The sequence below is a fragment of the Monodelphis domestica genome, chromosome 7, assembly GCF_027887165.1.
Source record: "Monodelphis domestica isolate mMonDom1 chromosome 7, mMonDom1.pri, whole genome shotgun sequence".
NCBI lineage: Eukaryota > Metazoa > Chordata > Mammalia > Didelphimorphia > Didelphidae > Monodelphis > Monodelphis domestica.
In genome coordinates, this window is record NC_077233.1 from 106,964,429 (window position 1) to 107,036,517 (window position 72,089).

Sequence of the window (72,089 nt, forward strand, 5' to 3'; positions counted from 1 at the left end):
AGAACAGAGGAAGACGAGAAAATCTCCGTATCATCGGTCTCCCAGAAAAACCAGAGGTAAACAACAAATTGGATTTTATTCTAGAGGAGATTATAAAAGAAAATTGCCCCCACGTTCTGGAGCAAGGGGGCAAAATAGAAATAGAAAGGATTCATAGAACACCTTCTATACTAAATCCCCAAAAGACAACGCCTAGGAATGTAATTGCCAAATTCAAGAGCTTCCAAGTAAAGGAGAAAATCCTACAAGAAGCCAAGAAGAAGAGCTTCAGATACAAGGGGGCTCCCATAAGGATCACACATGACTTAGCGGCTAACACACTAAGAGACCGCAAAGCATGGAACACGATATTTAGAAAGGCAAGAGAGCTGGGTCTCCAACCAAGAATCAACTACCCAGCAAAACTGACTATATACTTCCGGGGGAAAGTATGGGCATTCAACAAAATAGAAGATTTCCAAGCATTTGCTAAGAAAAGACCAGAGCTCTGTGGAAAGTTCGATATCCAAGCACAGAAAGCAAGAGAAACATGAAAAGGTAAATATGAAAGAAAGGGAAAAGGAGATAAATCTTATCTTTCTCTTTAAGTCAAACTCCCTTCTATAAGGACTACATTTACATCTAATTATATATATTAATATGTGGGGAAAATGTTTTGTGTAACTCTCATAAATTGTATCATCATAAGAGTAGTTAGAAGAAACATGCATAGGGAAAGATTGGGGAATCAAGAAGATTTGGGGAAAGTTGGGGCAAAAAAAGGAAAAGGGAGGGGGGAACCGTGATAATACTAAGATTAACTTCAAGAAATAGGGGGGGAATCAATAGAATAAACTTTCCCATATAAAGATACACATGGGAAGGGGAGGGGAAGAACTCTCATATGAGAAGGAGAGGAAGAGAGCGTGAAGTGGAAGTACTTAAACCTTACTCTCAGTGAAATCAAATCTGAGAGGGAAGAACATCTAGATCCAGTGGGATCCTGAATTCTATCTTATCCATTAGGGCAAGAAAGAAAGGAAAATTAAGGAGGGGGAGGGGGGAGGGAGCACAAAAAGGGAGGGAAGGAGAGGGGGGAGGGGAAGGGAGCATAAAAAGGGAGGGGCTAGAAAGGGAAGCATCTCAAGGGAGGGGACTAGGGGGACTGACCTAAAGTAAATCACTGGTTCAAAAGGAGAAAGCTAAAGAAGAAAGGTCAGAACTAGGGGAAGACATCAAAATGCCAGCGAATCCACAAATAACAATCATAACTTTGAACGTGAATGGGATGAACTCACCCATAAAACGCAGACAAATAGCAGATTGGATTAGAACACAAAACCCTACCATATGTTGTCTTCAAGAAACACATATGAGACGGGTTGACACTCACAAGGTTAGAATTAAAGGGTGGAGTAAGACCTTTTGGGCCTCAACCGATAGAAAGAAGGCAGGAGTTGCAATCATGATATCTGACAAAGCCAAAGTACAAATAGACCTGATCAAAAGGGACAGGGAAGGTAAATATATTCTGCTAAAAGGAAGTATAGACAATGAGGAAATATCACTAATCAACATGTATGCACCAAATGGTATAGCATCCAAATTTTTAATAGAGAAACTAGGAGAATTGAAGGAGGAATTAGACAGTAAAACCATATTAGTGGGAGACTTGAACCAACCACTATCAAATTTAGATAAATCAAATCAAAAAATAAATAAGAAAGAGGTAAAAGAGGTGAATGAAATCTTAGAAAAATTAGAATTAATAGACATATGGAGAAAAATAAATAGGGACAAAAAAGAATACACCTTCTTTTCAGCACCACATGGCACATTCACAAAAATAGATCATACACTAGGTCATAGAAACATGGCACTTAAATGCAGAAAAGCAGAAATATTAACTGCAGCCTTTTCAGATCACAAGGCAATTAAAATATTGATCGGCAAGGGTACATGGAGACCCAAATCAAAAATTAATTGGAAATTAAATAACATGATACTCCAAAACCATTTAGTTAGAGAAGAAATCATAGAAACAATTAACAATTTCATTGAAGAAAATGACAACGGCGAAACATCCTTTCAAACCTTATGGGATGCAGCCAAGGCAGTACTTAGAGGAAAATTCATATCCCTGAGTGCATATATTAACAAATTAGGGAGGACAGAGACCAAGGAATTGGAAATGCAAATCAAAAAACTTGAGAATGAACAAATTAAAAACCCCCAGAAGAAAACCATACTAGAGATCCTAAAAATTAAGGGAGAAATTAATAAAATAGAAAGTGACAGAACTATTGAGCTAATAAACAAGACTAGAAGCTGGTACTTTGAAAAAACAGACAAAATAGACAAAGTACTGGTTAATTTAATTAAAAAAAGGAAAGAAGAAAGGCAAATTAATAGCATCAAGGATGAAAAGGGGGATCTCACCTCAAATGAAGAGGAAATTAAGGCAATCATTAAAAACTACTTTGCCCAACTATATGGCAATAAATTTACCAATCTAGGTGATATGGATGAATATTTACAAAAATATAAATTGCCTAGACTAACAGAAGAAGAAATAGTTTTCTTAAATAATCCCATATCAGAAATTGAAATCCATCAAGCCATCAAAGAACTGCCTAAGAAAAAATCCCCAGGGCCTGATGGATTCACCAGTGAATTCTATCAAACATTCAGAGAACAGTTAACCCCAATATTACACAAACTATTCGACATAATAAGCAAAGAGGGAGTCCTACCAAACTCCTTTTATGACACAAGCATGGTACTAATTCCAAAGCCAGGCAGGCCAAAAACAGAGAAAGAAAACTATAGGCCAATCTCCCTAATGAATATAGATGCAAAAATCTTAAATAGGATACTAGCAAAAAGACTCCAGCAAGTGATTAGAAGGGTCATCCACCATGATCAAGTAGGATTCATACCAGGGATGCAGGGCTGGTTCAACATTAGGAAAACTATCCACATAATTGACCACATCAACAAGCAAACCAACAAGAATCACATGATTATCTCAATAGATGCAGAAAAAGCCTTTGATAAAATACAACACCCATTCCTACTAAAAACACTAGAAAGCATAGGAATAGAAGGGTCATTCCTAAAAATAATAAACAGTATATATCTAAAACCATCAGCTAATATCATCTGCAATGGGGATAAACTAAATCCATTCCCATTAAGATCAGGAGTGAAACAAGGATGCCCATTATCACCTCTATTATTTGACATTGTATTAGAAACACTAGCAGTAGCAATTAGAGAAGAAAAAGAAATTGAAGGCATCAAAATAGGCAAGGAGGAGACCAAATTATCACTCTTTGCAGATGACATGATGGTCTACTTAAAGAATCCTAGAGATTCAACCAAAAAGTTAATTGAAATAATCAACAACTTTAGCAAAGTTGCAGGATACAAAATAAACCCACATAAGTCATCAGCATTTCTATATAATTCCAACACAGCTCAGCAGCAAGAACTAGAAAGAGAAATCCCATTCAAAATTACCCAAGACAAAATAAAATACTTAGGAATCTATCTCCCGAGACAAACACAGGATCTATATGAACACAACTACAAAACACTTTCCACACAACTAAAACTAGACTTGAACAATTGGAAGAACATTAACTGCTCATGGGTAGGACGAGCCAATATAATAAAAATGACCATCCTACCCAAACTCATCTATCTATTTAGTGCCATACCCATGGAACTCCCAAAAATTTTTTTTACTGATTTAGAAAAAAACATAACAAAGTTCATTTGGAAAAACAAAAGATCAAGGATACCCAGGGAATTAATGAAAAAAAATACAAAGGAAGGGGGTCTTGCAGTCCCAGATCTCAGACTATATTATAAAGCAGCGGTCATCAAAACAATTTGGTACTGGCTAAGAGACAGAAAGGAGGATCAGTGGAATAGACTGGGGGCAAGCAACCTCAGCAAGACAGTATATGACAAACCCAAAGATCCCAGCTTTTGGGACAAAAATCCACTATTTCATAAAAACTGTTGGGAAAATTGGAGGACAGTGTGGGAAAGATTAGGCTTAGATCAACACCTCACACCCTACACCAAGATAAATTCAAAATGGATGAATGACTTGAACATAAAGAAAGAAACTATAAGAAAATTAGGCGAACACAGAATAGTATACATGTCAGACCTTTGGGAAGGGAAATACTTCAAAACCAAGCAAGAATTAGAAAGAATTACAAAATGCAAAATAAATAATCTGGATTACATCAAATTAAAAAGTTTTTGTACAAACAAAACCAATGTAACCAAAATCAGAAGGGTAGCAACAAATTGGGAAACAATCTTCATAAAAACCTCTGACAAGGGTTTAATTACTAAAATTTATAAAGAACTAAATCAATTGTACAAAAAATCAAGCCATTCTCCAATTGACAAATGGGCAAGGGACATGAACAGGCAATTCTCAGCCAAAGAAATCAAAACTATTAATAAGCACATGAAAAAGTGCTCTACATCTCTTATAATCAGAGAGATGCAAATCAAAACAACTCTGAGGTATCATCTCACACCTAGCAGATTGGCTAACATGACAGCTATGCAAAGTAATGAATGCTGGAGGGGATGTGGCAAAGTGGGGACATTAATTCATTGCTGGTGGAGTTGTGAATTGATCCAACCATTCTGGAGGGCAATTTGGAACTATGCCCAAAGGGCGATAAAAGACTGTCTGCCCTTTGATCCAGCCATAGCACTGCTGGGCTTGTACCCCAAAGAGATAATGGACAAAAAGACTTGTACAAAAATATTCATAGCTGCGCTCTTTGTGGTGGCCAAAAATTGGAAAATGAGGGGATGCCCCTCAATTGGGGAATGGCTAAACAAATTGTGGTATATGTTGGTGATGGAATATTATTGTGCTAAAAGGAATAATAAAGTGGAGGAATTCCATGTGAACTGGAACAACCTCCAGGAAGTGATGCAGAGCGAAAGGAGCAGAACCAGGAAAACATTATACACAGAGACTGATACATTGTGGTACAATCGAAGGTGATGGACTTCTCCATAAGTATCAATGCAATTTCCCTGAACAATCTGCAGGGATCTAAAAAAAAAAAATACTACCCACAAGCAGAGGATAAACTGTGGGAGTAAAAACACCGCTGAAAAGCAACTGCTCGACCACAGGGTTGGAGGAGATAAGACTGAGGAGAGACTCTAAATGAACACTATAATGCAAACTCCAACAACAGGGAAATGGGTTCGAGTCAAGAACACATGTGATAACCAGTGGAATCATGCGTCGGCTATGGGAGAGGGAAAGGCGGGGGGGGGGGGGAGGGGGGGAGGGGAGGAAAAGAAAACGATCTTTGTTTCCAGTGAATAATGTATGAAAACGACCAAATAAAATAATATTAAAATTTAAAAAAAAAAAAAAAAAAAAGAAAGAAAGAAAATAATGAGGAAGAGAAGAAAGTATTTGATATGGTGACAGATCTTACAACTACAAATAAAAATGTCAAAATATTCTTGAGATCTCAACCACTACTCTGTATTGGGAAAGAAGTATTGTCATGTACCGAAGAGATGCCCACAATCTCTTGGATATGACATCTTGGACATGAAAACCTAAGACCATATATTTAATAGATGTCACCATGTCAAATACTTTCTTCTCTTCCTTATTATTTTCTTTCTTTTTTTTTTAAAACCCTTACCATCCATCTTGGAGTCAATACTGTGTATTGGCTCCAAGGCAGAAAAGTGGTAAGGGCTAGGCAATGGGGGTCAAGTGACTTGCCCAGGGTCACACAGCTGGGAAGTGTCTGAGGCCAGATTTGAACCTAGGACCTCCTGTCTCTAGGCCTGGCTCTCAATCCACTGAGCTACCCAGCTGCCCCCTAGTTTCTTTCTTTTTAATGGGTAAAGAGGTAGTGGAAGGGAGAAAAAATAATTTATAAAAATAAGAGTGGAAAGGTAGAAAGAGGGTTAGATTATTATGAGCTTTAAATCATGGTGGTGATATGTACCTCTCTAGTGATGGGAGTTCTAGCAATGAGGTTACATAACATGGTCAGGACTCTATTTTAGGAAGATCATTTTGATAGCTGAATGGGGGATATTCTGACTTAGAAAGAAACTTAAGGTGATGAGGCCAAACAGTTTATATGTGAGGTTATTAGCACCTACAAAATGATGATGGGATATTCAGAGATGAAAAAGGGGCATCTACTATAGATATTGCAAATGCATAATCAATAAAACTTGGCAACTGATTGGTTATCAATTAATTTTGGACATCCAGTTAAGAATTGTCCAGAAGGCAGTTGTAGATGTGAGACTAAAGTTCAGGAAAGAGGTTAGGAGTAATGTGAAGATTATCTATAAAGAAATGGTCACTGACTCCATGGGATCTGATGAAGTCATTAACAAGGAGGTTGGGCTAGAGAGCAAATTCTCTATTCACTCTACATCTGTAATTCTTTTTTTTTTTAATTTTTAAAACATTTTATTTGGTCATTTCCAAACATTATTCATTGGAGACAAAGATCATTTTCTTTTCCTCCCCCCTCCCCCCATCTCCCCTAGCCAACACACAATTCCACTGGGTATCACATGTGTTCTTGATTCGAACCCATTTCCTCGTTGTTGGTATTTGCATTAGGGTGCTCATTTAGCATATCTCCTCAATCATGTCCCCTCAACCTCTGTAGTCAAGCATTTGCTTTGCTCACCCAGCATGTGAAAACTGCTTTGGATGAACAGACAAAAGAAACCAATAAGAAGGTTCAATGGCTGAGAGGGCGACTCAGCAAAGCACTGTGGAGTGCTTAGGGCGTGTTGGAGCACAAAAAACAACATGGCCATCCAATGCAGCTGAGGAAGTCTCCAGGTGTAATGACTTTTCATGCCACTGGACCCAGGCTTCCAATGCCAAGAGAGTGGGACTGTCTCTGTGTATCAACTTTTCCACTTAAATCTCCTTCACGCACAAGTGTCTTTGTGCACACTCATCTACATCACAGATGAAAACGCACAAAGACAATTGTCATCCTCGGTTACTGAGAGACTACTACTATTCCATCACCAACATATACCACAATTTGTTCAGCCATTCCCCAATTGAAGGGCATCTCCTCATTTTCCAATTTTTGGCCACCACAAAGAGTGCAGCTATGAATATTCTTGTACAAGTCTTTTTTTCCTTATTAACTCTTTGGGGTACAAACCCAGCAGTGCTATGGCTGGATCAAAGGGCAGACAGTCTTTTATCGTCCTTTGGGCACAGTTACAAATTGCCCTCCAGAATGGTTGGGTCAATTCACAACTCCACCAGCAATGAATTAATGTTCCTACTTTGCCACACCCCCTCCAGCATTCATTACTTTCCTTTGCTGTCATGTTGGCCAATCTGCTAGGTGTGAGGTGATACCTTAGAGTTGTTTTGATTTGCATCTCTTTGATTATAAGAGATTTAGAATACTTTTGCATGTGCTTATTAATAGTTTTGATTTCTTTAACTGCAAATTGCCTATTCATGTCCCTTGCCCATTTTTTAATTGGAGAATGGCTTGATTTTTTGTACAACTGGTTTAGCTCTTTATAAATCTGAGTAATTAGACCTTTGTCAGAGGTTTTTGTTATGAATATTGTTTCCCAATTTGTTGCTTCCCTTCTAATTTTAGTTATATTGGTTTTGTTTGTACAAAAAATTTTTAATTTGATGTAGTTGAAATTATTTATTTTACATTTTGTGACTCTTTCTAAGTCCATTTAAAGTTACCCGAGACAATATAAAATATTTAGGAATCTATCTGCCGAGACAAACACAGGAACTATATGAACACAACTACAAAACACTCTCCACACAATTAAAACTAGATCTAAACAATTGGAAAAACATTGATTGCTCATGGGTGGGATCAACTAACGTAATAAAAATGACCATCCTACCCAAACTTATCTATCTATTTAGTGCCATACCCATTGAACTTCCAAAAAACTTTTTTACTGAATTAGAGAAAACCATAATAAAGCTCATTTGGAAGAACAAAGGATCAAGGATATCCAGGGAAATAATGAAAAAAATACAAAGGAAGGTGGCCTTGCAGTCCCAGATCTCAAACTATATTACAAAGCAGTGATCATCAAAACAATTTGGTACTGGCTAAAGAGACAGAAAGGAGGATCAGTGGAATAGACTTGGGATAAATGACCTCAGCAAGACAGTCTATGACAAACCCAAAGACCCCAGCTTTTGGGACAAAAATCCACTATTTGATAAAATCTGCTGGGAAATTGGAAAACAGTGATGGAGAGATTAGGTTTGGATCAACACCTCACACCCTACACCAAGATAAACTCAGAATGGGTGAATGACTTGAATATAAAGAAGGAAACTATAAGTAAATTAGGTGAACACATAATAGTATACATGTCAGACCTTTGGGAAGGGAAAGATTTTAAATCTGTAATTCTATAAGAAATATTCATTTAAAATTTTGCATTTATGAAGTTGCTATCAGGATTTTAGTAATCCAGTAGCAATGCAATGATCCAGAAAAAATGGGAGGGATTTATGAGAAAACTCTATCCACATTCAGAGGAAAAACTATAGGAAAAGAAACACAGAAGAAAAACAACTGCTTGATCACATGGGTTGATCGGGATATGATTGGGGATGTGGATTCTAAATGATCATCCTAGTGCAAACATCAACAATATAAAAATAGGATTTGATCAAGGACACATATAAAACCCAGTGGAATTGCACGTGGGCTATGGGATGGGATGAGGGGAGGGAAAGAACATGACTTGAAACCAAGGAAAAATATTCTAAATTGACTAATTAAATAAAAATTTTCAAAAATAAAATACAATTTAAAAGATTTTAATAATCCATAACAAATGAAATACACTATTTAGGGGAATAATGCATATATATGTTATATAAGTATAAAACATATACACATATGTATATACATATATGTCACTATCACTATTGCTATGTTGCCTAGATATTTTGGGGACACTCAGAAATTCCTTTAAAATCAATGAGCAACTTTCTGCCTTTTCTAGAAGACCCATGGTAAACTGTGTGTCAATATCAATGTCAGAAAAAAATCTAAGGAATTTTCTCTATCTTACCTAATGACACTGACATACAAATGCCTTGGAACTCTCCTGCCAAGGTATTTCCAAAATATATTTTTAGGTTTCTTCTAAAATATTTCCTTACTTTCTGGATGATAATGGGATTCTTGCAATGACATGCATTTATGTAAGGCTGGTATTTTACAAATACCTAAAGGCATGTATGCTTTAAAAAAAGACCTTTACATATGCATTTCATTGCAGTAACCCACATACGTGCTTAATTAAATTTAGTTTGGCAAAACTGGTTGATTTAAATTTGATACAGTATTATCACATTACATTACTAATGTGCCTTTCAGGCTTATACTTTGTATGACAGTGATGTTAGAAACACCATAGCAAACCGAAGGAGTCAAAACAATCTGCCAAAAAGACAAGTACAGCCAATAGGTAGATTTCCCAAAGTCAAAGGGTTACAAAAGAGTGAGAAAAATGGACATACTCAGGGGAAAGAGAAAGTTGAAATCCTGTGTGACTTTATAAGGCTATCATAAGGGCAACTTCTGGCCAAATTGCTTCTGTGTGTTAAAGATTTATAATTGGCATAAGATAAAGAGGGCACTTACTAACAGATCTTTTAAAAATTATGTGTACATTATATATATATATATATATATATAGTGGATTTATTATATTTATTTATTTATATATTAATTCATGTATTATATTTACAATACATAATTATATATATATATATATATATATACATACATAAAATGCATCAGCCTTTTCCCATGCATAAACCTTGCGTGCTCAAAGCTCTTAGCAACAACATTAGTTTTAGTGTTGCCTTGTTGGAGATCCTTTAAGTCCAATTATACTATAGAATGTTGAGTTGAATCTAACATGATTGAAGACGGACAGTTGTTTCATTTGGATCTGGATGCTTTCAGACTCAGAACCAGCTTCCTATGTACCACATCATACTTCCTCTCTAGCATAACTGTGATATGAAACAATATGTGAAAAGAACAATTAGATACAAAAGAAAGTTGTACGTGTGTTATGGAAATAAACTCATTTACCGATCAGGTGGGCCTAGAAAGGCTCAATAGAAATTGGTTGGAGAAGGTCTGATCAGAGAGAAAGAACACTTCCTCTGGAGATAGGCAGGCAGGCAGGCAGAAGACCAGATTGTGAATTCTGATTCTGCCCATTACTTCCTGTATCACCTTGGAAAGTCATTTCAGCTTTTTTGGTCTTGGTTTTCTAGTTTGTGAAATGGGAGCTTTGGACTAGGTGATTCTCTTCCAGCTCTTAATCAATGATCCAAAATTTCTTGAAAATAATGGAGACAGAATTTGAGTTGATTTTAAAAAGAGGTTAGTACTTTAGCAGACAAAGATGCAAAGAAAAAGATGGAGATTGTTTCAGGTATAACCAGCCTTAAGTGAGACATTTTTTAAATTTTTTAAAATTTTTTAAAAAAAGCAAAATAATAGACTTTTCGTAAATTATTTCAACAATTTTCATTCTCTGCTACCTTAGTTCAGGAAAGGACATAATATAGTAAATCTTATTCTACTTATTAGAAAACAGACTTAGAGAGAGCTACTGTTGAGCAACATAATTAGTCAGAAGAGGAAGGGGAAATAGTTTAGAGGACTTAAGACCTAGTATGGCAGTACTGACCTATTAGAAACTGATGGAAGTCTGAATGCAGATTAAAGTATACCATTTTTCACTTCATAAGTTTTTTTTCCCTTCATGAGTTTTTTTCTTATATAAATGATATGCATTATGTATACACACACACACATATATATATACATATGTGTATATAAAACCCTTTCTTTCTGTCTTAAAATCAATACTAAGTATTTGTTTCAAGGCAGAAGTGTAGTAAAGGTTAGGCACTTGGAGTTAAGTGACTTGTCCAGGGTCACACAGCTAGGAAGTGTCTGAGGCCAGATTTGATCCCAGGAAATCCCATCTCCAGGCTTAGCTTTCTATCCACTGCTTCTTACATAACGTGACAAACACAGAAATACCTATTTCATGACAGACTAATATTATGTGTCATCTCAAGGAGGGGAGATTGGAGAGAGGAAGAAAGAGAACATGGATCACATAATGTCAGAAGACAATTATAGAAAATTGTATCTACATGTAATTGGGAAAAACATGATAAAATTATATTGCAGTTTACAAAGTAATATCATCTCAACTATGTAATGTAGATATGTATTATTTTACACATTTTACATTTTACACACAAGGAAATGAGGTCCAGAGACAGTCAATGTAACTTCCCATAGTCACTTGGGTAGTGAGGGGGCAAATCTAGGCTTAGAATCCAGATCTCTCTTAGAGATTTATTTTCCTATTTGCATCTATTTTGACTCTCTGGCTGCTGTTTTCTTGACTAATAAGAAAAATGACAATGGTAATAGTATAGCAGTAGTAGTAATAAGCAATGCTGTCATCATAAGAGATGAATTGCATTTGTCCAAAGGTGTCTAAGTTCATTGGTACTCTTTTCTGATATGTATGTAATTGCTGGATATATTATTATATAAATTGGAATGCTTTCAACATTTCTTTTATCACCCAATACAAACAAAATGCAAACTTTATAATATCTTTCCATCATCTGACATGAATTGCATTTTGCATTTGCAAGTTATTGCTTCCATTCTTCAAATCAGAGCCCTTTCAAGTCAGAAACTTAAGTCATCTCTTTTTCCACTTTTTCTAGGAATACCAAAACCATAAAAGGCTATGTAGAAGACTCCAAATAGTGATTTTTTGAGAGGTCTCATAGTCAAGAATTTTAAATATGTTAGGGCATTTCAAGAATATTTGTATTGAAAAATCTCCATGATTTCATGGGTACAGCAACTTCCCTTATTAAAAAAGTCCTTGATACCTCCAGGCCTTACCGGAACATTTTCATGAGTTTCTATGACCAGAAAAGAGCTTTCAACTAATGGCCAAATTTTAGAAACAAATAAATGAATGGATGAACATAGTGAGTGAGTAAATGAATGGATATAGAGTAAGTTTTTTAATTTCCTCATTTGCTTTACAAATCTGATATTCCTGAAGGCATAAATTAATCACTCAAATGGAAAAATGCAATTCTTATTCCTCTTGAGGGTTCTTTGCTAGGTCTCACTAACTATAGGCATTGTCCAAGGATCTCTCTTGGTTATAAAGCTTTGCTTTCTGACATACTATCCCTGGGTGATCTTATCATCTCCTATGGGTTTAATTATCACATCTATATAATGATTGCCAAATCCAGTCCTAGTAGCTCTCTGGAATTCTAGCTCTGAATTACCAGTTGACAACTGGACATTTCCATCTCATTGTTCCCATAGGCAACTGCAATTCAACATTTCCAAAAGAGCCTCATGAACTTTGCCATCCTTCCCCCAAACTTCCCTATTTCTGATGATGGAACCAATCTTCTTCCAGTTATTAAGTTTCACATCCTCAAAGATATCCTTCATGCTTTACTTTCTCACTCATGATATCATCTCCCTATTGAACCATTTTAACTCCACATTTTTTGTATTCATCTTCCTAAAACTTTTTTTATAATTCAGGCCCTTTTAATATCTTCAATGAATTATTGCAATTGGTTCTGTAATTGACCTTCCTATCGCCAATCTCTCCTATCTCAATTTCATCCTCTACACAAATGCTAGTCCAATCTTCCTAATATATAAATCTCAACCTATCTCTCCTTCTTCCCTTCTTCAAAGAAAACAATTCTTCAACAGTCTCCCATTTATTTTAGGATAAAATGCAACCCTCAACTTGGAATTTGAAATCTGAAACAATTTGACCCTTACATACCTTTCCTGTCATATTTCCCAATGCCACCCTTCACATACTTTCCATTCTTGTTAAACCACTTTGTTAAATGAACAAGTGAGGCATTGTGCAAAATGCAGAGAGATACAAAGAAATGTAAAGAGTCTTCAAGGAATTCACATTCTGCTAGAGGAGACAAGATGTGACTAACTAATACATTATATATATATATATATATGTATACACACACACATATATATTTATATACATTACATGGAAGATTATATAAGAGAGGAAGACATTTGTAGCTAGGGAAATTAAGAAAAGTCCCCTTTAGAAGGTGGCATATAAATTGAGTCTTTTAAGAAGGCAGTAGTAAGGAGGGAAAACATTCTAGGGATGGAGGACAATCAATGCAAAGTTATGGAGACAAGAAGAGAGGAGTAAAATATAAAGGGCCTAGATGGATAGGTAGGGAGTAGGTTACTCAGAACTATAAATGCTCCACAGAATAAATTTTATTCTGGACTTAAGAAGGAGCCATCATTTATCATTTTAAAAAAATCAGTAAGGTCAGACCTGCCCTTTAGATTAATTTACTTGGCAGGTGAGGCAGGGAGATTAGCTAAAAAGCTAAGGCAACAGGGCCAGCAAGAGATGATGGAGGTCAGAATATGTATAAAAGACGTTATAAAGGAAGAAGCAACAAAATTTGGCAACAGAGGAGGTATGTAGGCTGAATGGGAGTGAGGAGTAGAAAATGAGACCAAGATTATGAGTGAGGGTGAATGGAAGTATGACATTGCACTTGACATTATGGAAGAAAGGAGAATTTGAGCATAAAGCTAGATTTCTGTTTTGGACATGCTGAGTTTGAGATTTCATGGAACTTGCATCTTTAAGAAATCTGTCCTCTCAGAACATTTTTGTCTAAAGTACTAGAATGGATTTCATAGAAATGACTTGGATTCCTAGAAATTCCTAGAAAACCTGGATTAGACGGACCGTGACATAGACTTAGGCTCCAGCTCTCTCTCCCTTTTCAACAATTTTCACATAAAAATATAGACATTCCAACAGAACTCCAAGAGAACAATTTATATTTCAGGAGTTTTATTTTAGTTTTTCAATTTCCTAATGAGTTTGGGAAATCATTCCCATCTCATCTATAACACTAACAAATCATCTTTCATGGTACCTCCCTTCTGGGATAATTTCTACTTAATGGTTGTTCCCACAATATAAGATTTATAGCTTATAAAGCACGTTTCCCACTAGAACACTGAAAGATAGTAGTGCAAATATTATTTCCCCCACTATAGAAATTTAAAAAATAGAGGCTTATTGAAAGTGAAATACTAACTTTCTTGGAAACCTCCACTTCAAGGAAAGATGTCTGTAGATTTTCTGAGTTCATGATCATTGGGAGCCTGTAGCCAATGGTGAGAGCTCATGTGAGGGGGACCCCATTTAAACAGGTTAGTGAGTCAATGGAAGTTTAAGAGAACTTCCAAGAGAAGGAGCTTTCAGTATAAAATATGAACCTGGAAGAACTAGCACACAGAAGGCCTTCGGTTGCAATAATACACATTTGTAAGGGTTCTATCTCACCAGCTGTAGTACTAATAAGGAACCAGAAACATTTGGAATTTCTGGCTATGGTTATATTCTGGTCAATCAATCGATCAACAAATATGTGTTTTTGTCTACAGTTTGTTTGTTGAATAAATAATAATTATACGCTGTTCTCACCAGGAGACAGTACCAAAAATAAAGTGATCTTAAAAATACAATTAAAAAAAACAACTATGGGCCTGGGAACTAAATAATAAAGAACAGCACCATTCATCATTCTTTTATCATGTAAGCATCCCCTCAAGAGGATTAACTGTCATTATTTGTTTGTTCAAGAAATAGAACATCTGCATACTGGCCTCTCAGCTCAATACAAACATTGGAAAGGAGATTCTCTCTTTACTATATATGAATTTAAACTTAGCCATAAAATATACTGGATTGTCATAAAAGTAATCTTGGAGTCATTGCAACCTATAAACATAGAGGCAGCAGTGGGGACTCACACATATATAACACTAAGCTTTGTGAAATTGTTCTAAAACCCTACTTCATCTAGGTTAACTTGAGGGCTATATCAATTATGAAATATTCATACATGGGAATGGCAGATCCTTAAAATATCAAAAGACACAGTAATGGCTCATTTAAATGTTTTAAGTTTTCCAAAATGCTTTACATATATTAATTTATTTGATCCTTCCAACAGCCTTCTAAAATAGGTAGGTGCTATAATGACCCCGTAGACTCCAGTAGTGAATCATTCATCAAGCAGAACTTGACACTACCCCATTTTACAGATAAGTGGAACTGAAAAGTTAAGCCCATGGTTATATGGGTAGTAACTGTATGAGCTGGTATTTTGATTCCCTGACTTCATGTCTAACAACATCTAATACACCAGCACATACAAATGTCTAGGAGATAAAATAAAGTTTAACCAGGACATACAATCAGTGGGGAAAAAATAGGAGTTGAGGAGAAACAATCATCCTATGTAGTACAACTCAGGAAGAAGCTGGGAGGACTCTGGGTGACAGCCTGACAACAGAATCAACAAACAGCAGAGCCTGAAACAGCTGTATAGGCTGCAGACTCATCTTTGAAACCTCCAACCTACTTTGAAAACTCCAACAACTCCTACTTGTGAGGTCTACAGGGGCTGACTAGACACCATCTCAAATTGTGGTTGCAGAAAAGCAGGAGGAAAACTCCCAAGTAAATGCAATTGAAGGGGACCTTGGGAAAGCAAAGTTCAAGGTTGCTGTTCCAAGAACAGAAGAGCAAGAACAACACCTCCAGGAGTAAGAGCCTTCAAGGTGACGGCATTGCTTGGGACCCTGTAATATAGAGAGATGAAAAGAAGCAAGAAGTCAAAGACACCCAGGAGCTCAGGAAATAAGAACACCAAGCAACAAAACAAACCCTTAGACTGACGGATGACTATGCAACTCTGCCTCACTTAAATCCAAATCACTTGGAGTCTGTGATGTTATTGATCCTGTATGAGTAGAAGGACAAACAATTTTCTATTAATATTTTGAGTGATCAGATTAACATTACTACAACTTAAATGATCTATATATTAAATTTAATTCCCTAATATTCATAACACTCTTTCAGATTGTTGAAAGATATCTTCTTGTATCTTGGTTATGTCATAGAAGGGCATGCAAGGTTCCTAAACTTTGATTGGCCCAAATTTCACTTCTGGCTTTCCAACTAAGAGTCTGCCTGATCTAGACTGGCTCTTTCTAATACTGGTCACTATTTATATATTTCACTGTTTATAGTCTCCTTCCTCTTCCAATTCATCCCATAGGACACCACTAGATTCTTCATCATAAAACACATTTCATCATGTACCTCTTCTGCATAAGTACCTTCAATGCCTCTCCATTGCCTAGAGATAAACAAGTCCAATAAATAGGCTCATATAGTCATTTAAGGCTTTTACATATTTGAATTTTAGTTGAACTAACCAATCTTATCTCCTACTCCTCAATAACAATGACTTTCTCGTCTTTTCCAAAGCATTTCATTCCTGTAAAAGCTTTTTTAGTAATCAAAGCAGAGAAAACTGAAGGAAACTTCAAGAGCATGTAGTTAAATGCTTTAAAAAATTTATTTTTTATTAAAAAAATTTTAATCTTTTTTTAAAACTCTGAAGCTGAGGCCAGGAAAGAAGAAATGAGTCACTCTGATCTTACTAAATGTCATTCTTAGGGAAAGCTGAATCTAATGATCATTCTTTTCCCTCTACTCTCCCCTATAGAATGCCCTTTCCTTTTTTATCCACCTATCCAAACTTTAACCATTTTTAAATAAATGTGGTGTTCAATTTGTCAATGTGGAATGTAGAAGTCCTCAGTTTATTTACTTGGGAGGTAGAAACCCCAGGTTTGACTTTGTCATAGGAGAGTCAAGGTCTCCCCCCAAGGGAAGGTCCTACTTCACCTGTCTCAGGCTAACAATAGACAATCCACTTCAGGTGGGAGCTAAGCCCAATCCAGTCCAGTGACTGACTCTTCTTCTTGTAATAGATACTTGAGGATGCATATTTGATTGATTCTCTAGATGACTAATGGATCAAGTATTTTGGTTGCACTATCTGCGTGGCCATTGTTCTTTTCCTTAATCTGATCAAGCCTTTTTCCTTGATCAATTCCTCAAACAAATTCTTAATGATGTTTTCCAGGTTATTATCTGGTGAACTAAGGCTTTGCTCACCCAGCATGTGAAGACTGCTTTGGACGAACAGAGGGAAGAAACCAATAAGAAGGTTCAAGGGCTGAGAGGGCAATGCAGCAAAGCACTGTGGAGTGCTTAGGGCGTGTTGGAGCACAAAAGACAACACTGCCATCCAATGCAGTTGAGGAAGTCTCCAGGTGTAACGATTTTTCATGCCAATGGACCCAGGCTTCCAACGCTGAGAGAGTGGGACTGTCTCTGTGCATCGACTTTTCCATTTAAATCTCCTTCACCCACGTGTTTTTGTGCACACTCATCTACATCACAGATGAAAGTGCACAAAGACAATTGTCATCCTCAGTTACCCAGAGACTACTATTATCTACCACCAGTATCTGTTCTGCCTTTTTGGGGATAACAAAGGCTTCTGGAGATCATGGAAGAGGCATGCATGCAAAGAACAGAAAAAGCTGAGGATGGATCATCTGTCAATCAAAAGGAACATTCCACTTGGAATGTTACCAGGAAAAACAGTTGGAGCTAAGCCTATGGCTGAGAGGCTTTTGGGACTGGGCTTTGACTGGTGGCTGATGGTGGAGAAGAATCTGAGGCTTTTTGACTTCTGACAGAGGTAGAGAAGAACCTATTTGTGTCTCTGGGGCTGGCTGGCTGATTTTGAAAGAAGAAGAAAAACAGTTGTCCTCATATCTCTCTGACTGACATTGTTTCACACTTGTGAAAGAATTGCCAACCAAAATACTTGATCCATTAGTCATCTAGAGAATCAATCAAATATACACCCTCAAGTATCTATCTATTATAAGAGGAAGAGTCAGTTACTGGACTGGATTGGGCTTAGCTCCCACCTGAAATGGATTGTCTATTGTTAACCTGAGACAGGTGAAGTAGGACCTTCCCTCAGAGGAGAAAACTCTCAGGTGACAAAGTCAAACCTGGGGTTTCTACCTCCCAAGTAAATAAACTGGGGACTTCTAGATTCCACATTGACAAGTTCAAAGAGTCACATTTTAGGAAGGATATGACAAGCCAGAGTGAGGTCTCAGAGGTAAAGAATCATGGGTGCACATTATAGAAGAGATACAGGAAGAAATTAAGCATCTTTAACTTAAGAAAAGAAAATTTAGGGGAGACATGACAGCTGACTTCAATATTTTGAGGATCTATTACATAGAAAAGCATTTAAACTTTTTTCCTTGACTTCAGAGGGAAAAGCTATAAGTAATGGGTAAAATTGAAAAAAAAAATTAGGTTTGATCTAAAAAAAAATCTTCATGATTAAAGCTATCCAGAAGTACAGTGTGTTGCCTTGGTAGGTAGTTTCCCATTCACTAGAGATCTTTAAGCCAAGGATGAATGTCAAGTCACTAGGTAGACTGTAAAGATAATTATTCAAGTATAGATAACTAAATAATCACTTTCCACTTCTGAAATTTGGTGGTTTGGAGATCAGTTCAAATTCTACCTTGTCCCATGTTACTATATTAATATCTTCCCTTTCAAAAATGAATTGGTTATCACATTATTGATTTTGTTATTGTATCATACACTGTCTTTCATTTTCTATGCATGGATGCTCTGTCTTTCAAACCAGATTATATTTATAGCTAACATTGATTTAGTGCTTTAAGTAAACTACTCTATATTTATTATCTCATTTTATTCTCAAATAATGCTGGGATGGATGTGTTGTTATTAAATCTTTTTTTTAATAAAGAAACTGAGGCAAATAGAGACTTGATGATTTACTCAAGGCAGTAAATGTCAGGAAGACCAGATCTTCCTGCTCTAAGACAATGTTCTATCTATTTCAGGATAAAGCTCCCCATTTTGGAACTATGGTGTCTCCTACAATGTCTAGTTCAGTATTAAACACATGTTAATAGGGGCATGATAAATAAGCATTATTAACTAAAGTGAAATATGATAAATCTTTATCTCTCCCCTGACCTGATTGATAGATGTACTATGGTAGTTAATAAAATTATCAATTTATTAATCCAAATTTATCTACATTATTGAAGTCAGACACCAGATCTTGACTAGCCTAATAAGCATATTGACAAATATTAATTTTATACCAAAATACAGTTTATAACATTCATAGGCCCCACAGCTTACCTCTCTTCAACTCCACTGTTTAGCATTTCACTTTCTTTCAAGGTTTACACTCAAGTGTGACTTCTGCAAAAACCTTCTTTACTTCCCTTTAGCTAGAAGTTCTAGAACATCTTCCTCACCCCCGACTCCCCCACCACTCCATCAAATTACCTTCTATTTACTCTTATCTGTATACCTGCTATGACTCTTGGGAAATTCACTTAACCTTTGAGCACCCCCAGGCCTTTCTCCAGTAGACTCAGTTACAGTGAAGATGCCTCTATTAGCTGAGGGCATTTCCTTGTTCTGGAGTTCTCCAAGTCACTGAAATCACAAATTCAGTTCCTGTATTTATTGCATTTTATGGAATTGAATTGAGAAACACACCATTATCATTTGAGAATGAATGCTATAATTCCCGTATCCCATATAATGTGGATTATACTGAGCATACACAAATATTTCCTGCCTGTTTCTGCCCATCCATAGGTGTTACACCTTTTGGGCATATGGAAGATGGAAAATTCAATGATTGCTTCTGACTATGTGGTGGCGCAGAAATAAATGAACTTGCCATTTTGATATGATTTAGCAAATAATGGCTGGTCCCTCATTCTCTTAGCTCATGAAAGAAGCAGTGATGGGACTCTGGATCAATTAAAAGAACAGAGAGCTTCCTACTGGTTCTAATTGCTTTTGAATCTCTAGATGACACCATGTAACTCAAAACCTTTCAGTGAAGAATGAAAAATGAGTTGTCAACTTTCTCTACTCCTGCATCATGGCAACCTTTTGAAGAAGGATCCCACTACATGTCACTCACTTCTTTTTCTTATCTGGTGTTTCTTTTCCTTTGTAGGTGACTGAGAATCAACCTCAAGAAAGACACAGGTAGAAAGAGATCTTGTGGTTTGAAGAGAAGAGACTTCTGGATCTATGGAATGAGGTTAACTGGTAGCTAGGGGAGTATTCATTAGAGATAAGAGGATAACTGGGAAAAATAAAATGTCTTTGAATAAAGAAAAAGAAAGAGATAAGAGAAGACTAGGCTTCTAGACTTGCTTGCCAGAAGGCATGAACTTTAGGGGAGGTAGTGCAATGTTAAAACTAAATGGAAAATACCTAATTAGCAATTCCACAAACTACTTTCCATTTAGATGATTTAAAGGGAAAACTTCCCAACCAGATATAACAATAGTTCTACTTGCCACTTGCTTAGCTTCTTACAGTCAATATATGCTTTTTGAGATTTGTGTTTTAGCATTTCTTTTGTGTTTAGGAAATAAATGCTTGGCCTATACCTTGTTTAGGTTGTACATTGAGTAACTTTCAATTTCTTAGACATAGTACAACAACTTATGCTTTAAATACTTTATTTGTAGCATTGGGCTTAAGGAATTGAAAAGTATGGGGAAAGAGATCCTCACTGTTCTCTTTAGAGATCAGGTTCCTCCAGGACTGGTTCTCCACACTGTTTAGTCAGGAATCACAAAAGGATAATCTACACCAATATATAACCCATATTACACAAGTAAATACATTCATTTTGAATTTCCAAATATATGGGGTCCATTTCAGAGTCAGCGAAAAATCAGGAACAAAGAAGAGAGATCAAGCTTTGTAATTTTTTAAAAATTATATATCTCTGAATTTTAATTGTCTTACTCTAGAGACTAAAAATAAACTTGGACAACCCTGGATGAAGATCAAAGTTGGTAATGTATATGACTATACTTTGAAAGCTTTGGAATTTCTCCTCATTTATCAAGACTAATTCTTTAGGAGTTTTTAATTTTAAAAAATTACTAAAAATCTAAGCTGAGATGTTATTGTATCCCAATTTACGGAGAAGCCTTTTTTTTTTCCTTCTTAGGTGGGTGGCTCCTAACAGACAGCAAACTGAGATCTTTCCTCTACAACTTCATGGAATTCAGCCTGTTGCTCTCAACAATGTCATAGTAACCAGTTAAACCTGAGCACTTGTGGGATTTGTGCCAGGTTGGGATTTTTTTAAAGTATATATGTTATTACATGAAAAAAACCTTTCTATCTGCCTCCAAGGTGCCATCGAGTTTTCAGCCAAAATCCTGGTTGAAGAGAATAATTAGGAACTAGACTGGAGGCCTCCAAAAAAAAGATGGAAACAAGCCAACAGTCCCTCAGTAGACTTCTTTCCATAATTCTCTAAACTCATAGTATTAGTGCTTATGTGGAAAGGTGACCTTTGGAGGCTGAGACCCTAAATTAGGTGTATCTCAGCTGTCATTAGACTTTTTTCAATTTACTGCAAACTCAGAAGTAGGGGAAATTTTTCTGTTTTCTTTTGGGGTTTCCATGGTTTTACCAAGGAAACCAAATACATGAGCTATTCAACCTTCCTCAAGAAATAAGTTAGGGTATATCCCCCAAGTACTGAGAGATTGGATGTTTTATGTCCTTAAACAGAGACTAGGCTAGAAAGAAGAGGACAGAGAGTAATATCATTCATAATCACTAATGTGATCCCCATGGTAAATAAAAATGTTCTTGAGCCTTCTGGTCAGGCTTATTCCTCCCTGATGCATTTCTAATAATAAAGGGGGAAAAAAAATATATATATATATATATTAGATCCATGGTAAAATCTTTTTAACTTAATTTTATTGATTAAGAAATTTTTTTCCATGATTACATGATAAATGTTCTTTCCCTTCCTTCCTCTCAACCCCCTCCCATAGCCAATGAACAATTCCACTGGCTTTTATATGTCATTGATTAAGATCTATTCCCATATTATTGATAATATCACCAGGTTAATTTAGAGTCTACATCCGCAATCATATCTCCATCTACCCATGTTTCTGCTCCCACGGTTCTTTCTGTGGATGTAGATAGTGTTCTTTCTCATAAGTCCCTCAGAATTGTCCTGGATTAATGCATTGTTGCTAGTAGAAAAGTCCATTACCTTTGATTGTGCCACAGTGTATCCATCTCTGTGTATAAGATTCTCCTGGTTCTGCTCTTTTCACTCTGCATCAGTTCCTGAAGGTCATTCCAGTTCATGTGGAATTCCTCCAGTTCATTATTCCTTTTAGCACAATAATATCCCATCACATGGTGAAATCTTGATGTAATGATATACTCATATATGCTGAGATATAGAAACTATGGCCTTTGAAAGACAGATTGAGGTTATCACAGAGATGCAGAGATGCAAGAAAGCTGAGAGCTACTGAAATTTTTTTATTATTTTCTTAAATATTGAAAACTATAAGGAGCTATTGAGAATTTTGTTTTAAGGCTAGATTTTGGATAACTATATATATATATATGTATATATAAATTGAATAAGGAATTTATATGAACTTGTATTGTTTGAATATAAATAAGCTGCATTTCAAGTTAATTGATGTACCTATTCTTTTATTCTCTTGCTTTTACAAAAAACAAACCGCCTAAAATGCAAAGATCCAGGACAACTCTAAGGGACTCATGATGAAAAAGGCCATGCATTATCATAGAATGAACTGACAGAGTCCAAATGTAGATTGAAACACACTATTCACTTTATTTCCTCCATGAAGTTTTCTCTATTGTAAGTAGTGTGTGTCTTCTTTCACAACATGACGAACATGGGCATTTGTATTGTATGACTGCACATGTATGATCTATATCCTATTGCTTAATGTCTCAGGGAGAATGGTGGTTTGGAGGAGGGAGAGAACATGGATTGTCAAATGTCAAAAGAGGGTTATTACATTTTCATTGACGTAATCTAGAAAAATATTTTTAAAAAATAAATTGTTTTCAATGTGCTTTGAGACCAACTAATATGTTTCTCACAATCTATATAGATGTAGAAGAAACTGCCTTGTAATTTCATTGGTACAAAGAATTCCCATATGAGGAATTTCCTTCTACCAATGCAGGTTTTTACATTTTCTACAATGCATACTTGTATATATTGTAGAGAACTGCCTAGAGTAATAGGAGCTAGAATATATCTTTAGCAGGACTTCAAAACAGATGTTCCAGACTCCAAGGTTGGTTCTATATCCATAATTCCATGCTTTCTCTTGGTGTGCACACATACATAAATATGCACACACACACACACACTTATGACAAAGAATATGTATGCTTACATACATCTGTATACAAATGGACTATATATAAACATATATGTATATCTATTTATACATACTGTAAGGATTGAAATAATATTTCTACCCAGATATATATATTTTATAAAGTTTATTAGAAAGGGGAGACAATTATTCCTTTAAGTAACCTGACTACATGGTGGCTAGTCTGTAAGTCGCTTCCTCCTTCCCTTTACCTGCCCGCTCTGTTCCCAACTTCTTCCTTCTTCATTCTCTTCTTGCTTCTCCTCTTCTCAAGCCCAAATCCATGACTTTTATTGATGTACAACATGTACAGGGACGCAAACCTGGTGTAACTGTGTTATGTTAGGAATGTTTAATGGACAGGTCAAGCTACTCAGGAGGGGGAGGCGATGAACTTCCTTGACACAATACATATCTCTCTCTCCCTTTTTCTAGTTTGTTTTTTTTTTCTATTTCACATTACAATGACAACCTTCTCTTTTCTATACAACCTTGTACTGAAGCAAGCGAATACAGTAAGTAAAGAGTCAGCTTTGGCATCAAGAAGTCCTGGAGTTGAATCTTTTCTCTGACATATCATAATGCTATCACCAGACAAATATTTTCATTTCTCACGACTCATGCAACTCTCTTAAATTATAAGTTGAACTAGTCTCAAATGAGAAAATTATAAAGTGATTTCCCAGTGTGAAAGCCTCATATAAAAGTATATTGATAATGATAAACACAATTCAACATAATCTTCACAAATTTGTAACAATGATGATGTTCCCATTTCTCCTTCAATATTTCAGAAAGCTTTGAGCTGGGTAAGTCAGTAAGTATTTATAAGGTCAGTAATAAATGCACATCCTTCCAAATGGATAATTATTGGGAGTGATTAATTATTTGTATATACTCACTAATCCTTTTTGAACCCTTTACATCATACTTCATACTGTGGCTAAATTAAAGAAGAGAGACAGGGTGGTAAAGGGGAAAAATCCAGATCGGAAATCAGAAAAGCTTGGTTTAAAATTTCAGCTGTGTCCCTTTCCTGTGTGACCTCGTTGTTGTCATTTCTCCTGTTCTGGATCTAAGATTCCTCTTCTGAAAAATGCAGGGATTAGCCTTGGTGACCTCTCAGTCCCCATCCAGCTTTAATTTATGATCCCTGGACAACAGCTCTGGCACCTTTCAGAGTAGTCATTTTTTGTATACCACAGGTAAATGGGGAATTTAATCGAGTTAATGGGGGAATGTTTTCCATAGATTAGAACATGCTCTTTTCTTGTTTTAACATGACCCACTTGTTCATCTAATATCTATTTTTCTTTCTGTGAACTGCAACTGAACAACTTATGACAGGATTGAACATATTAATCCATAATATAAGACATCCCCCTTTGTCCTTGTACCCTGATGTGTGTCAAATAAGGTTAGCATGGATTTCCAAAAGCATGACTACATATTTGTATAATTCCTTGAGCTGATTTTTTTCAAAGTACATTCGTTTTGTGGATCAGCCAGAATCAACAACAAAGAGGGGTGAGGGGAGTATGACAGCAACTGGGGAAACAAATAGGCACTTTTAGAGCCAATGGTGCACACAAGTTATTACTGTTTTAGAACAGTGTTTTCCAGTCTAAATTGTGCTATAGACCAGGACAATATCCAAATCCTTTATGTAGACTACACCCTCTTTGAAGTATAGTCTTGGATAACTAGAGAGCCCAGGACGAGTGTAGGAAGAATAGTATACAGAGAAGGGAAACAGCAATGTTTCTTTTATTTGTTCTACAAGATATCATAAGGCGGCTGATGGAGAGCCAGCAAAACTTGTGCTCAAGTACAACTTTGATATATGCTGACTGTGTGACTCTGTTCAAGTCATTTACCTGACCTCTCTGAGTTCTAGGCAACTTGCTAAGACTATAAGCTTCAAAGAAGGTGCAGACCAGTTTGGGTAGGAGTGTTCTATATTAACGAAGTGATAGGTCCTGTCCCTAATTGTTTTTAAGTTTCCACTAACATGATAAAATGAATTACATGATTACACATGTAAAATCTAATCAGATTGCTTGCTGTCTCAGGGAGGTAGGGAGATCAGGAAGGAAGTGAGGGAGGTAGGGACAGAGGAAGGGAGAAAATTTGGAACTCAAAACTTTATTTAAAATGAAAGTTAAAAAAAACCACTTTTACCCATGATAGGGGGGAAAATAAAATATCATTTAAAAATAATTAAAATACAGGGTGTGTGTGTGGGGGGGATGTTTCCCTCGTATAGACATTTTTGCTGAATAAAAATGATTGTTTCTGACTACTTGTACTACAGGAACCAGAAAATGAACAGTGTTCCAGAGGTCTCTAGTGATGAATCTCATGATGGATAAGATACGATTAAGCCTCTCTAAGGGCCTCTGTAGTCAGCAGTGCTCACCTTGTAGGCAGGGTTTCCCCATGCTTTGCATTATCCAGCAAAAGATATCTTATTTTCCTTATTAATCTTCCTGAACAATCAGCTCAAGGCAGACCTTATTCATGATTTACAACTAGAAGCTGATCTGGTTGTTTTCACAATGTTTAACAGGGAACATTTGTAACATGTGAGCTGTTTCACCAAATAAGACACGCACTTCCAAAGCCAGCTCTTTTTTTCAGGACTTCTCTTTAAATCTGGGGAGATATTTCAAAAATTCCACTCTAGTCAATATTTTGGAGTTTCCATAGAGTGACTGGCATAGCACTAAGTACTAGCAAATATTGAGGTAATGAACTAAATTAGCCAAGATACTTAAACATATATGGAGATATATAAAATTAGGTAATATAAATACATAAGTACATGATGTGGAGGGAAAACCCAGTATTTTCCCCAAGTTTCTTTCCTCCAAGAGGTTCTTGCTTCTGGCCTTAAAGTTCCGGTGGTAGAAAAGCCTTTCTAGATCATGTTAGTTGGTTTTCTCTCCCTCTACCAAATATGACACTTATAATTATCTTATTAAATGATGTACTCACTTCAACCTCTACCCTAATCAAATTGAAAGGTTGTTAAGGTCCAGGATTTTTTCTTTGCTTGTTTATCATTGTATTTCCAGTGTCTAGCACAATGTCTTGGTCACAGTTGTTTGTTGTTTAGTCGTTTTTTAGTTGTATCCAATTCTTGATGACCCATTTTGGGTTTTCTTGGCCAAGATACTGGAGTGGTTTGACATTTCCTTCACTAGCTCATTTTACACATGAAAAATTGAGGCAAACAGGATTAACTGATTTGTCCTAGTCTGTAGTAAGTGTCTGAGGTCAGATTTGAACTCAGGCCTTCCTGACTTTAGGTCCTGCACTCCATCCCCTGTACTGCCCCTCTTGAGTATAGTAGAGTTTTAATAAATGCTTGCTGGATCATATTGGACTAGCTAGGAGTTTTGTGCTGAACTAAATGAAAATCAACAGGTTGCTTCCGTTATGGATGAAACCTGAAGGAAAGGTTAAAAACGGAGAGAACTTGGGCATGGTGAGTATGTTACCTGGCTGAAGGAGTCTAAAGGAAGTTGGAGTGAGAAATATAAGACAGTAGCATGAAGCTAACAGGCATGCTGAAGAATATGGTGTGTGATATAGCGGTTATTGGCAAAGAAGACTGTTCCAGGAATTCAAAGGAAATTGTCTTAAGACAACTCTTCCCTAGCTCTTAAAAATCACAGATAAAGCAAAAGTAGCTCTGGATAAGTCTGGCCTGAGGAAATTGCACAATGGGTGCTTTGCAAGCAGTCCCTTTTCTTTATTTCTCTTGATTTCAAGGGAAAAAAATATCTTGAGTCCAAATGACCTGAATTCAAATACTGCTCCTGACATTTGTTACTTGTGTGACTTTGAATAAAGTACTTAATCTTCATGGGATTAGGTTTCCTCATTTGTAAAATGAAAGTTGGACTAGATAGTTCACAGGGCCCCTTAGAGCCGTTTTAGCTCTAAGATCTATGCTGCTATGAATACAAACTTTCCCCTACATAGCATCCAATGCCTTCTTGCTTTGGTGGCAATCTCCCCCTGACTCTCCTGTGGAGAAATGCATTCAGGTACATCTACACTAAGGATTTAGTCATTGATTCAGCTTTTAAAACAGGATGGATAAAGGAAAGAAATGTTTCAGAACCAGGTACTTGGATGGTGATTGGTGGGAGTGTTTGGTATGAGTGGCCTTATAATACAAACTCTGCCATATGAGTGGCCTTATAATACAAACTCTGCCTGTGGTTAAACCTAAAATTGAGGTAAAAATCAAGATGTGAATTCTGAAGAAATTTGACGCTCTGGAAATCAGAAACTAAAGACATCTATATTTCTGATACCCTCAGAAGCATGTATGGGCAAACATGATGCATCCCACATGCCATAGTACCTACCAGAGTCAGAGGGACTCCACCCTTGCCTAGGACAGGGAGGGGAAGATAAAGAAGAGAAATCACTTTAGAGATCACCTTAATACATAACCAAACACTGCAAATGATCCACTGAGCATAAGGGAACCTGCCAAAAGGCTTCAAAGAAATGGGTGGAAATTTTCCTACTGTCTATGTAAGAGACAGAGTGAATTGGGGAATTGAACTAGTGTTGACATACATTGGGATTATATGCATACTAATGATCACTAAGTTTGCCTTTCTTTTCTTTTTTTTTTTTGGAGGGGAGAAGGATGCTCATTCATTTCAGAAAATTCTATTCTTTATTCCACAGATCTCGCAAAGCCCTTGAGGACACTGGAAATGTTTCTCAAATATTTCTGAAATCTGTAATTAGTGATGCCAATTATTATAATAGAAACAGAACCAAATCTGAATTTGTTTGATAGGATTTTCTTAGAAATTTTCTAAAAAATGTCATTCCTTAATTTTGTATTCTATATCTCTTTGTAATAGAGTTATTTTTTTTTACTGAAGCTTATAGCTTATAGCTCAAAAATTATAGTAGGGAAAATGAGATGTCTTTTTATATTCATTCATAATATATAATTCCATATATTTAGATAATCTATGTGAAGTTTTGAGCTCCTAAAGAGAAAATAATAATTCTAGCCTACATTCATAGTATATACTCAGTTGTGAAAAGTATGTTCATATTTGTTGTTGTTTGGTCATTTCAATTGAGTCTGACACTTTATATCCCCATTTGGAGTTTTCTTGACAAAGGTAATAGAACAGTTTGTCATTTCCTTCTTTAGCTTATTTTAAAATGAAGAATGAGGCAAATAGAGTTAAATGATTTGCCCAGGGTAAAGCAGCTAATAAGTGTCTAAGGCCAGATTTGAACTTAAGAAGATGAGTCTTCTTGCTACTAGGTCTGACATTCTATCCACTGTGCTACCTAGCTAGCCTAGTTATCAAAGTGTGTTCATATACATAAACCCCATTTGAATTCTGCTTACTATTGACATTTTAGGGTAGTATGGAAATAGATAAGTGATTTTGTTAATACAGGGAACTTCTGAGTGAGAAAAATCCTTGTAAATTAAAATAGGCACCTTCTCTGCAACTTCTAATTGAGAAAGTTGCAGAGAATACCAAGAGATTAAATGATTTCTCTAGGATTACACAGCAGTAGTTGTCAGAGAGAATCTTGAAACTTAGATATTCCTGGTGTAAAAAATATCATTATTTAAATTGCAAAGTTTAAATTCCTTTTTAGAAGAATTTTAGGTAAAGAAAGATGCTACCTCTCTGAATCCGGAAACTGAACTGTTGGAGAAGACACCATAAAGAAGCCTCCAGACCACAAGCTTCACAAGAATGAACTTTGTGTGTGGTTGATTGAACACTTATTTGTATGTATACTTTCATGCCAGAAAGGGGACTACCCCCTAACTGGCTTTTTGTCAATGCATTCAGCAGTTATTGGTTTTGTTCTTCTCCTCATCCTCAAATTATTGTAATCTTTAAGTTGATTATATTTTTATGATCCTTTTTGGGGAAACCTTTCCCAATAAGAATCAAACGGAGAAATGTAAAAATGGACTTGAATCCAGGACTTCAATCCCCATAATTCCTTGCTCCACTTCTCCAGAATGCTTTGTAATATCACTGAATTCTCACCTGGGCCGAGATCGAGAAGGGGTATTTAACCTGATTGGAAAGGCTTTTGCGGGCGCTTTCCTGTTTCCGCTTGCAAACAGACATGGCTCTTTTCATAATGTAGGTGAGGTTGTCTAGGCCCCTGGGCCTAGATATGTGTTTTCTTATCCTTAATATGTATTTTCTTTAATCCTTAATCTTCAATAAACCTCTAAAAATATAATACTCCTTGTAGAGAGAAACTAATTTCTACCTGCCTCAGTTCCCCAAAATTTTAATCTTTACACTGGCTTTAAGGCAAGTTCGCTATCCACTATGCCATGTTGCCATTCTAGACTTTTTTTCAGATGAGAAAATTGCATCAAAGCTATGATGAGAAAGAAATAATTTTCTAATCCTTTGTGCTTTCCATCGTGTAGCAGTGCCTCAAATGAAGTCATTATTATGTAAGCTCTGTGAAGGCAAGGATGTCATCGTCTTTGTTTTTTAGTTCTCAGTCGCACAACATGTAATTATCACTTAATAAATAAGTAATGAATGAATAATAATTTCAATAATTTGGGATTTATAAAATATAACCTAGTCAAAATTATATAGAAAATAGTCTTGTTACCTTTAATACTATGTATATGGACTAATATCAATTTAGAAGAGCTTCATCTCCCATTAAGATCCTACTGCCATGTCTCTTCATGGAATGCAGGTCATCCTGCATCTTCAAAAACTATGTCAGCAGAGCTCAGGCTTTAGCAGGTTCTATCCAGCTGGAGAGACATCAGATAAAGGCTAGTTGGCAAGCTCTAAGTCAGCTGATTAAAGAAGTATGATAGGTTTGGGTTCAAAGGTCCTGGGTTTGAATCATATGACTTTGTCACTATTGGTTGGAACTTAAGGAAGAGGCTCTGTCTCTGCGATCAATAATCAAATCAGCAATACAATCTCTGGGAAGGGTGAGATAATCCATTTCACTATGTTCTCACATGCCATCACATACATTTTCAATCAGAGCACCTCCTATGTGCCAGGCACATAGTACCTAGCCATTGGGAGATACCAATGCACCAGCCTTTGAGAATACATTTAGCAAAAGTGAAACAATCCCTATTTGCAATGAGTTTACATGCTAGTGTGGGGAGACAATAGTGTATAATAAGTATATATGAAAATATGTTGAAGATCAAAACAGCCTTCCCCAGCACCTGCTTTTCTACATTTTGTCTTCCTCTAACAGAATGCAATCTCCTTGAAGTCAGTGATTGTGTCTTGCTTGCTCATATTCATATTTCCAGTGTTTTTAGCAAATTAGTAAATTAAATTATGTTTTTCACTCATTCATTTAGTACAGATGAATGGATTGATTGCTATGCAGGAGGACCTCTGAGATCCTTCAGATTATTAGATATATTAATTTATAATCTTGTGATCAACCTGGTTAAATTCAGAGGAGTTTATCACTTCTGCATTAGTCAAGAAGTGATGACTATTTTCAGATACAGCAATTCATGAAGACTATATGCAATACATACAAAATGTAAAGAAACTGAAACTTACATAGAGGAAAGAAGATACACTCTGATGAAGATACAAGCCTTAGAATTAAGGAATTCAACTTAGTTATCTAATCTGAGGTCCATACTATATCAGCTAGAATAAAATTAATTTTCATTCCTACAAGTTTTCTTAAACATGGCTAGAAACACCAAGGCAGATCCAAGCTTATTAAAGTTCACAATTCCATGAAAAAAAAGAAAAGGCTTTTTTTTAGAATTCACTTTTTAAAAGTCAAGAATGGTTCATCTCAATTTCCAGAAGCAAAAATTTTAATCTAACATTATTGTACTCTCAGCATTTTCTCTAGTATTTTTATTAATCCATAATATAAGACATATATTAATCCATAATATAAGACATCCCTCTTTGTCCTTGTACCCTGATGTGTGTCAAATAAGGTAACATGGATTTCCAAAAGCATGACTACATATTTGTATAATTCCTTGAGCTGAGGCAATAGGGGTTAATTGATTTGCCCAGAATCACACAGCTAGTCTGAGATCATATTTGAACCCAGGACCTCTAGCTCTAGGCCTGCTCTTAATCCACTGAGGCACCTAGCTACCACCATATGTTTTAGTAGAATTGATGCCGACATCATAACTTATAAAGTTAAAGTTACAGAAAAGGAAATAAAAAGTCTATGTGTGTGTGTGCAATGCAGCTTCAAGTGGGGCATTTCCTGAATTTGACAAACATTGTTTTCAAGCTCACAACCACATCAGTTTTTACACTTAATGATTCCTTTCTTAAGGAAAAAAAAAACAATACCTAATGGAATGGAAAGCAGAATCCTTGGCACAGATATCCAGAATATATGATGGGTCATTATGATTATTTTTAAGGTCCTTCCAGGACTAAACTCAGATCTCTAAAAGAAAATAAAATCTCTACATCTCAACAAATTCTCAAAAGGAAAATGTGTTAGAACTAATGATTAATATTTAAAGTAGTAACTATAGGGATAGAGATAATTTAGGTGTTCATATGGAACAGTGAAGTAAAATTCAAGTAGAAACAGGGGTCACTAAATCATATCAAAGGATCTCTATGATCTGCATATTGACTTGGTTTTAAAATATAATGCTATTGAATTTAAATTCATTTGGTAAATATTTCCCAATTATATTTTAATTGGGTTTGGGCTGTATTCAAGAATATTATAGCTAACAGATCATGTATTTTGACACCTTTGGTATGAATATGAAGCATTAAAATTAGTTATTGAATGGGTTTGGGGAATGATCAGATTGAGACTGAAATATGAAATATGTTGATTAAGGTTATAGTGCTAGTTGCTAGACAAGGTAAAATCAGTAATTCTGAAATGCTAGCCTAATAAAGAGCCAATATCATATAGGATTTACATGGTAGTTGCAAACTATAGAAAAACAAGTTCTAGTTCCTAGAGGTCAAGAATTTCATGTATTTTCAGGACCAGTAAGGAATCTGACAAATGGTAGGTACTTAATATTTAGTGGATTGGATTAGCTGCTATGAATTCAAGCATGTCACAGAGAAAACATTTTAAACATTTTTAATTTGATTAAAATTCAAAATAGAGATACCTCATCATTTTTCCTCCCACAGTTTAACCAATGATCTCTATCCAGACTTTTAATTTAAATGCAATTCATGAAATTTTTTAAAACTTATTTCAAGAAGGCAAAACCATATGTATTAGCTTTAACAATCATAGCCTATAATATCTAAAGTCAATGTCTTTGGCTTTAAAGACAAAAAGCCATTTCTTTTTTGCAAAAACAATGAATCATTTGTTTCTGGTACTTCTAAATTACCTCATATTGTTTCATTTAATTTTACATTCACATTTCATGCCTAGTTATGATGGAGAGATTGGTATTTATTTTAACATTTTATTATGAATTCATTAGAAAAATGTCTGTGGACAAATGATCATATTCCTATTTTAGTCAAAGGAACATTCTATGCATTTGATATTTTTTCCTACTCATTTGTGACTTTCCCTCCTGCAATGAATGGGGTACTTTGCCTACTATTATAGCTACTCTTGATATTATCATAAGATCAGTGCTACAGAGCAGCTCTCCCAGCTTAGAGCATCATAGAGCAGCTCAGAGCAGCAGCTCTGAGACCTTAAAGATTTTTAGCTCAATCTCCTAATTTGACAGAGGAGCAAACTGAGGACTAGAGATGAAAAGTGACTTGTCCAAAAATGTCACAGAGAATAATCAGTGGATCTAGTCGTTTCCTTTGATTGATGTTGAGTCCTACTTGAGACCTCTGGGTTCATTATGTATCTACCACAAGTGTTTTATAAGAAGGGATTTTGCTTACACTAGCAAGTTGCATTATTTCCTTTATAAAAGAATGGTGTTGATAGAACAGTGAGATTTGCAGTCTATCCATACTTTTAATCTAACCCATGAAGAATAAGGGGGCAGTTAGGTGGTACAGTAGAAAGAGTGCTGGGTCTGTAGTTAACAGGACTCCTCTTCCTGAGTTCAAATCTGGTCTCAGACACTTATTAGCAGTGTGACCTAATATCTCCTCATCTGTAAAATGAGTTGGAAAAGGAAATGGCAAACCACTCCAGTATCTATACCAAAAAACAAAGCAAAACAAAACAAAACAAAACAAAAAACCAGTTTGTTACTAGAAAGGAAGAGGGACTAGGGAAGAGCTACTCCTTTCACCCTCTCTACCATGCCTGATGACATTGTTTCACATCCCCCACACCTCTTCCCAGCAGCTAATGGGAGTGCACAGAGGGGAAGGTGAGAGGCTCACAGGTAGCAGAGCTCTCTACATTAGCTGAGGACATACCTCACTTCTCCTGCCCCTCTACCCAGCAGCCCAATGGGAGTACTTCCTCCCTCCCCTGTGTGGGATAAGTTGCAGGGCAGGGAATGCCCAACACTTCCTTGAGGGAGGTCTCTGAGGGGGTAAGCATAGCACTCAGTATAGGAGGGGATTGGGATGAGGGCAGGGCTTGGCTCTCCATCTCTAAAAGATTTGCCGTCACTGCTATAGTCCTATCAATTTGTCTACAAATTGTCACCTAATAATCCTTCTAAATGATTATGTAAGATACAACAAACTTTGGGTTTTGGACCTCAATTCAACAAATACTTATTTATTATTTAAATTTGTTCTTTATTAATATTTTTATTTTAATAACAAATTTCCACATGATTTTTCCAAAGTCATATGATCGATATTGTTTCCTTCCCTTCTCCCCTTCCCCCTCCCAGAGCCAATAAGCAATTCAATCTGGGTAATACATGTATTATCATGCAAAACCTATTTCCATATTATTTATTTTTGTAAGTAAATAATCTTATAGAACCCCCAAACATACAACCAAATAAACAAGTGATAAATCATATATTTTATCTACATTTTTTATTCTTACAGTTCTTTCCCTGGAAGTGGATAGCATTATTTTACATAAGTCCTCAGAATCATCCTGAATCACTATATTGCTATTAGTAGCAAAGTCTATCATAGTTGATCATTACAAATTATTGTAGTTACTGTGTATAATGATCCCCTGGTTCTTCTTCTTGCACTCTGCATCAGTTCACCTAGGTCTTTCCAGCTCTTTCTGAAATCATCCTTCAACAAATATTTATTAAGCAACTACAATGTATAATACAGTATGCTAGATGATAGAGATATCAAGATAAATATGACTTGATTCCTGCTTTTGATAAGTTTCCAGTTGAGATAAGAATCATGCATGTTAAAGAGATAAAAAGGAGATGTTTTGGAAATGGTATCCAAAGGTATGTTGGTATGCCTTCTTTTCTCTCTCTCTCCATTGTGTATGTGTATATCTGTGTGTGCATGTGTGTATATGTATATATATATGTATGTATGCATGTATGTATGAATGTATTCCTTCATTTACTGAGGAAAAACATTGTCAATAAGAACTCTCTACTAGGGTCTTCACTGATATCTGTGTCTATCTGCATCTATAGGGTGTTCAAGGAGGATTAGAGCCTCTGGTATGAGGGTTTGTTGAACCCTTTTCAAGTCTGCTCATCTAACTTCAGGGTCCATCTTTTGCCCAACTCTCCTCTGTCTTGGCAACAGGCTAAACTAAGTTGAGGGTAGCCAGACATGCCCCAGCAGTGAGTGATGGTGAGGTGAGCATGTGGACTTTCCCCAAACAGAATGGGCAGGTGAGAAGTATTTGTCCCAGTGGTCATGAAAGCAGCTAAAGCAGACTCTGTGGAATGCCTAAAGCTTGTTCAGACAACTGAGACACCAAAGTCATCCACTACATCCTGGACCATCGCTGACTTTTGCTTTGCCACTGGATTTTGATGACTCTGGAAGAGAGTGTGAGGAAGTATGATGATCAACTGCAAATGATAACTATTTTCAATAAGGCTAAGTATCTAAGATAACTCCAAGGAAATAAAGAAAAAAAGGTTATCCACTACTATAGAAGGATCTGATGAACTCTGAATGCAGAATGAAATATGCCATTCTTCACTTTATTTACTACATGATTTTTCTCTAGTGTAAGTGATATATCTTCTTTCAAAACACAATTAAAATAGAAATATGCACCATATAATAACATATGGACAGTCTATATCATATTACATGCTGTCTTGGGGAAGTAGGGGGGATGGGAGAGAGAAAAAAATAGTAAAATATCAGAAAACAATTATTTTAAATTGTACAAACTTATGGTCTGGAAAAAATATTTAAAAAGAAAAGAAAAGATGAATAATATCTATCAGTCTCACTGGGTCTCCATCTCTCATCAAGAGTATAAAGGTGGTAACCAATAAATTCAAACTCGGGTTATCTGATTCCAAATTCAGTGTTTCTAGGATTATTTTTTCTTAACTCCCACAATTCTGTAGTACTGACATTACATTTGCAACACATTCTCTCTTTCCCTCAGTTATGTTTGGATCCCTTTTTGCTTTCAGTTTCCTTGTCCCTTGCCACAGGAAAGCTGAAGCCTCTTGGCTAGATCATGGCTTGCTGAGGCTAAGGGAGTAACAGCTAATCTGGTTGGCAGAAATCTAAACCTGTGAGAAGACAACCTCAAGACACAAACTGCCATTTTCAAGATTTAGAGAATGTAACTCCCTCTATCAGACTGGGACCATTAATCAAAAAGCTGACATCATTTATATTTGACCGCCCCAAAAGAGTAGGGATAATCAACAAATTTATTATTGTGTTTTGACTATACTGAGATTGGAGAAACAAATATTTGTGAATTATTAGATATAGTCCCAAACCACATATCTGTCCATTTGTTTGAATAAAATGAAAAGAGAAAATTTATATGAAGAAATTTCTATAGAGTTTTTAAACTTTTAAAGTCTGAATTTAACCCCCCCCAAAAAAAGAGGAAAAAAAAGATAGTATTTTCACAAACTTAGCAGAACACAAAAAAGAAGAATTTTTTTAAAATCATGAAACTTGAAATTAACTAGGCGGCTCAGTGGATAGAGCATCAGACTAGAAATGGGAATTCCTGGGTTCAAATCTGACCTAAGACTCTTCTTAGCTGTGTGAACCTGGACAAATCACTTAACCTTTATTGCCTATCCCTTATTGATCTTTTGCCTTGGAACCAATACTCGTTGATTCTAAGACAGAAGATAAGGGTTTGAAAGAAAATTCATGAATCTCCACATTCACAGATTAATTGATACATATTAAGGTTGGGCATCTCTTAAACCCATTCTAAGATTCAGCTATTAGACTAATAATTAATTAGTTAATCATTAATAACTTCCTATATATCAACTATGTGGGAAACATTGTATTAGATCCTGCCCTCACAGAACTTATATTATATTTGGGGAACAATATGTTCACATACAATATATACAAATAAATAAATGGTTATTTGGAGGAAATCAGAAAATTCCTTCCTGGAAGAGGGTGGCACTGGAACTGAACCTTAAAAGGATTAAAGGTTCTGAGTGGCAAAGTTGAGGAGGAAACATATTCCAGTCATGGAGAATAGTGTAATAGATAATATTGGAGGGGGTGTATTTGATGGGTAAATTATAACTAATAGATCAGATAGTTATCTTCCTTTTGACTACCCTCCTCCTGTTCCGTCCTCTTCTCTCCCAACCTCCCTCTTCAGCCTGTTCAGCTTCCCTCCCCTTTGTCTTCTTCTGCTTACTAAATTACTCAGGGGGAGTTTGTGCTATCTCAAATGAAAATACTTTCTATCTTCTTTTATCTTAAGTAAGGTTTTATTTGGGGAAGACAGGAAAAGATGAAGGATGGAGGTAAGAGGGTTAGAGGTTTCCCTATTATCTACAGCGAGTCTTAGATTGGAGGATATTGAGAGGAATGGCAATTCAGTCACTACCATGAAACAGAGCAAGTCAGAGAGAGATATATGGACTTTCTCTCTTTTCCACAACAGTCTACATGAAGAGAGAGGTATAAGATGAAATGAGAAGTACAGGGAACAGAATGTAGGCAGTATAGATAAATCATAGTATGCTTAAGGGAGAATAGGGGCAGCTAGAAGGAACAAGGGCAAGTGTCAGACCTGGAGTCAAGAAGATTCATCCTCCTGAGTTCAAATCTGACCAGAGTGGTGTGTGACCTTGGACAAGCCACTTAACTCTGTTTACCTCACTTTCTTCATCTTTAAGATGAGCTGGAGAAGGAAATGGCAAAATACTCCAGTATCTTTGCCAAGAAAACCCCAAATGGGGTCAGGAAAAGCCAGTCACAACTAAAATTACTCAACAACAACAAAATTTACAGTTGGCCTGGAAAAACAGACTGGAGCAGATTAAAGGAAGACTAAAAGGTGCCAAGGACTTCAGTTTACTGAACAAGAGTAGATAATGGTATTTGGGAATTTCAATTTGGCAACTGTTAAGAGCATTGATTAGCATGGGAAGAGAACAGATAGGGGAATTCAATTAGAAGACTACTGAAATAGTATAGAAAAGAGATGATGAGCCCTGACTAGGGTGGTTTGGCATAAGTAGGAAAAAGAAGATAAATTTAAAGAAATTATTGGGAAATTGAAAAAAAAACTTGGTATCTGGTATGATGTAGAAGTGGGTGAGAACATAGAGTTGAAGATTACTACAAGTTTATGAATCTCAGAAGTGGAAATATGGTAGTGCCTTCCAAAACAAAAGAGATAAGTTAGGAGACTCAGAAAATATGCTATAATTAAAATGCATTTTATTTTCACAAACATTCATTAAGCACATATATTAATAGTAATATACTAGGATCATGAGGTAGACAAAGGAAGAATATGCTATGATGTCCACTGTCAAAAAACTACCAATCTTGTTGAAAAGATAAGATCCACTCTGCTTAGTGAATTGTGAGTTCAATAAACTGAATTACTAAAGTTCCAGCATATATATCCAAATGTCATAATTGTTCAAAAAAACAAAGATCAAAGTTGGCTTTTTAAGAAGGACCAATGAAGTACGATGGGATTTGAGATAGTGGCAATATGATTTTGATAAAGGAAAGTTTTCCAGGTGGAGGGATCAGTAAATATAAAAGGAAAGGGCCACATAACAATGCATGTAAGGGCATTTTTTTAGCATGGTGGACAAAAGGAGGGAGAGCTCCACAGAAGGCCTTGGAGCTTCAGCCCTAAGATTTTTTGCTTTAAAATCAAAAGGTTGTTTGGGGGACAAAAAAGGTTTCATATGAATATTAATTCTCCACAAGACAATCCAGTCTTAGTTCCACCTTTTACTGGATTACCTCTAATCTTACTGGAAAGGTCCTCAGTCAATGTTCTTTGTATATATTGGTTCTTGGTTTTAAGTAGATACTACATAATATTAAATTAAAGTCCATTTACGTCTGCCTTTTTTAAGTTTTTAACTGTGTTGTAGCTTAAAAAAAGTTTTCTCTAAGAGAAATAATCTTATAATTTCTGTTGTCAGTATTAATATGATCTTTTTTTTTTACACCCTTACCGTCCATCTTGGAGTCAATACTGTGTATTGGCTCCAGGGCAGAAGAATGGTAAGGGCTAGGCAATGGGGGTCAAGTGACTTGCCCAGGGTCACACAGCTGGGAGTCTGAGGCCAGATTTGAAGCTAGGACCTCCTGTCTCTAGGCCTGGTTCTCAATCCACTGAGCTACCCAGCTGCCCCCTTTAATATGATCTTAAATAAGGAAGGAGAAATAATGTGAATTTACCACAAAGGGTCTATTCAGGATATTATGGACCTTCCTCAATTTTCCTTAACATTATGAGGTTATTAAAATAATACACTTTTCAATTATAGCAACTGTTGAATATCATCTAATAAATCATAAAAAGGTTATCATCAATGTGTTTAAAGGAGGCATTTACACTGATTATATCAGGAATCCTAGATATACTCATATGTTTCTGGCTTCACTCTCTGAATGCTTTATCATCCCCATAAGATTTTAGGATATTTTGAAGAGTTTAGGAGTGTCTTTTTATCTCTGCCATAAGCTCAAGCCCCAGTGGATGCACCCCCCTTGTTTATTCAGAGGAAGTAAATAGCAACCCTAATTCTATTGAATCGCCTGGGAAGTTTTTTTACAGGAATATTTACTACAAAGAACTATCAAGAACAAACATTTCCTTCAACCACTCAGGCATACTCTCTTGTATACCACCTCAGTCTCTGGGGAGAGTGGGCTCAAAACTCAGTTTATTTCCTGTGTAGCATTGGTCCTATCAAATGCTGGCTAGATTAATGTTTCTATTTTGTTGAATGACCATACTTTCCCCTGTAAGAATATATAGTCAGTTTTGCAGGGTAGTTGATTCTTGGTTGTAGACCTAGTTCCCTTGCTTTCCGGAATATCGTATTCCATGCCTTTCTTTTTTTCAGTGTGGATGCAGCCAGATCCTGAGTTATCCTCACTGTGGTTCCTTGGAATCTGAATGACTTCTTCTTGGCGGTTTGTAATATCTTCTCTTTGGTCTGATATTTCTTGAATTTGGCTATAACATTCCTGGGTGTTGTCAGTTGGGGATTAAGTACAGGAGGTGATCTGTGGATTCTATCAATCTCCACTTTTCCCTCTTGTTCAAGGATTTCAGGGCAGTTTTCTTTAATAATTTCCTATAATATAATGTCCAGGCTTTTTCTTTTGTCATGGTCTTCTGGTAGGCCAATAATTCTTAAATTGTCTCTCCTTGAGCGATTTTCTAAATCCTCTGTTTGAATGAGATGCTTCATATTTTCCTCAATTTTTTCATTCTTTTGGTTTTGTTTTATAGCATCTTGCTGCCTTGTGAGGTCTCTTGATTCAAGTTGTTGTATTCTGGTTCTTAAAGACTGGATTTCATCCTTAGTTTTTTGGTCGTCCTTTTCCTTTTGGTCGGATTTTCTTTGGAGGTCATCTTTCATCTTCTTCACCTCATCTTTCATCTGCTTTGCCTCATCTTTCATCTCCTTTGCCTCATTTTCCAGCTGGTTGATTTTGGCTTTCAAGACACTATTTTCTGTTTCCAAATGACTTATCTTAGTTTTTAACTTCTTTTCCCAATTGTCTTCAGCCTCTCTTAATTGTGTTTTGAATTGCATTTTGAGTTCTTCCAAAGCCTGTATCCAATTCGCTGGAATTTGTGATTTTTCCTTTGCTGGGTCCTCCCCCTCTGTTTCATTTGCTCTTTGCTCATTACCTGTGCAGAAGCTGTCTATTGTAATTTCTTTCTTCTTTTTTTGTTGTTTGCTCGAGTTTACCCCTTCTTTGCTCCCTGTATTTGTCTGTGCTCTTGCTCCTCTCATTTTGTTTTGGTTTTGGGGCGGTCAGTCTCCCCTCTTGGAGCTTTGTCAGATCTCTTGGTACAGTCTCTAGGGGAGGAATGTTAGCTTCCCTGTCCTCTGGAGGCTTTTGATTGGATTGAGTTCAAGTGGGTTGAGCTGTATGTGGTATGAAGCTCTGAGGCTCTGAAGACTCCTGGAAGGCTGGGCTGCCCAGGCTCTCTCCAGTTCTCTCCAGCTGCTTCTCCACTGTCCCCAAGTGCCTTTGCCCGCCTCCCTAAACTCTGAGGAGTTCTGATTAAATTAGGTTCAACTGGATTGATCTGATTGTGCCCCGAGGCAAAGGTGAGGCTGGAGCCTGATGGAGGGACCCAGCCATGGCCCCATCTCTCCCTGGCTTCCTCCCCGCTGTCCAAGCTGGATGCTCCGAGCCTGGCTCCCCGCTGCTCACAAGGTAGACCCTGCAAACCAGCACCTTTGCCCGCTCAGAGGTTCCCACTGCTGCTGGGGGCTCAGCCCTCTGGGTTGTGGGGGAGGGGTCCTGGGACCTTTGCTCTGTCTTCCCCTTAGCCCTGAGTATTCTCAGATTCCAGCTTTTGGGGGGCGTACCTTTTGATTTGAGTCCAGAAGGAGGGTTCCCTGCTTCTGTCCTGTTGTTCAGCTTGGATTTTGGTGCCCTAGGAGCATTCAGTCTGTATTGGTAAGAAAGGGTCTTCCAGGAGGCCTGAACTTTTGCTGCCATTTTGACTCCGCCCCCTCTAGATTAATGTTTCTGAAGACCTGGAATCTCTCAGAATATCCTCAAAAGATTGCTTCTTGTTCATCAAGGCATCCTTGAAGCACTGGAAAAGAAACTCAATCTGGACTGCAACTCCTTGCTTCTTGAAGACAACTATTCTGGCCTTTCTAAGTTCCCAAGGTTGGATACTTCAGCTTTACCTTATACCAAGAATGAAAAAGATATTTTAGGAACAAATGAAGCAGAAAAAAAGTTATATGATGATGCCAGGACTTTTTGAATGGACTTTACTTCTAAACAAAGAGATTTTCAATAAATATATCTACTAACTTAGAATGTTAGAACATGGCCTAGGGCATAAAGAGGTTAAATGACTATGTTCAGGGTTAGAGGCAAGATTTGAACTAAGATTTTATGGACTCCAAATTCAGCTATCTATCCACTTATACCAAAGTAGTATTGATTTTTAATCTCTAAATTGAAATCTGTGCTTTACTTCCTACTATTATCACTGCACTTCAGTAAGTCAATCAATCCTCTAATCTTTAGTTTCTCATCTACAAAATGAGGGAGGGTAGTAGAGCTGGGTTGCTCATTGGATTGAGATCCAGGCCCAGAGACAGAAGATCCCAGGTTCAAATCTGGCCTCAGCCACTTCCTAACTATGTAATTCTGCTCTTCTCCCTGGAAACCAATACAAGTATTGATTCTAAGATGAAAGGTAATGTTTTAAATAAATAAAAAAATTAAATAAAAACAAATGAATGAATGACTAAATAAATAAATAAAAGGAAGACTAGAAATATATGTGTGTATATTTATATAAATATATGTGTCTATGTATATGCATGTACCATTTTCATAGATTTTTCATTCTATGACTCAATTTATCACAAGTGAAAATGAAAAACCTATCCAGTTTCTCCCAAGAACATAGCAATACAGCCAAAAACTAATTTAGAAGACTAGATAAAGATCTCACTAGTCAGAACAACAGGGACCCTAGGGCTAAAATTTCAGAAATAAAAGTGTTAATACCTACACATAATATAGTTTATAGTCTAAGTGGCCAGACAGTTTGAGATTCGTTTAATATTTTAACAATTTGTTATCAGTCCAATCATTTGCAATTCTTTAAAATGACATAAATAAAAAAAATATTAGTCCTGGCTCTTCAGTTGTCTCCCATTTGTTTAAAATAAAGGCAGAGGATACAGGAAAATGCAAGATCCTTGAAGACAGACCGCTTTTTGTTTCTTTATCTAGATTAATACTTAGTATGTGTGTGTATAAATATGCATATATAGTTATATACTTGTGTCGGTGCTTTTTGGTTTTTGTTCATTTTTGTTTAGAAGTTTCCTACACTGAATAAATAGCAGGTCTTTCTTAGTGTACATAATTGATACTTAAATATTTGAGTTGAATTGAAAAAAGTAAAATAAAAATTTAATTCCTTTCTGTAAGACTGTTTCCTGGTACTATCCAACTTCCACCAAAAAATGGCAGTACATAGTTTCATTTATTTAGAACTGGATGCTGTGAGCCTCTCATTTTACAAACTAAGAAGAATGAGGACCATCAAAGTTAAACGGCTTGCCCAATGTCATATAAGTAGTAAGTGTCAGAACTGGTATATGAACCCAAATCCAGCATCCTTTCCATTGTACCATGCTACTGTATAATTAGGGTATCTGTTTTTAGGCCATGGTCAAAAAACAAACCAAACCAAAACCCCAAATCCCTCAAAAAGTCTAAAACCTATCCAATTTTATCATGCATTAAACTAAAATTCAGAACTCCAATAACTTAAACAAAACAAACAAAAATCTCTAAATAAAATTAAGGTTGTCCAAATAAGATGGCATGAGTCTCTCAGAATCATGGATGCTTTCATAACCACAGCTAAGAGCAAATTGAAAATTCAGAGTTATAAATAGGACATGACAGCTAAAACAAAGACTAATCCTAATGACCCACATTAACATATGCCATTTTAAAGCTGTATTAAAGAATTCTCCTCTGGGACTGAGTAATAACCACTCTGGGTCTTGTCATGGAATTTCATCTGCACAATCACACTTGTTTAATGCACCTCTTCCATTCTGAAGACATTAAAATATACACACAGGCACACATAAGCGATCAGAGTAAATGGTGTATTTATTCACATCAAATTATCATGTGGTTCAGGCTGTTTCCATTTACTGTAATTGTCATTCAGCAGTAGAGAATCACTCAGTATAACTTAGAAGTGACAAGAAAATTGGACAAAACTTCAGGCAAAGCATTAAATAGCCGCGACTAGTGTCTAGACTAGATCTATAATCTGAAAATGATGAAACAGCAGCTTTTGTCCTGAATTTCTCTTTTTTGGGGGGGCAGGAGGATGGGAGTGAAGGGAGTTCTCCTAAAATCTAATTTATTAGCTTGGGACTTTGCAGGCATTAATTTAACGAAACTGCTGTCCTGGAATCAATCAATAAACTGGATGTAGATGGTCACGCTGGCCTTCATCACTTTCTTTATACATTTTGAAAATTGGCAGAAAGGCATAATAAAAAGAAAATTAGATTCAGCCATCAACAAATGCTGACTCTTCCACTTATTAGCTTGCCAAGTTTATTAATACTCTGTTTCAGTTTCCTTGCCTAAAAAGGGGGAGTAGTAAACTTACACTACCTTTCCTCATGAGGTTGTTATGAGGATCAAATGAGGTAAAATGCATAAAGAATACAGTGCCTGACACTTATTAAGTGTTTAATAAATGTTTGTTGGCTGATTCTGTAAAAATAAAACATTTTACAAATCTAAACTTATTACTTGAAAAGTCAAAGGACAAGAGGCCTTAGGAGAGTAAGGAAAGAGATAAATATTGGGAATATTCTCCTGTGTAAGTAAGGTCTACTTTTGATTCATTTTATGACAAACATGAGCTTTTTAACTTCTTTATAATTTTTTAAAAATAGATCTAATCCTATTTGCATTTAGATGAATTAAGTAGGGTATAATAGAATAGATAAACTTGATGAAGTGACATTACATCCAGAAAATTAAGAATATGAATAAAATATATGCACCTTCATAAATATATGTACATATATATCCTAACTTTATCATCTATCTCAAACTCTAACTTTAGCTCTGTCTATGTCTAATTCTATCAACTCCATGGAATGCTGGTTTCTCTATCTCTATCTCCATGTCTATTGCTACTTATATTACAATGATTACTTGAGCTACATTAATATCTCAGATTTGGTTCCTTAACTGGAGACGGTTCCATGATGCAGTAGAACATTGGCCTTACATTTAGGGGAGCTAGATTTAAATATTAGATAATCATATGCCTCTAGCAATAGGGTCTAGACCTGTGGTGGCGAACCTATGACATGCGTGTCAGAACTGACACACATAGTCATTTTCGATGACTCGCAGATGCATATGGCCATATACAGAGAAGTATGGGGCCACATGCTGGGAAGGATGTGAATATTGCAAAATTGTGTTTTTTTTAGATGTGACACACCATTTGAGTTATGCTTGTTTATTTTGGCGAATTGTGACATACTAAGCTCAAAAAGTTGCCCATCACTGGTCTAAACACATGATAAGGTATGACTGTAACCATAACTTGAATTTCTTAAATCTTAAAACTTGAATTTCTTTACCAGTAAAATGAGGACAATAATTTTGATAACCATCACATTGGGCTATTGTGAAGAAAATGTGTAAATGTTAAGGGACTACCTTAATGATAATTATCATTACTGTTACTCAAATAAATGTTTTTTGCAGGAATGATTCAAATGAATATATGATTTCATATATTTGCATACTTCCTTCAGTGATGTGCATCACAATTTACCCAAGCCTTCTTGACCATGAAGTTCTCAATGGTGTCCTCTCATTTAATAGCTGCCCTGAGGACTCCAACTATCCACTAGACAATTGGGGAAGAGTCAATTAAGGTTTATTAAGGAAATGTGCTAAGTTCTGGAGATACAAAAGGAGACCTTGCTCTGAAGTAACTTACAATCTAATAGGGGAGATAACATGGAAACAAATATGTACAAAGAAAGTTATATACAAGATAAAGAGAAAATAATTCACAGAGGAAAAACACTAGAATTATATGGTGAAGGGTTAGGAAAGGAATACTATAAAAGATGGGACTTTAGTGAAATGCAAAACTGGAGGTCCAGAGAAGGTTAGGACTAGATAAGTATTTGAAAATCATTAATATGGAGATAATTGAATCAAGTCTCTTCTCTCTTTTTAATTCCAGGCCCAAGTTAATTATGACAGTAATGACAGTATAAGTTACTTATACTATTTGTTAGATAGATTAATGAATGGATGAATGGATGGATAGATAGATAGACAGATAGATAGAAAGATAAGATTTTATAGTAACATTAACAGAAGTAGAATGTTGTTTATGATCTCTGACCAGAGACTAGACCGGAGCCAAAGCACTGCAATATCCAGGTAGTCTTACCTAAGCCATAGCAGGAGACAAGGCCAGGCAAGTGCCCAGATGGTCCAGTGCTCCAATATCCCATTCCAAATCCACAGAACAAATCCAGGCAGAAGAAAAAGCTGAGGCAGCAGTTGGGATCTTAAAGGAGGCCTGGTACCAGGTTTATACTAGAGAGTAGCATCTAAATGGGGCCTGGTAACTTCAAAGCAAGTGATGAATCAAACTCCAGGCTTAGAATTGGGCTTAGAGAAAGAGAGAGGAGTTCAAGGCTGAAGTCTAAATTAAATCACCTAAAGACAGAACCACATTCCTGCAAGTATTGAAGAGATTAGAGACTAGTTTTAGACACTGTATCCAGAACACCTTTGAGTGCAAGAAATAAGAATCTAGATCAAATACAAAGTCTAAATGTAAGACTCAAAGCTAGAACTGTGAGTAAACAAAAGAAATCATTGGATGTGTGAAGAAATACTATTGATTGAAAGAAACCCAAGAAGTATACCCAGAAGAGAATAACTCCACAATAGTCCTACAAAGGGTCTCCTATATGGTATATTAGATAGTGGTGAGGTTGGAGACAGAAAGACCTGAGCCCAAATCCTCCTTTATATACTTAGTAGTTGTTCAACATTAGGCAAGTCACCTCTTTTAGCCACAATTTTCTCATCTGTAAAATGAAAATAATAATAGCACCTTCTTTGAAGCACTGTTGTGACCATCAATTAAGATAACATACATAAAGTGCTTTGCAAAGCTTAAAGCATTATCTAAAAGCTAGTTATTATTTTTATTTCTATTAACAAGTCAGTGTTGTGACTGAAATAAAAGAACATCCTGGCCACAAAGAGCAATTTGAAGAAAGAAAGCAAGAAATATTAAATGCAACGTTAAATTAATTGACTAGGGAGGAAAGAATGGAAAGCCTCTTGAAAATTAGTATGATTGAAACAAAAAAAATTGCATCAATAAAAAGAAACAAATATTAAAAGAAAATAAAAGACAAAAAAAACGGAAGAAAATATAAGGTTTACACTAACAAGAAATCGTTGAAAATCTCTTCCATTTTTCTTTTGTTTTTAGTTTCCTCCCATTTTCACTCTTATATTGCCCTGGAAAACCTTTGCTTAATTGTCTTTGCCAGCCATTCTTTACAGCAGCTTTACTATGAGTGATTCTGGGTTTTATGAGGTAATAGTGCTTAAAATCTTTCATCATCCTCCATAATATTTTACAAATTATTTTATATTTCAAATTGGTTGTTGCCTTTGGCATCCATATTTCTAAGCTTGGCAATTTAAGTCAAGATTTTGCTGACTAAGGTAGCTTTTTAGGCTCCTTTGATCTCCTCATTATTCTAGCTGCCTTTTCATCAAGGCTTTTCATCCATACCTGCACTTTCATCTTTGTAATAAAGAGAAAACTCTATGTACTATCAGAAATTTTTTTAACTTAAAAATTTTCTAGGAACAATGAGAGGTTAAGTGACTTGGCCAAAATAATGTAGTACAGGAAATGTATTTTATATTTTAATGAAATTGTTTTATTCAATTTCCTCCTTTTTTCTATCTACATCCCATTTTCATCATCAACAACATATTTAAATAAGTCAAAAATAACACTTAATTTCTCAATCAGTCAACAAGCTCTTATTAGGTGCTTACCATGTGTCATGCACTTTGCTAAGGACTGAGGTTACAAGAAAGAGGCAAAAGACATTATTTGTTGACATAGGGCTCACAATTTAATGAGAGACTACATGCAAATAAATATGTACAAGAATAGCATATTCAAGAAAAATAGGCAATAATGAAGAAAGGGAAGACAGTAGAATTAAGAGAGTTTGGAAAAGATTTCTATATAAGATAGAATTTGATGTAAGACTTGAAGGAAACAAGTAGAAAGAAATAGTTAATATGTTTCCTGTTTTTCTATTGTGTATACAAATCTTTCCCAAACTCTCTTAGTTCTACTGTCTTCCTCCCTAACAGAGGCATTTCTGTGTAGTTAAATATACAATTTGCACTCACTTTTGTTTCTAGTTTTATGTATGTGAGCAAAGCCATAACATAGCAATTTTGCTGTTTAGAATAATTGAATTAGTGAGAAGGTGGGCAAACAGGAGCTCAGGATTTACCTATTTCAGCCCCCATACACATACAATCACCATAAACACTATTATGGTGTGTTGCTAGGACAAAATAGGTCCAATAGAAATGTGGTTGACTTCTGGGAACCCCAAAGGATATTCTCCTTTTGGGGAGAATCCAAACTCTAGCTTGCCGTCTTAATTATGGAAGAGGTTGCATAAGGCCTATGGGAGAAAAGGATTGCCTGAGAATGTTTTGTCCCACTAGCAGTCCAAAGTTGAGTTACCTTCTGAGAGAGTACTCTTGGGGGCAATGGGAGTACTTTAATAAGTTTCTATGTTTGTTCTTCCCAATTTGCTTCTTTGAGTACTTGCTGTTGAACTGCAGCCCCTATTACTGATATCTATTAAAATAAAGACCTGAACACACTTGAAGATATCCCAAAGTAAATTCTTATTTGGATATACAAATCAAAGAAAATATATCTCTTCCGGTAGCCCCCCAGTATCCCACCTGGACCATGGAACCCAGAGTGTAAAAGACCTTGCCAGTTTATTAATAAATAGATATTACTCTGAAGATCAGCACGACTGATTCTCTAACATCAGCAAGGAGAAGTTTCATTTTTTTTTTACAGATAATAGTACTTCAAGTCATTCATTTGCTTTTTTGTTCCAATTAAACATTTGGGCTGCCAGTGAGAAAAACCTGACAAATGGACTGATTGCTGAGTGCAGAGCAGGGAAGTGATGGTTTTATGCAAACTTCTCAATTCACTTTTCTTTTATGACAGGAGAAAAAAACATTCTTAGTAGGCACCATAAAAAGACCATTAAATGGCATCATTAATATAAACCCTATGTGCACATGCTTAAGAATGTTAAGCAGTTGAATTACAAGAAACAATATGAAAAGTATTGAAATAAAGATAAAAATTAAGTGAGCAGGAATAAAGAGAACAAGATGTTGTTGAAGCACAGGCAGTTCCTGAATTAGTGTTTTGATTTGAAGTGATTCACAAAGCACTCTGCTAGTTACACTCATGCTATTCCATATAGCATATGCTGTAGGCAGGGCACAAACTCCAGTTCTGTCACTCTTGCCTCCTAAGGAGGCCTGGCAGGGTAAAGCCAATTTTCCCACCTTTGGCCCAAAGTTTATCTACTCATCCTTTGAACAACTTTCCTACCATAGATGTGCATCTCTACTACATCCTCTGTGTATGCCTACGTTTCCCAGAGAATGACAAGTTAAATTTAATGAAGTATCTCACAGAACTCATCTTCATCTTGATTTTATGGATCATGAAAATGGAGCTAAAATCCTCCCAAGAACAGACTTCCTCTTAACTCTCTTGTCACTCACATTCACATTTTCCATGAACTACCTCAAAATAATGTTATCTTCAAAAAATGTTGTTACTGTTATTACTAGCCAGCTAGGTAGGTATAATCCTCTGTTTCCATTATGTATTAGCTGTTCACAGATTAATCCTGTGGGGTCTCAGTCATTTTTCTTTAAATAGTAATCATCATAGACAATGAAATAATATCATTAATGAACATTCACTAAATAGAATAATATAAATTTCTGAAGAAAAAGCCAAATTAACTGTTTTTAAAAAGGACAACAATATAATAATTTTGAGATTACTATGTTCCTTTCTTAGAGGTAAATGAATCTAATAGAAAGTTAAGCAAAAAATAAAATAGAAAACTAAATAGAGCATTGGAAAAGTTCAATTCATAATATGTATGTTTGGAATGAGGTCATCAAAAAATAAGCATATATTTGAGCATCACATTGTACTTTTACAAAAGGGTATGCTGTGGCCAGCCTCCCACAGGGGATGGGGTCTTGGGGTGGGATGGTATAGGTGAAATGGCAGATGTGACACAGCTTTTGCATTCAACCCATAGCACAAGTTTCACAGGATAAACTGCTCCACCTTGGCTGAGGCCTGGCTTTGTTTTATACCTTCATGATCACACATCTACTTGGCACACCGTTTCATTCTCAACAAACATGTTTCCATAGAACCTAACAACAGCAGAAAGCCTAGGGAGATAGTTAATGAAACATTGTTGCTAAGTGTAGGATCAGAGGATAGAATCAACATGACCCAGATATAGGTTAGGGAATTCAGAGCACAGATTTGCCAGTTTTTATGACTAGGCAAGAGGGTCCTATCTAAGTGGGTATATAAGAATCCTTAGGTTTCATTTTGTAAGTGAGATCTCCTGGTACTATCCTGGAGGGACAGAGTGGGACATCTGTATTAATCCTGAAAGCATGTTGCTCTCATCTATTTTTCCTGGGACTAAGTAAGAATAATAATCATAGCAATTCCAATAATAAGGAGATGTTAATAAGGAAAGTCATTTAGGGAGGTTTTAGTGGGTGTTTCCATACTTCCTGGGGGCTGCTTTGCAGTTCTCAGTTTCCACGTGGACCATGTCAAACAGTGTGGTCTTTGATGGCTCCCAGCTGGGGTATATGGGTGTTTAAGGAGGTCTAGCACCTCTGGTGTGAAGACTTGTCAGGCCCTTTTCAGCGCTGTTCATCTTTGGTGTCCACATGGTAGTCAACTCTCACCTGTGGCTTCAAGAAGCTATAGTATGCACAGTGGTCACACTCTGATAAACTATTTCAACTGGGCTAAACCAGGATCAGGGTAATCAGTAGGACACAAACCTGTCAGTGAGTTAAGGACATGTGAAAACTTCTGTGAAATGGACAGATGAGAACAATTCATCCCATTTGTGTCCCATGAAGGCAACTGAGGCAGGTGCTATGGAATACTTGGAGCTCTTAGACTTCAAAGATGCCAAGCTCATCTATTGCATCCTGGGCCATTGCCAATCATCCTGACTTTTGTCTTGCTAATGAACTTTAATGGCTCTAGTAGAGAGAATGAGGCTAATGATTTTCCACAGCTCTGCCTCACTTCAATCCAATTCACTAGTAAGTCAAGATATCACTGTGTGATATCTTCTTCCATGATGAAGGCTCAACAATAACAATTATTTAAAATAACAATGACAAAAGCCTTTACAAAAAGTAGAGCATATGAAAAAGCATAAAGACAGTTTAATCAAATATAAAAGGGCAAAAGTATAAAACACATCATTTGCTGACATGATAGAACAAAAGTAGGAAATGATAACAAGAGAGTCAAAAAGTGAAGGAATAACTAAGAATAAGGAGAATGAAAAGTATGTGAAATTTGTTCTTTGTTTTGATCAAGACAAGTTTTCATTTGACCAAAATTCCCTCTCATATTATTTTAAGTGTTGAGGTCACATCTATCTTTCAATCTTAATGGAAACAACATCAAATAGAGCAATAATTAGACATCTTTTTTTTTTATCATTTTCTACATAATCTTTCTTTTGAAATTAAGACTAAAATTTTTGAATCTTGGTGAATTCTTCCATAGTTCCTATTTTCCATGAAGTCTTTCATTATAAAAACTGATCTATTTGTTTAAGAAACTCATTCACACCTGATACAAACTTTTTTTTCTGTTTAAAATAAACATAGAGAGAACAGAGAGATTTTTAGATAGCCTTAATGCAACTTATAAAAAATCAGTCTGCTTAATCTAAATTTTGTTTTTCTCTTATTTTCCTTTGAATACTATAGACAGATGTCTTGGGGATTGAGATCAGTCTATGAAACACAGGCTCTTAAATACCTCCTGAAATGTGTTTTGTTTATTTGGTTTTTATTTGACAAAGATGGGGCAGGGAGGAATTAGAGTCTCTGAAATGGGTTTTGTAGACATATTTGCAGATAGGTATTTGAAATGAATTGCAAAACTTTTCTAACCTTGAGTCAAGAAGTTTTCCATGACTGTGGGCCCCAAGATATTGTCAGACATAGGCAATTAAAAAATAAATATTATTAGGCTCAGTTATTGTAGAAGCTTTTCTTTTCCAAGGTGGAAGATCCAGACAAATGTAGTAGCATTTAACCTTTAATAAGAGATGTGTTCTAGTTACCTTACAGTAAATAGGAAAAGAACAAATAGACCCCCAAAATGATATCTAACAGATGGTAACAGAGCATAACTTGATCCTAAGACTAATGAACTGTGCAACAAAAAGAACCAAACAAAGTAAATTAAATCAAGTCCTCTGTAGTATGAAAAGTATGAGTTTTCCTAGAATGTATACAACCTAGATATAAATCTTATTAATGGGCCATCCATGTATATTTTCTGGTCACACATGTTATTTGAATGTCCCCTTGATCTATGAGATAGTGTATCTGTGTGTACATGGCAGGGTAGGATAAAGATTTCTCTCCTCACTTTATTTCCTGTGCTATTTCTATGATTAAATGAAGAAACGAGGTGGAAAACAGTGTTTATTAAGTACCTACTATGTTCCAGGCACTGTGTTTAGTTCTTTAAAAATATTATTTCATGTCCTCACAACAACTCTCAGAGATAAGTGCTATTAGTATGCTCAGTTTTATGGTTGAGGAAACTGAAGCAAACAGAAGCTAAGTAACTTGCTTGGGATCCACACAGCTAATAAATGCCTTTTGTTTTGAACTAAAACTGATGGGTACAAGTAAACATAGAAGGAAAGACTTGTAAATTATGATTTTAAGTGGTTGCCTTGAATCTAGGTAGATATTCTGGAGCACTCATTAATAGGTGCCTTGGGTACTAAAATTTATAGGAAGGAAGGAAAGAAGGGAGAAGGAGGAAGGAAGGAAAGGAAGCAAGGAAGGGAAATTCTGGGCTTCTCTTCTCTTTGTTGCCATTTATTATAAATTGTTTTATTTTCTCTCATGAACTGCAAATAATAATTGCAATTGTAACCCAATCTTCTCCTTTTAAGTATAAGGAAGAGGACATTCAGAGAAGATAAGCAATTTGAACTTCATCATATATATATAGTAAACAGCAGAGATGAAATTTTATTCTAGATCTCTGCTTCAAAAAATTCTAAAAATCTCATCCCAATTTTTTCTATAATCTTGGATAAATCACCAACTTTTCAGTTTCCTGATTGTCTAAGTACTCGTTTCCTTCTCAAGGTTTTTTCTTAAAATTCACGTAAAAATGTAAGGGTCTTTGAGATGTGCAGATAGCACATTCTTTATGTGAATCGTTTTTTAAAACTTTGGTGGGGGGACTTCCAGGTAATCATGGCTGCAATCTAGACGCAGCACGCTTCCTCTCCCCAGCACCGAACGAAATAGACTACATCAAAGGAGCATAAAATCACCTTTGGAGGAACAGAAGGACTCCCCAGTACCCCACAGAGGCAAAGGTACGTGGGGCTTGAACATTTCCACACTAAAATAAGAAGGAAAAGCTTGCACAGAAAAGTGAACTGAGCCGCCCTTCCCCCACCCCACCTCCCCCACTAAACCAGAGTGAGCTACCTGAGCGCTCACCGGGAAAGCGAGTGAGTGGGGAGCGTCTCTGTCTGGGGGGGCACTCCAGGGTCCTTGGGATCTGGGGACTGCCAGGAAAAAAACGTCTCAGGGCGCTTTCACTGGAGAATCCAGCGGACCTGGACTCGGTGCGGGCTGCGCTGAACAACGCGCGCTGATTATCTGGGTAGAGCTGAATACCTGGGCTCGGAGGCTGGGAAGAACTAGTCTGAAGCAACCTAAATTCACAGAAAAACCGCTCTTATAACCCAGACCCCAGACCAAAAAGGAAAGGGAAATAAAACCACCAAAGGGATGGCTCACATGGCCCAAAATCAAGCCTCCAGGAAGAAAGGGAAAAAAGTGACTATTGAAAACTTTTATGGTGGAAGTACCCAAGGAAAAGAGGAGAATGAGGAGGAAATCCAAAAAAATTCAGAACACGCCTCCCAAAATGGAAACTATCAACAAGCTCTGGAAGATCTCAAACTGGAACTTATCCAAAAGATGGAAACCTTCTGGAAAGAAAAATGGGAGAAAGAGATCAGCTGTCTGACAGATAAGACTGCTCAATTGGAAAAAGAACTCAAAGCATCCAATAGAAGGGCAGACAAGGCTGAAAAGCAAATCCAGTCCCTAATGACCAGAATTAAGGACCTCGAAGAAAGTGAGATGATAAAACAGCAAGAATCAATAAAGCAAACCCAAATAATTAATGAATTGGAAGAAAACAGAAAATATCTCACTGAGAAGGTCACGGACCTGGAGAACAGAGGAAGATGAGAAAATCTCCGTATCATCGGTCTCCCAGAAAAACCAGAGGTAAACAACAAATTGGATTTTATTCTAGAGGAGATTATAAAAGAAAATTGCCCCCACGTTCTGGAGCAAGGGGGCAAAATAGAAATAGAAAGGATTCATAGAACACCTTCTATACTAAATCCCCAAAAGACAACGCCTAGGAATGTAATTGCCAAATTCAAGAGCTTCCAAGTAAAGGAGAAAATCCTACAAGAAGCCAAGAAGAAGAGCTTCAGATATAAGGGGGCTCTCATAAGGATCACACACGACTTAGCGGCTAATACACTAAGAGACCGCAAAGCATGGAACACGATATTTAGAAAGGCAAGAGAGCTGGGTCTCCAACCAAGAATCAACTACCCAGCAAAACTGACTATATACTTCCAGGGGAAAGTATGGGCATTCAACAAAATAGAAGATTTCCAAGCATTTGCTAAGAAAAGACCAGAGCTCTGTGGAAAGTTCAATATCCAAGCACAGAAAGCAAGAGAAACATGAAAAGGTAAATATGAAAGAAAGGGAAAAGGAGATAAATCTTATCTTTCTCTTTAAGTCAAACTCCCTTCTATAAGGACTACATTTACATCTAATTATATATATTAATATGTGGGGAAAATGTTTTGTGTAACTCTTATAAATTGTATCATCATAAGAGTAGTTAGAAGAAACATGCATAGGGAAAGATTGGGGAATTAAGAAGATTTGGGGAAAGTTGGGGCAAAAAAAGGAAAAGGGAGGGGGGGACCGTGATAATACTAAGATTAACTTCAAGAAATAGGGGGGGAATCAATAGAATAAACTTTCCCATATAAAGATACACATGGGAAGGGGAGGTGAAGAACTCTCATATGAGAAGGAGAGGAAGAGAGCGTGAAGTGGAATTACTTAAACCTTACTCTCAGTGAAATCAAATCTGAGAGGGAAGAACATCTAGATCCAGTGGGATCCTAAATTCTATCTTATCCATTAGGGCAAGAAAGAAAGGAAAATTAAGGAGGGGGAGGGGGGAGGGAGTACAAAAAGGGAGGGAAGGAGAGGGGGGAGGGGAAGGGAGCATAAAAAGGGAGGGGCTAGAAAGGGAAGCATCTCAAGGGAGGGGACTAGGGGGACTGACCTAAAGTAAATCACTGGTTCAAAAGGAGAAAGCTAAAGAAGAAAGGTCAGAACTAGGGGAAGACATCAAAATGCCAGCGAATCCACAAATAACAATCATAACTTTGAACGTGAATGGGATGAACTCACCCATAAAACGCAGACAAATAGCAGATTGGATTAGAACACAAAACCCTACCATATGTTGTCTTCAAGAAACACATATGAGACGGGTTGACACTCACAAGGTTAGAATTAAAGGTTGGAGTAAGACCTTTTGGGCCTCAACCGATAGAAAGAAGGCAGGTGTTGCAATCATGATATCTGACAAAGCCAAAGTACAAATAGACCTGATCAAAAGGGACAGGGAAGGTAAATATATTCTGCTAAAAGGAAATATAGACAATGAGGAAATATCACTAATCAACATGTATGCACCAAATGGTATAGCATCCAAATTTTTAATAGAGAAACTAGGAGAATTGAAGGAGGAATTAGACAGTAAAACCATATTAGTGGGAGACTTGAACCAACCACTATCAAATTTAGATAAATCAAATCAAAAAATAAATAAGAAAGAGGTAAAAGAGGTGAATGAAATCTTAGAAAAATTAGAATTAATAGACATATGGAGAAAAATAAATAGGGACAAAAAAGAATACACCTTCTTTTCAGCACCACATGGCACATTCACAAAAATAGATCATACACTAGGTCATAGAAACATGGCACTTAAATGCAGAAAAGCAGAAATATTAACTGCAGCCTTTTCAGATCACAAGGCAATTAAAATATTGATCGGCATGGGTACATGGAGACCCAAATCAAAAATTAATTGGAAATTAAATAACATGATACTCCAAAATCGGATAGTTAGAGAAGAAATCATAGAAACAATTAACAATTTCGTTGAAGAAAATGACAATGGCGAAACATCCTTTCAAACCTTATGGGATGCAGCCAAGGCAGTACTTAGAGGAAAATTCATATCCCTGAGTGCATATATTAACAAATTAGGGAGGACAGAGACCAAGGAATTGGAAATGCAAATAAAAAAACTTGAGAATGAACAAATTAAAAACCCCCAGAAGAAAACCATACTAGAGATCCTAAAAATTAAGGGAGAAATTAATAAAATAGAAAGTGACAGAACTATTGAGCTAATAAACAAGACTAGAAGCTGGTACTTTGAAAAAACAGACAAAATAGACAAAGTACTGGTTAATTTAATTAAAAAAAGGAAAGAAGAAAGGCAAATTAATAGCATCAAGGATGAAAAGGGGGATCTCACCTCAAATGAAGAGGAAATTAAGGCAATCATTAAAAACTACTTTGCCCAACTATATGGCAATAAATATACCAACCTAGGTGATATGGATGAATATTTACAAAAATATAAATTGCCTAGACTAACAGAAGAAGAAATAGTTTTCTTAAATAATCCCATATCAGAAATTGAAATCCATCAAGCCATCAAAGAACTGCCTAAGAAAAAATCCCCAGGGCCTGATGGATTCACCAGTGAATTCTATCAAACATTCAGAGAACAGTTAACCCCAATATTACACAAACTATTTGACATAATAAGCAAAGAGGGAGTCCTACCAAACTCCTTTTATGACACAAGCATGGTACTAATTCCAAAGCCAGGCAGGCCAAAAACAGAGAAAGAAAACTATAGGCCAATCTCCCTAATGAATATAGATGCAAAAATCTTAAATAGGATACTAGCAAAAAGACTCCAGCAAGTGATTAGAAGGGTCATCCACCATGATCAAGTAGGATTCATACCAGGGATGCAGGGCTGGTTCAACATTAGGAAAACTATCCACATAATTGACCACATCAACAAGCAAACCAAGAATCACATGATTATCTCAATAGATGCAGAAAAAGCCTTTGATAAAATACAACACCCATTCCTACTAAAAACACTAGAAAGCATAGGAATAGAAGGGTCATTCCTAAAAATAATAAACAGTATATATCTAAAACCATCAGCTAATATCATCTGCAATGGGGATAAACTAAACCCATTCCCATTAAGATCAGGAGTGAAACAAGGATGCCCATTATCACCTCTATTATTTGACATTGTATTAGAAACACTAGCAGTAGCAATTAGAGAAGAAAAAGAAATTGAAGGCATCAAAATAGGCAAGGAGGAGACCAAGTTATCACTCTTTGCGGATGACATGATGGTCTACTTAAAGAATCCTAGAGACTCAACCAAAAAGCTAATTGAAATAATCAACAACTTTAGCAAAGTTGCAGGATACAAAATAAACCCACATAAGTCATCAGCATTTCTATATAATTCCAACACAGCTCAGCAGCAAGAACTAGAAAGAGAAATCCCATTCAAAATTACCCAAGACAAAATAAAATACTTAGGAATCTATCTCCCGAGACAAACACAGGATCTATATGAACACAACTACAAAACACTTTCCACACAACTAAAACTAGACTTGAACAATTGGAAGAATATTAACTGCTCATGGGTAGGACGAGCCAATATAATAAAAATTACCATCCTACCCAAACTCATCTATCTATTTAGTGCCATACCCATGGAACTTCCAAAAATTTTTTTTACTGATTTAGAAAAAAACATAACAAAGTTCATTTGGAAGAACAAAAGATCAAGGATATCCAGGGAATTAATGAAAAAAAACACAAAGGAAGGGGGTCTTGCAGTCCCAGATCTCAGACTATATTATAAAGCAGCGGTCATCAAAACAATTTGGTACTGGCTAAGAGACAGAAAGGAGGATCAGTGGAATAGACTGGGGGCAAGCAACCTCAGCAAGACAGTATATGACAAACCCAAAGATCCCAGCTTTTGGGACAAAAATCCACTATTTCATAAAAACTGTTGGGAAAATTGGAGGACAGTGTGGGAAAGATTAGGCTTAGATCAACACCTCACACCCTACACCAAGATAAATTCAAAATGGATGAATGACTTGAACATAAAGAAGGAAACTATAAGAAAATTAGGCGAACACAGAATAGTATACATGTCAGACCTTTGGGAAGGGAAATACTTCAAAACCAAGCAAGAATTAGAAAGAATTACAAAATGCAAAATAAATAATCTGGATTACATCAAATTAAAAAGTTTTTGTACAAACAAAACCAATGTAACCAAAATCAGAAGGGTAGCAACAAATTGGGAAACAATCTTCATAAAAACCTCTGACAAGGGTTTAATTACTAAAATTTATAAAGAACTAAATCAATTGTACAAAAAATCAAGCCATTCTCCAATTGACAAATGGGCAAGGGACATGAACAGGCAATTCTCAGCCAAAGAAATCAAAACTATTAATAAGCACATGAAAAAGTGCTCTACATCTCTTATAATCAGAGAGATGCAAATCAAAACAACTCTGAGGTATCATCTCACACCTAGCAGATTGGCTAACATGACAGCTATGCAAAGTAATGAATGCTGGAGGGGATGTGGCAAAGTGGGGACATTGATTCATTGCTGGTGGAGTTGTGAATTGATCCAACCATTCTGGAGGGCAATTTGGAACTATGTCCAAAGGGCGATAAAAGACTGTCTGCCCTTTGATCCAGCCATAGCACTGCTGGGCTTGTACCCCAAAGAGATAATGGACAAAAAGACTTGTACAAAAATATTCATAGCTGCGCTCTTTGTGGTGGCCAAAAATTGGAAAATGAGGGGATGCCCTTCAATTGGGGAATGGCTGAACAAATTGTGGTATATGTTGGTGATGGAATACTATTGTGCTAAAAGGAATAATAAAGTGGAGAAGTTCCATGGAGACTGGAACAACCTCCAGGAAGTGATGCAGAGCGAAAGGAGCAGAACCAGGAAAACATTGTACACAGAGACTGATACATTGTGGTACAATCGAAGGTGATGGACTTCTCCATTAGTATCAATGCAATCCCTGAACGATCTGCAGGGATCTAAAAAAAAAAAAATACTACCCACAAGCAGAGGATAAACTGTGGGAGTAAAAACACCGCTGAAAAGCAACTGCTTGACTACAGGGTTGGAGGAGATAAGACTGAGGAGAGACTCTAAATGAACACTATAATGCAAACTCCAACAACAGGGAAATGGGTTCGAGTCAAGAACACATGTGACAACCAGTGGAATCATGCGTCGGCTATGGGAGAGGGAAAGGCAGGGGGGGGGGAGGGGAGGGGAGGAAAAGAAAACAATCTTTGTTTCCAGTGAATAATGTATGAAAACGACCAAATAAAATAATATTAAAAAGAAAAAAAAAAAACTTTGGTGGGGGAAGTAAGACTATTAGATCAACCTGCCCATTAAGCTTTCCAACTGTAGGACAAATGATGTGTGGAATTAAGTGGGAAATATGCCGGCATTCTTCCTGGATTGGAAGAATCATGTTTGACCTCCAAGCACCCTTGACCTTGTAGAAGGTGTTAACATTATTTAGACAGATTTATCAGCTGTAAAGTTAGCACTGCAAAAGGCGACTTGTATTTTTCAAACAGAAAACAGAAAAGGTTTGACAGCAATGGGAAAAAATTAAGCAAAGGGACTGAATCAGTAGGGCAATTAGAGTATAGCCATCAACCCAAATGATGCTTGTGTATGGACTCTGCCACTTCTTGGCATAAAAACCCCACAAGCCAAAACAAACATACAAATAACAACAACAACAAAAACCCTTTCTTAAAAACCTGGATCATTTCAAGGGAAAAGTAGAGGGGGAGAGGAGGAAAGGTTGGAGGGAGGGAGAAAGCAGGAGTGTGTACACATTGGTTGGTGAAGCTCCAATTACAAAGGCCTGGATTGGGCCAGGAACAGGAGAACATATTCCTAATTAACACCATAACAAGGAAAGAAAAAAAAAGAAAGAAAGCATATGAGTCACACGAAACTTTCCAGAACTTTTTGTGGTTCTCTTCTCTATGTATTTTTTATGAGATCATTTGCTTGGAAATTTACTGTTTAAAAAACTAGATGGAGCTAGTTTAAGAATGCCCCAGATTGAAGTGATTCCAAAGATTCTGGGTTGCATTCTAATCAGGTGAGTGTGTAAGCTCTGCTCCTTAGTGGGAATGGTACTTCATTGCCAACAAACTAAATTTGTTTAATTAAAAAACAAATATAATGCACCTACTTTATGCAAAGGTGTGTACCAGACAATAGGGATATAAAAGTAAATGACAACATAGCCCTGCCATCAGGGAGCATATAATCTAGTTAGGGACATCGCACATGAACATTGATAATTGTATAAAAAAAAAAAGAACTAAAAAAATATGAGAAGAGAATTCAGCCTATTGTAACAATCAAGATTTATAATCTAAAGGGAGTTCAGGAGTCCTCTAGTTCAATCCCCCTTTTTACATGTGAGGAAACTAAGATTCAGACAATTTAAGTGACTCTTCCAATACTTCACAAGCGATAGAGCTAGAATTGAAACCTGATATTATGACTCTGAATTCAGTGTCCTTCCTACTACACAGTATTACTTGACTCAGGATATGGGTAAGAAATTAGGAAAGTTTATTGCTTCCTTTGTCCCAGTTAAGGTATAAATTAGAACTTCATACAATAATGGAAAGCTGACAACCTTCAACATTTTTGTTTCCCAATGGAAGAGTAATAATAATAATACTTGTGCATCAGAGTTCACTTACACTGAGACATGCAGAGTTCTTTCCCAGCACTAAATAGGCTTGTGTGGTATCTAGTTTGTGTCCCAGTACCTTTCCTTGCTTTTATTCTAGCTATGTCACCATTGTGTAGATGCTTTCTTCTAGGAATGGGTCAATTAGTCAGCAAACCTTTATTTAGTGCCCTTCCAGGCTCTGTGCTAACTACTACACATTCAAAGGAAAGCAAAAGGAGTGCCTGTTCTAAAGAAGCTCAAGTCTAATTCTAATGATAACATGTAAATAACTACATGCAAACAAAATACATATAGGATAAATTAGAAATAATTATTTGAGGGAAAGCACCAGCATTAAAGGGGATCTGGGAAGCCCACGTGGAGGCCACCACCATGATTACTTAGCATGCCTCTGTGACCTTCCAGAGGTTCTCACCATCTTTACATATATACAATATGATATGTCCTCTCACAAATGACCAAGCATAGGGGTAGAAGGGGCAGTCTATACACTCCAACCCCAATTAATATAACTTAAAAAGATGTTCTATACCATGATACCTTTGATCCTTGACAGGAAGAGCTTTCAAATTGGAAGGGGAAACGTGATCATGTCATGTTAATCATCTATCAGGGAGATAAGCAGCTGAGAATCTACATTATTCAAGCATCTGGTAGAGGAATATTGGAACAAGCATAATCTAGAAAAAAAACTTTTTATCAACACTCTTGACAAGGAGACATTTTTGGGGAAGGGAAGGAAAACACCTTGGCTTTGTCCTCAACCTAGCTGAGAAATCAGAGAATTCATTATGGATTGGGGGCAGGAGGGAGGGTGAAGAAACAAAGCTGACAAAATATTTGAGCTGTCTTGTAATACAGAAGGGATTAAATTTGTTCTTCTTGGCCCCAGAGAATAGAACCAAAATCTGTTGCTGCCCATTGCAAAAAGGAAAATTTAGACCTGAGGCAAGGGAAAACTTAACTATTAGTGGTATTTAAAAGAAGAATGGACTACCTTGAGATAGAATGGGATGGCCATTACAAATCTGAAATTCTGTATCTGTGTGTCTGTCTAAAAATATAACTTTGATTAATTCCTTCAACAATAAGAAATTTTTACCAGATCCATAAGGCTTTGATTTTTTTTTCAAATATGGGACAAGTCCTACATTCTGGGAGGTCTTTTTACTAAATCCCATTTTGCTACAGATCTCTAAAAGCTTCCAGGACTGCTTAGCTCTTCCCAAACATTTCAGTCTAAAAATACCTGCTTAAACATGTGGATCTGGGTACATTCTTTATGCTTGGAGAAGGCAGCTCTCTTCCAGTTCGGTGCAGTCCTTCTTGCATAATGAAGAAAAGAATGTGACACTACATTTACAGTCTGAGTGGGATTTGAAGCACAATTGTGGGAGGAGGGCATCTCTACTACAATTCTGAGAAAAGTGTTTGGCTTTCCCAGGGTGGTCTAGTTGGGAATGCTAAATTTGTGTATTATTCACTGGAATCCTCTGAGTCAAAAGAGAGTTTCTGAGAATTCTTACTTTCATTTTCTGCCAGATGGGGTTGGATATGCCTGTCACCTATGGCAAAGGTGTGTTATTTAAATTATTTATCTGTCTTCCCCAAAGAGTTTTAGATCCTGTAGGCACCAGGATTCTGGTGTCAGAAATAAATGTTACACAAAGAGCTCAGGGAATCTTTCAGAGATGCCCCACCTCTATTAACTCCTTCCCTTTTCTTTCTCCTTCCAACGTCTCAGAAACCTAGCATAAGTTCTGCTTTTGATTATCCTCTAGGCTAACATCAATCCCCTTCCCTACTTCACTTGAAAGATACCACATGGTATCAGAAGGAAGCTTCATCAAAAAAAAAAGTCAACACTATATATTACCCAACAAACAAATGATAGTCCAGTAGACTTACAATGCCATAAGCAGTTCGTGAATTGAAGTTTACAATATTCTATATTTCCTTTCTCTTCCTGAAACTATTCTTTTAAAAACCTTTGGTTTTGTACTCAATTGGTAATGTCATTCTCACAGGGTCTTCTTTTCTCATATAGTCACAGGTTTAGAGCTTGAATGGGTAATAGAGGACATCAAACTAGCTTCATTTTATAGAAAAAGAATCTGAGGCACAGGGTCATAAGCTAGTGTGAGCTGGTATATTTGTTCACAGTCCTTCTTGACTCCACATCTGCTGTCCTATCCATTACATTACTCTTGGTCTCCTTCTCTTGTAAAACATTCCAACTAAAGCCTTACTTCCTACCACTATCATGGCCATTCTGTTAGATACTCCTCACTGTCCTTTTATGTCAGAATAAATATGTTGGTTTGGCACTATTGCTCGCTCACTCACTATTCCTGAATAATCTCTTCTTTCTGGGATGTCCAGACACCACTCTTTTGGTTCTGTTCTTAGCTATTTGACTTCTCCTCCTTAGTTTCCTTTGTTAGATTCTCTTCTAGATCACATCTTGTTACCATAGGTGTCCCTGCTTCTCTACTTGGCCTTGTCTTCTCCTTTCATACTAATTGATGACCTCATCAGCTCTGATACATTTAATTACTATCTCTATGCTGATGATTCTTAAATTTACCTATTCTTTACTAACCTCTTTATTGACCCATGATCTTACAACAACAATTGTTTTTCAGACATTTAAAACTGGATGTCCATCTTAAACTTAGTATGTCCAAAATGGAATTCAGAACTTTCCAACTAAATCTTCCCTGCCTTCTACCTTCTCTATTACTATAGAAAACAACACTATCTTCCCAGTTACCCAAGTTAGCCTAGATATCTTCCTTGAATCATCTTTATCTCACCTGCCACCTCCAATCCATCGCTACAGTCTATAAATTTCACTCTTACAATATTTCTCAAATAGGGCTCCTTCTCTCCCCTGATACTGCCACCATGCTAGTGAATATCCTCTACCAGAGCATGAGAGCTTTTTCCCAACCATAGCCCATATCCTATTCTAGGCATCAACAAAGTTACCCTGGGAGTTTCCCTCTAAATGCAGGTAGTGATGACAATGATTTTAACAGAGGGTAAAACTTGATGATAATGATCCTGATAATGACTTTCTTCCTCCTGAGGCTTCCCTACTTACTCAACTTCTTTAAAATGCAGCAACTCAAAGGTACTTTCTTGGTGTCATCTCAGAGAAAAGACCATATATCCTTCCATGATTTTACTGTAGAGTTCAACTTTGGTCAATTACCCTCTGAAGATTAATTTCTACCGAGAACTGCAAGAGAGTCAACAGTTCATGTGCATACACAAATGGTTTTATGTGTGGAAAGCCAATTTCCACATTATATACTTGACCATCCTTTCTATGCAGAGCCAAGCCTAACCTAGGCCCACCCATTAGTTCAGACTCCAGAGTTAAATTCAATAAGGTACTTGTGGACTTCAAAATGCAACACATTCAACTTCATGACAAGATATTAAAACTTTACACATTCAGGGTTAAAGGATTTTAAGTTTTCCTCTCCTTTACCTTGCAAGTAGAATCACAAGGACAGTTGAAGCTCAAAAAATAGTTTCTTACACAATTTCTCCCTTCTTCTCCCATTATTTATTTCTTGTAGTTCAAGAAGGGAAAAAAAGTCAAATGGCTCTGGTCCCTTAAAGGACTAGTTTAGTTCTTCTGCCACTAGAGCCTCCTGCCTTTATAAAAAGGAATGGAAGATTGAAGGCATGAAAAGGAGAAGGGAGAGAGAAAAGATGTCTTCCTTAATGAATATGTATGTATTGTTGTTTGTTTTGCTCTTCATCATATATAGGCTTTAACACCTCACTTGCCTTATCCAGCAACCCAGTGAAGTTCTCGCCACATTTTCTAAGGGTTACCTTTTTATCTAGGGACTATTCACCAGATCAATGGAACACAATAGTCTAAATCTCTCAGAGACAAGTCCATTAGTCTATATTTTCTATGGAATTATATTCTATATATGCTCTGGGGGCTGTCTTTAATTCTGTCTCACCAAAGTCCTGATTCCCTTTAAAGCACAGTTCAAGTGCCACCTATAGCATAAGGACTTTCTTGATCTTCTAAGTCCATTGGTGAACCTATGGCACACATGCCAGAGAAGGCTCTAAGAGGTTTCTCTGTGGGCACACACTCTGTAGCCCCAGCATAGAGTCCGTCAAAATTCATAACTAGAAATCCAGAAGCACATGGGACCAGGTTGCTCTCCTTCCCCTCTCCACATTTGTTTGAGGACATTTCTTACATTACCCATCCCTCTAATTAGTTTTACCATCACTGCTCTAAGTTATAATATGTAATAGAAATTGCAATCTGTGTAAACTAGTTCTTGTTGCTGTAACTGGATACTCTGGCTGACTAGAGAGGTGCTAGTAAAGGGATACCTGAGGGATGTCTATTTGCAATGGGGATAAAAGTACTTTGAGAGATCCTGAGAGATGCTGTTACAGGAGACTACTCTGGGGTTTGCCTACTGATCACTGTTTGATGGCTAATGGATCAACATATTTCCTAACCTCCTCCTCCCTTCACTCACTCCCTTCTTCTACCCTCTCTCCCCCAGTTTCTTCTGAAGCTTATGGCTTCACCCCTCCCCTCTGAGTGGACTATGATATTTATGAGGAAAACCTTCTTCTTTTCTTTTCTCAGGTAAGGGGTTTATTGGGATAACAGGACAAGGAAACTGAGGTGAGAGGGATGAGGGTTTCCCTAATCTAAAATGAAGATTATGAGGGTATGGGAAGTCACAGCTGTGAAAGGGAGACAGTCAGAGAGATGGAGGATAATTGCTAAATCTTCTTTTCTTCTTTCAATTCACAAAACCACCAAGGTCTCTCAGCTTAATTTCAGAAGCCCCCCTCAAGGGTCCTTCAGCCTGGGACAGAAGCTAATAGGATCAGTTCAGCTTCTTCCTGCTTCAGCCAGGCTTGCCTCCCTTGGTCAGAAAAAACCCAGAGCCAAATTCTCCTTTCTTGGTTAGTCACCCCCAGAGAGAGACAGAATCAGTTCCTCTCCCCCTGGTCAGCTTCAATTGCCTCCTCCTGGGAACATTCCCTTTAGAATCTTCACCTTGATTTTGCAGATAAGGTCCTTCACCTTGATCTGCATGCCTGGGTTGTCCTGCAAATCTTCTCACTCTTTATTTCTCTTCCATAAAGCACAATATCACTCTAGAAATTACTACATGAGTTGTATACTTTTTTGTATTTGTACAGGTTTACATGTTTATGCTGTATTCTTCATATGTATATGTTGTATTTCCCAGTAGAGTGTTAGCCACCTAAGGAAAGGGGTTGTTTTATTTTTCTTTAGAACCATAATGTCTTGCACATTTATACATCTAGAAAATAATAGTTGAATTTAATTGATTCAAATAGAAGAATGAAGTTCTCCAATTCTTCTAAGTGTGAAGGGAGAGGAGGAGGCAAGGGAGGGACTCATCCTTTCCTTCATCTCTTTTGAATAGCAGTACTATTTAAATGCATTGATAATTTTGTGATCTTTATCAAGTACCATCACAAACAGTGGTTAAATAGTAATACAGACAGAGAGAAAGAGACCAAGAAGAAAAAAGAGGGAGGACACACAGAGAGAAAGAGGGAGACAGACAGACAGATACAGACATAGACACAAACACAGAAAGACAGAGAGACACAAAGAGACAGAGAGAGGAGAAAGAGACAGAAAGAGGAGAAACAGCATTCTTTCTCCTGAGCTTAATTTTTTATTCCTTTTAAAGTGTTTCCAGGAGCTTGTACATAACAGATTTTCTCTCACTTTGTCAGATTTCAAAGGAGAAAACAGGTGGGCAGTTCAAATTTTAACTGGTTTTGCTCAGATTTCATAAGTTTTCCTTGGCAAATACTCTTTTCAGCATTAGTCAGTCTGGCCAGAGGCTGAGAAGGGGAGTGATACAGTCTTACTTTGGTCCATTCACAAAGTGGAAAGAATGCCAGAGTCTCTCTGGGACCAGCGTGGTGGCATGGCTAAAACACTGGACAAAGTGACTGAGTAGAATATTTGTGTAGGATGTGGATATGATGAACATGAATTTGTCTCCTAGAACTTGGGGGGCCCCCTTCAAAATTTGAATGAGACAAATCCAAGACAAACAGTACTGTTTTTACCCACTGGAATTTATGGAACTCATAAAAAATACAGAAAATGTAAATAGCTTAAAATATTTAGATAAATTTCTGGATGATACAACACAAATAAGCTTTTACGGATGTAACCCTACAGTTGTATAGCTTTGTTAAAATTTACAAAGTGTTTCTACATATAGAATTGTATTTGATCCTAAAATAGCTTTAAGATATTATGATCCTTTTACTGAGGCTTAATGGATAGCTGAAACATTGCTTAATCAGAGAGGTCAAAACTAGCAGCAAAGGATAGACATTACGGATTCATAAAAATAAAATAAAAACTGTCTCATATTAAAGTTATCTCAAAGTGAAATAGTCTGCTTCTGGAAGTCTGGGTAGTTTATCCTTGGAGTGAACAACCACTTGCTAGATACAATGTAAGGGGGGGGGGGTTCATCTTCATGTATAAATTGGTCCAGATGACCAGTGAGGTTCCATCCAATTCTGAAATTCTGTGGTTGTTTGAAGTGACTTGTCCAAATTTATATAATTACTACAAGATAAAACCAGGACTAGAACCCAAATTCATGCCAGTACTCTTTTGGAAGTATGGAGGGGGAGCAAGAAAGAGGGATGATAACTGAGATATAAGTACTACCAGTTTCTTAGGTTGTATTTGGTCTGTGGACTGTATATTTTGCCAACCCTTGTTCAAGATTATCTACAATCTTATAGCTGCTTAACTCATTTAACTTTAACTTTTTTACAATATGTACTATTTATAAACATTAAATTTATAATTTTATCAGGGGCTCCCATTACCATTAAACGTATCATAAATATTCAAAACTTATAAACTTAACAGGTGGCATGGGGCACTTAGAGGTTAAATAACTTGACCAAGGTCACAGAACTAAAATGCTGAGTTAGAGGTGGGACTTGAACCCAAGTATGCCTAGTTCTGAGAACAGTTCTTTCTCTACTACACTACCCTGACCTTCCACATGCCCAGCCAATTGGATTACTCTCCATCCATTGTATATATCCCATATTGTATTATCTTTTCTTATGCTATTACCCATGTTTCTTTGCTGCCTGACACATGACTTTGCTTTTTGTAATTCTATCCATTTCTTTTTGTAATTCTATCCATTTCTTACCTCAAATATCTCCTCATGCAACCTTCCCTTATTTCCCTAATCAGTAATAATTGGCCCTCTACCTCATGCAGCACTCCTTTTACATCTCTCTTATGCATCTATCCTATGTACCTAGTTTTTTTTTATATTTTTTACATGCTGATATAATTTTAATAATAGTTCTATAATATTTGTGATCTATATTTTCTCCCTCCTTCCTACCCCTTTCCTTTGCCCAAGAAATCAAGTAATATAATATAGGTTGTAGATATGTTATCATATAATATATATTTCTATGTTCATCCTGTTGTGAAATAAGTCACAAAACACAGTAGAGAAAAATTCATGGAGGAAAAAAAAGTGAAGAATGGCATGCTTCAATTTGCATTCAGGCTCCATCAATTTCTTCTATAGTAGTGGATAGACTTTTTCATCATGAGGCTGTTGGAGTTGTCCTGGATCTTTGCCTTATAGATAATAACTAAGTCATTCACAGTAGAGCATCATACACTATTGTTACTGCATAAAATGTTCTCCTGGTACTTCTCACTTCATTTTGCATCACTTCATATGAATCTTTCCAGTTTTTTTGTTATTATCGTGTTTGTCATTTCTTATGTCACAATAATATTCCATATCATTTCCATTCCATTATAACCATATTCTATAACTTTTTCAGCCATTCCCCAATTGGTGGTAATCACTTCAGTTTCCAGTTCTTTGCCACCACAAAAAGAAGTCCTATATGTGCATGTTTTTTTTTTCATTCCTCATTTCCTAATGGACTTTAAGAGACATGTGGGAAGTATTTATTTCATATTTAATCTCTATATCATCCATCACTTAGCATAGCACCTTGTTATGAATATAGTAGCACTGAATAAATGTTCGCTTATATTTAATCATTTCAAATTGTTGCTATGTCTCAGTATTTTGCATCCCTTTACAACTCTGCCCTTATTATACCTTTGAGAGAACAGAAACTCTAATGCAAATGCATCCATGTACAGAGAGTTTAGGTGATCTCTCAAATATCACACAAAAAGGCAGGAACAAAGCCACATAGAAGTCATCAAATTATAATTTCATATCTCTGTGTTTTGCTAAATCTTCTTTGTCATTGCAACAGTTTGCCTTAACAGAATAATGCTAATAGAATTAGATTTAAATGTGTGCCTTATGTTCTTTGACTCACCTAAAAAGATGGGACTCCTTGAAAACAAAATTAACTCCTACAACAAAAATTCCCAAATTCAGAAAAAAAAAAACAGAGAAAAGGGCAATATGTTCAGGAACTGTCTATGCCATGGACTTCTCTCCGTTAGCTTTTGATTAAATTGTATATAAATACATATATACATGTACATATGTGTAAGTACATATATGAATATATGGTTCTATACATTCCTGAGGTTGTACAGTAGATAGAGTGTTGGACTTAGAGTCAAGAAGACCTGAATTCAAATCAAGCCACAGACATTAACTATGTAACTCATTTTCTCCATCTGTAAAATGGTGATAATAACCCCTATCTCCCAGGGTTATTGTGAGAATCAAATGAGATAATATTTGTAAAGTGCCGAGCAAACTTTAAAGTGCCAAATATATGTTAAAGATTATTATTAACTATTTTCTTGTATTATTTGAACCTATGTCTATGGAAAATTATATATCCCATATATTTTATGATAATTCTGACTTAAAGAAAAATATACTTTTAGCAAGGGACTGCAAAATATCTTTTCTGGGCTATGTGTGCTGTTTTCAGTTAAAAAGATAGTCATCATATTTATGATTTAGTGTGATGGCTAGTCTGAATTTGGAAAAAAGCTCAATTAGACATTGTGGATAGAAATTTCACAAAAAAGTATTGCAAAAATGGCCCTTTCATTACTAACTTTAATAAATAGTTGGGAATATCAATTTCCCACATGAAAATAAGTTACTTTAAAAAGTTAAGTAGGTTTAATATTCCCTCCTAAGAGAAAATGATAAATTTGCTTAGCTATTTATTTTTATACATACTATAAAGATATTTCATTTAAGATACTGGCACAAATTCTAAATTCATCAAAATGAGATTTCTATAGTTCATTAACCTTCACACAATACTATTCCCTCAGAATGAAACTGTAAATTAAGTAATAAAAACATTACTAATTCTATTTTATAGATGAAGAAACTAAGACTAGGAGAGTTGACAATTTGCTTGCGCTAAGTGCTGGAGTCAAAATTTGAACCTTAGATTCCTATTTGCTTCTCATTTATCAGTCTGAAAGAGTAAGGTGCTTTTGCAAATGCCAACACAAAGGTAGATTGACAGAATGGTTGTTTGAGTCTGTAAAGACACAGATATAGACCAAGAGCCAGGAAATAAGACCTCACTCTGTGTTTGTCAAAGTGAAAATGTACATTGAATGAAAGATCACTCTAATTCCCTCCTATTGTGTAAAAGATTAATTATCTTGGCAAAACTGCTGTTTTTTCACTGAGAACGTACAGTCACATTTCCTCTGTTATTTTGACAAGTTTTCTTGAAGGCCAAAAACATTTTTCTTTTTCCCTTCTAGTTTAGGGCTGATTGAAACAAGCCTTGCACTGTGACCTGGGACCATCACACCCAATATGGAGCCCTAGGAGGGGCTTTAAATACTCAGGCAAGTTGTTTGAGCATCCTTCTGGTCATAGATAGCTTTCTCTGCCCACTCTATCCTGAGCACAGATATTCGACTCCTTTGGCTCTTTCAGAAGGGTACTAGTATTAGGATATCAACTTGAAGAATCAAGGTCCTTTACAAGCCTTCAAGGGCAGGTCTATATATAAAGAATCAAGAGGTCATATAATCCAAAAATTTCTACCTAAACAAGAATACTCTCACAAATGGTGGTTAGATAGTGCTTGAAGATAGGTAAGGAAAGAGAATTCATTACCCCTAGAAACAGTATATTCTATTTTAGGATAGCTTTTAGTATTGGTCAGTTTCTCTTAAAACGGAGCAGAATATATTTCTTTGCAACTTTTAAAGCTTGTTCTTGTTCCTGCTCTCTGTTGCCACCCAAACAAGCCAATCAAACAATAAATATTTATTAAACGATTACTATGTTCTAGGAAATTTGCTATGTATTGAGACTGCATATACAAAAATGAGATGGTCTCAAGGAAATTGACTTACTTTTGACACCAAGACAGCTGTCACAGAAACCTCTTTTTTTTGTACTTCAAGTTAAAAATTCTCAGTTCCTTCAATTAATCCTATTTCTGTCCAGCAGATGTCACTTGTGGAGAGTAGTTTGGTTGAGAAGCACTTTTCACCCCCTCTTCCATTCATGGTTGTGGGACGAATTGGTCCTCCCTGATTATTCCAATTTCAATATGCTGGGGCTAGTTCAGTGCATAAACTTTTCTTAAGTGACCGTCCTCCTGCCTTGACTGAGATAAGGGAAGGGTGCGCAAAAAAACCCAAAGGCCCTCCATGCAAAGGAACCTGTCTGCTTAAAGAAAATGAGATTAGCTCACATGGATTTTAGTCTAGGACAAATATGATAGTTCTACATGACTTCCTTTCTCTGTCAGGCTAAACAGCTTAAAAATATCTATTATAAGTAAAATTTCTAAACCGTCAGGCAATCACAATCTATTAATTATCATTACAGGGGTAGTCAATTGAATTTAGTATACGTAATTATACACAGTTCCCACCCACACCTGACCAAATCTGATTGTATAACAAAAACACCACATCAGAACACAAGGACTCATTTTATTTTTATTAAGAAATTAATACTTAAAGATGCAAATTATCAGGATGCAAAATTTTAATTAGTGAAGAAATATTTAGTAATGAACCATGTCACTTATTTATTACAAGTGGCAACAAAATAGAAGAGAGAAATTGTGGATACATTCATTCGGCATCTAGA

The 72,089-nt window shown here is 36.4% G+C and overlaps 1 long non-coding RNA gene across 1 annotated transcript; it reads left to right on the forward strand.

Annotated features, from left to right (window-relative positions):
* The first annotated feature begins 17,683 nt into the window (after positions 1-17,683).
* Positions 17,684-23,018, forward strand: LOC103092153 (uncharacterized). Its single transcript, XR_470484.3, has 3 exons — positions 17,684-17,788; positions 20,135-21,273; positions 22,723-23,018. It is a non-coding gene; the product is annotated as an uncharacterized LOC103092153 (long non-coding RNA).
* The last annotated feature ends 49,071 nt before the right edge of the window (positions 23,019-72,089 follow it).